The sequence below is a fragment of the Hyla sarda genome, unplaced genomic scaffold (genome assembly GCF_029499605.1).
Source record: "Hyla sarda isolate aHylSar1 unplaced genomic scaffold, aHylSar1.hap1 scaffold_1917, whole genome shotgun sequence".
In the NCBI taxonomy this organism is placed as follows: domain Eukaryota; kingdom Metazoa; phylum Chordata; class Amphibia; order Anura; family Hylidae; genus Hyla; species Hyla sarda.
The window spans coordinates 1-62,506 of record NW_026608571.1 but is presented as its reverse complement, the minus strand read 5'-3'; the positions used below and the strand labels follow the sequence as shown (position 1 = coordinate 62,506).

At 41.4% G+C, this 62,506-nt stretch overlaps 1 protein-coding gene across 1 annotated transcript; it reads right to left on the bottom strand.

Moving 5' to 3' along the window:
* Positions 1–38,799: 38,799 nt before the first annotated feature.
* On the bottom strand, positions 38,800–57,979 carry LOC130316180 (phospholemman-like; the record flags this gene model as incomplete). Its single annotated transcript, XM_056552781.1, is given in 5 exon segments — positions 38,800–39,083; positions 54,257–54,290; positions 54,475–54,524; positions 55,593–55,629; positions 57,905–57,979. Coding segments are annotated over 4 exon segments (185 nt in total), but the record flags the coding sequence as incomplete, so codon positions are not given.
* Positions 57,980–62,506: the final 4,527 nt, after the last annotated feature.

The following is a 62,506-nucleotide window of genomic DNA, read 5'->3' as shown; positions in this document are numbered from 1 at the left end:
CATAGAAATGGCGCACTGTATAGAGTATATAGGGCGTATATAAGGTGTAAACATAGAAATGGCGCCCTGTATAGAATATATAGGGTGTATATAAGGTGTATCCATAGAAATGGCGCACTGTATAGAGTATATAGGGTATATATAAGGTGTAAACATAGATATGGCGCACTCTATAGTGTATATAGGGTGTATCCACAGAAATGGCGCACTGTATAGGGTGTATATAAGGTGTATCCATAGAAATGGCGCACTTTATAGAGTATATAGGGTGTATATAAGGTGTATCCATAGAAATGGCGCACTGTATAGAGTATATAGGGTGTATATAAGGTGTATACATAGAGATGGCACACCCTGTATAGAGTATATAGGGTGTATATAAGGTGTGTCCATAGAAATGGCGCACTTAATAGAGTATATAGGGTGTATTCATAGAAATGGCGCACTGTATAGAGTATATAGGGTGTATATAAGGTGTATCCATAGAAATGCCGCACTGTATAGAGTATATAGGGTGTATACATAGAAATGGCGCACTGTATAGAGTATATAGGGTGTATATAAGGTGTATACATAGAAATGGCGCACTGTATAGAGTATATAGGGTGTATATAAGGTGTATCCATAGAAATGGCGCACTGTATAGAGTATATAGGGTGTATATAAGGTGTATCCATAGAAATGGCGCACTGTATAGAGTATATAGGGTGTATATAAGGTGTATCCATAGAAATGGCGCACTGTATAGAGTATATAGGGTATATATAAGGTGTAAACATAGAAATGGTGCACTGTATAGAGTATATAGGGTGTATCCATAGAAATGGCGCACTGTATAGGGTGTATATAAGGTGTATCCATAGAAATGGCGCACTTTATAGAGTATATAGGGTGTATATAAGGTGTATCCATAGAAATGGCGCACTGTATAGAGTATATAGGGTGTATATAAGGTGTATAAATAGAGATGGCACACCCTGTATAGAGTATATAGGGTGTATATAAGGTGTGTCCATAGAAATGGCGCACTTAATAGAGTATATAGGGTGTATTCATAGAAATGGCGCACTGTATAGAGTATATAGGGTGTATATAAGGTGTATCCATAGAAATGGCGCACTGTATAGAGTATATAGGGTGTATACATAGAAATGGCGCACTGTATAGAGTATATAGGGTGTATATAAGGTGTATACATAGAAATGGCGCACTGTATAGAGTATATAGGGTGTATATAAGGTGTATACATAGAAATGGTGCACTGTATAGAGTATATAGGGTGTATATAAGGTGTATCCATAGAAATGGCGCACTGTATAGAGTATATAGGGTGTATATAAGGTGTATCCATAGAGATGGCGCACTGTATAGAGTATATAGGGTGTATATAAGGTGTATCCATAGAAATGGCGCACTGTATAGAGCATATAGGGTGTATAAAAGCTGTATCCATAGAAATGGCGCACTGTATAGAGTATATAGGGTGTATATAAGGTGTATCCATAGAGATGGCGCACTGTATAGAGTATATAGGGTGTATATAAGGTGTATCCATAGAAATGGTGCACCCTGTATAGAGTATATAGGGTGTATATAAGGTGTATCCATAGAAATGGCGCACTGTATAGAGTATACAGGGTGTATATAAGGTGTATCCATAGAAATGGCGCACTGTATAGAGTATATAGGGTGTATATAAGGTGTATCCATAGAAATGGCGCACTGTATAGAGTATATAGGGTGTATATAAGGTGTATCCATAGAAATGGCGCACTGTATAGAGTATATAAGGTGTATATAAGGTGTATACATAGAAATGGCGCACTGTATAGAGTATATAGGGTGTATATAAGGTGTATACATAGAGATGGCGCACTGTATAGAGTATATAGGGTGTATAGAAGGTGTATCCATAGAAATGGCGCACTGTATAGAGTATATAAGGTGTATACATAGAAATGGCGCACTGTATAGAGTATATAGGGTGTATATAAGGTGTATACATAGAGATGGCGCACCCTGTATAGAGTATATAGGGTGTATATAAGGTGTATCCATAGAAATGGCGCACTTTATAGAGTATATAGCGTGTATATAAGGTATATCCATAGAAATAGCGCACTGTATAGAGTATATAGGGTGTATATAAGGTGTATCCATAGAAATGGTGCACTGTATGGAGTATATAGGGTGTATATAAGGTGTATCCATAGAAATGGTGCACTGTATAGAGTATATAGGGTGTATGTAAGGTGTATCCATAGAAATGGCGCACTGTATAGAGTATATAGGGTGTATTTAAGGTGTATACATAGAAATGGCGCACTGTATAGAGTATATAGGGTGTATATAAGGTGTATCCATATAAATGGCGCACTGTATAGAGTATATAGGGTGTATATAAGGTGTATCCATAGAAATGGCGCACTGTATAGAGTATATAGGGTGTATATAAGGTGTATCCATAGAAATGGCGCACTGTATAGAGTATATAGGGTGTATATAAGGTGTATACATAGAAATGGTGCACTGTATAGAGTATATAGGGTGTATATAAGGTGTATACATAGAAATGGCCCACCCTGTATAGAGTATATAGGGTGTATATAAAGGTGTATACATAGAGATGGCGCACTGTATAGAGTATATAGGGTGTATATAAGGTGTATCCATAGAAATGGCGCACCCTGTAGAGAGTATATAGGGTGTATATAAGGTGTATCCATAGAAATGGCGCACTGTATAGAGTATATAGGGTGTATATAAGGTGTATCCATAGAAGTGGCGCACTGTATAGAGTATATAGGGTGTATATAATGTGTATACATAGAGATGGCGCACTGTATAGAGTATATAGGGTGTATATAAGGTGTATCCATAGAAATGGCGCACTGTATAGAGTATATAGGGTGTATATAAGGTGTATACATAGAAATGGCGCACTGTATAGAGTATATAGGGTGTATATAAGGTGTATCCATAGAAATGGCGCACTGTATAGAGTATATAGGGTGTATATAAGGTGTATCCATAGAAATGGCGCACCCTGTATAGAGTATATAGGGTGTATATAAGGTGTATCCATAGAAATGGCACACTGTATAGAGTATATAGGGTGTATATAAGGTGTATCCATAGAAATAGCGCACTGTATAGAGTATATAGGGTGTATATAAGGTGTATCCATAGAAATGGTGCACTGTATGGAGTATATAGGGTGTATATAAGGTGTATCCATAGAAATGGCGCACTGTATAGAGTATATAGGGTGTATGTAAGGTGTATCCATAGAAATGGCGCACTGTATAGAGTATATAGGGTGTATTTAAGGTGTATACATAGAAATGGCGCACTGTATAGAGTATATAGGGTGTATATAAGGTGTATCCATAGAAATGGCGCACTGTATAGAGTATATAAGGTGTATATGAGGTGTATCCATAGAAATGGTGCACTGTATAGAGTATATAGGGTGTATATAAGGTGTATCCATATAAATGGCGCACTGTAAAGATTATATAGGGTGTATATAAGGTGTATCCATATAAATGGCGCACTGTATAGAGTATATAGGGTGTATACATAGAAATGGCGCACTGTATAGAGTATATAGGGTGTATATAAGGTATATCCATAGAAATGGCGCACTGTATAGAGTATATAAGGTGTATATGAGGTGTATCCATAGAAATGGCGCACTGTATAGAGTATATAGGGTGTATATAAGGTGTATCCATAGAAATGGCGCACTGTATAGAGTATATAGGGTGTATATAAGGTGTATCCATAGAAATGGTGCACTGTTTAGAGTATATAGGGTGTATATAAGGTGTGTCCATAGAAATGGCGCACTGTATAGAGTATATAGGGTGTATATAAGGTGTATCCAGAGAAATGGAGCACTGTATAGAGTATATAGGGTGTATATAAGGTGTATCCATAGAAATGGTGCACTGTTTAGAGTATATAGGGTGTATATAAGGTGTATCCATAGAAATGGCGCACTGTATATAGTATATAGGGTGTATATAAGGTGTATCCATAGAAGTAGCGCACTGTATAGAGTATATAGGGTGTATATAAGGTGTATCCATAGAAATGGTGCACTGTATAGAGTATATAGGGTGTATCCATAGAAATGGCGCACCCTGTATAGAGTATATAGGTTGTATATAAGGTGTATCCATAGAAATGGCGCACTGTATAGGGTGTATATAAGGTGTATCCATAGAAATGGTGCACTGTATAGAGTATATAAGGTGTATATAAGGTGTATCCATAGAAATGGCGCACTGTATAGAGTATATAGGGTGTATCCATAGAAATGGCGCACTGTATAGAGTATATAGGGTGTATCCATAGAAATGGCGCACTGTATAGAGTATATAGGGTATATATAAGGTGTAAACATAGAAATGGCGCCCTGTATAGAGTATATAGGGTGTATATAAGGTGTATCCATAGAAATGGCGCACTGTATAGAGTATATAGGGTGTATATATAAGGTGTAAACATAGAAATGGTGCACTGTATAGAGTATATAGGGTGTATCCATAGAAATGGCGCACTGTATAGGGTGTATATAAGGTGTATCCATAGAAATGGCGCACTTTATAGAGTATATAGGGTGTATATAAGGTGTATCCATAGAAATGGCGCACTGTATAGAGTATATAGGGTGTATATAAGGTGTATACATAGAGATGGCACACCCTGTATAGAGTATATAGGGTGTATATAAGGTGTGTCCATAGAAATGGCGCACTTAATAGAGTATATAGGGTGTATTCATAGAAATGGCGCACTGTATAGAGTATATAGGGTGTATATAAGGTGTATCCATAGAAATGGCGCACTGTATAGAGTATATAGGGTGTATACATAGAAATGGCGCACTGTATAGAGTATATAGGGTGTATATAAGGTGTATACATAGAAATGGCGCACTGTATAGAGTATATAGGGTGTATATAAGGTGTATACATAGAAATGGTGCACTGTATAGAGTATATAGGGTGTATATAAGGTGTATCCATAGAAATGGCGCACTGTATAGAGTATATAGGGTGTATATAAGGTGTATCCATAGAGATGGCGCACTGTATAGAGTATATAGGGTGTATATAAGGTGTATCCATAGAAATGGCGCACCCTGTATAGAGTATATAGGGTGTATATAAGGTGTATCCATAGAAATGGCGCACTGTATAGAGTATACAGGGTGTATATAAGGTGTATCCATAGAAATGGCGCACTGTATAGAGTATATAGGGTGTATATAAGGTGTATCCATAGAAATGGCGCACTGTATAGAGTATATAGGGTGTATATAAGGTGTATCCATAGAAATGGCGCACTGTATAGAGTATATAAGGTGTATATAAGGTGTATACATAGAAATGGCGCACTGTATAGAGTATATAGGGTGTATATAAGGTGTATACATAGAGATGGCGCACTGTATAGAGTATATAGGGTGTATAGAAGGTGTATCCATAGAAATGGCGCACTGTATAGAGTATATAAGGTGTATACATAGAAATGGCGCACTGTATAGAGTATATAGGGTGTATATAAGGTGTATACATAGAGATGGCGCACCCTGTATAGAGTATATAGGGTGTATATAAGGTGTATCCATAGAAATGGCGCACTTTATAGAGTATATAGCGTGTATATAAGGTATATCCATAGAAATAGCGCACTGTATAGAGTATATAGGGTGTATATAAGGTGTATCCATAGAAATGGTGCACTGTATGGAGTATATAGGGTGTATATAAGGTGTATCCATAGAAATGGTGCACTGTATAGAGTATATAGGGTGTATGTAAGGTGTATCCATAGAAATGGCGCACTGTATAGAGTATATAGGGTGTATTTAAGGTGTATACATAGAAATGGCGCACTGTATAGAGTATATAGGGTGTATATAAGGTGTATCCATATAAATGGCGCACTGTATAGAGTATATAGGGTGTATACATAGAAATGGCGCACTGTATAGAGTATATAGGGTGTATATAAGGTATATCCATAGAAATGGCGCACTGTATAGAGTATATAAGGTGTATATGAGGTGTATCCATAGAAATGGCGCACTGTATAGAGTATATAGGGTGTATATAAGGTGTATCCATAGACATGGCGCACTGTATAGAGTATATAGGGTGTATATAAGGTGTATCCATAGAAATGGCGCACTGTATAGAGTATATAGGGTGTATATAAGGTGTATCCATAGAAGTGGCGCACTGTATAGAGTATATAGGGTGTATATAAGGTGTATCCATAGAAATGGCGCACTGTATAGAGTATATAGGGTGTATCCATAGAAATGGCGCACCCTGCATAGAGTATATAGGGTGTATATAAGGTGTATCCATAGAAATGGTGCACTGTATAGAGTATATAGGGTGTATATAAGGTGTATCCATAGAAATGGCGCACTGTATAGAGTATATAGGGTGTATCCATAGAAATGGCGCACCCTGCATAGAGTATATAGGGTGTATATAAGTTGTATCCATAGAAATGGCGCACTGTATAGAGTATATAGGGTGTATATAAGGTGTATCTATAGAAATGGCGCACTGTATAGAGTATATAGGGTGTATATAAGGTGTATCCATAGAAATGGGGCACTGTATAGAGTATATAGGGTGTATATAAGGTGTATCCATAGAAATGGCGCACTGTATAGAGTATATAGGGTGTATATAAGGTGTATCCATAGAAGTGGCGCACTGTATAGAGTATATAGGGTGTATATGAGGTGTATCCATAGAAATGGCGCACTGTATAGAGTATATAGGGTGTATCCATAGAAATGGCGCACTGTAGAGAGTATATAGGGTGTATATAAGGTCTATCCATAGAAATGGCGCACTGTATAGAGTATATAGGGTGTATATAAGGTGTATCCATAGAAATGGCGCACTGTATAGAGTATATAGGGTGTATCCATAGAAATGGCGCACCCTGTATAGAGTATATAGGTTGTATATAAGGTGTATCCATAGAAATGGCGCACCCTGTATAGAGTATATAGGGTGTATATAAGGTGTATCCATAGAAATGGCACACTGTATAGAGTATATATGGTGTATATAAGGTGTATCCATAGAAATGGCGCACTGTATAGAGTATATAGGGTGTATATAAGGTGTATCCATAGAAATGGCGCACTGTATAGAGTATATAGGGTGTATATAAGTTGTATCCATAGAAATGGCGCACTATATAGAGTATATAAGGTGTATATAAGGTGTATCCATAGAAATGGCGCACTGTATAGAGTATATAGGGTGTATCCATAGAAATGGCGCACCCTGCATAGAGTATATAGGGTGTATATAAGTTGTATCCATAGAAATGGCGCACTGTATAGAGTATATAGGGTGTATATAAGGTGTATCTATAGAAATGGCGCACTGTATAGAGTATATAGGGTGTATATAAGGTGTATCCATAGAAATGGGGCACTGTATAGAGTATATAGGGTGTATATAAGGTGTATCCATAGAAATGGCGCACTGTATAGAGTATATAGGGTGTATATAAGGTGTATCCATAGAAGTGGCGCACTGTATAGAGTATATAGGGTGTATATGAGGTGTATCCATAGAAATGGCGCACTGTATAGAGTATATAGGGTGTATCCATAGAAATGGCGCACTGTAGAGAGTATATAGGGTGTATATAAGGTCTATCCATAGAAATGGCGCACTGTATAGAGTATATAGGGTGTATATAAGGTGTATCCATAGAAATGGCGCACTGTATAGAGTATATAGGGTGTATCCATAGAAATGGCGCACCCTGTATAGAGTATATAGGTTGTATATAAGGTGTATCCATAGAAATGGCGCACCCTGTATAGAGTATATAGGGTGTATATAAGGTGTATCCATAGAAATGGCACACTGTATAGAGTATATATGGTGTATATAAGGTGTATCCATAGAAATGGCGCACTGTATAGAGTATATAGGGTGTATATAAGGTGTATCCATAGAAATGGCGCACTGTATAGAGTATATAGGGTGTATATAAGTTGTATCCATAGAAATGGCGCACTATATAGAGTATATAGGTTGTATATAAGGTGTATCCATAGAAATGGCGCACCCTGTATAGAGTATATAGGGTGTATATAAGGTGTATCCATAGAAATGGCACACTGTATAGAGTATATATGGTGTATATAAGGTGTATACATAGAAATGGCGCACTGTATAGAGTATATAGGGTGTATATAAGGTGTATACATAGAAATGGTGCACTGTATAGAGTATATAGGGTGTATATAAGGTGTATCCATAGAAATGGCGCACTGTATAGAGTATATAGGGTGTATATAAGGTGTATCCATAGAGATGGCGCACTGTATAGAGTATATAGGGTGTATATAAGGTGTATCCATAGAAATGGCGCACTGTATAGAGCATATAGGGTGTATAAAAGCTGTATCCATAGAAATGGCGCACTGTATAGAGTATATAGGGTGTATATAAGGTGTATCCATAGAGATGGCGCACTGTATAGAGTATATAGGGTGTATATAAGGTGTATCCATAGAAATGGTGCACCCTGGGGGCGTGGCCTGAGGCGAATGGAGTGAGACGTGCTCTGCAGAGCTCCGTCACCTAACAACCCTATACAGCAGTTTAATGGCCTAAAACTTATAACAATTAATAATTACAAGCTCCCCTGTGTGACTACAAACTACCAGGGCACCTGTGTCTGCGATCGGGGACCTTTTGGAGGCATTCCTTCATCAAGACAGCGGCTTCCCTCAGGCGAGCGGGATCCCGGCGGCGGGCTACATCCCGCGCTTCTCGAGCTACACTTCGCGCCCCTTCTGAAGAAAGACAGGAGGTGAGAGGAAGTGGCGGATCGCACAAACAACCATACGAGAGGTGAGCCTGACCTTCCCGGCGAGTGGGTACAGTGGAGACACTCGTGGGCAACACTGACCCATATAGCAGAAACCCCCCCCTGGCTAAAACTACAAGACAGAGGCCTGAAGCTCCTTACCGGAATCTCCTAGCACGGAGTAACCTGCAGTCTCCCTCCTGATGATATAGAGGAAACACTGAAGACTGCGGCGGCCTGTAACAGGAGGTCGGAATCCAAGTGACCCGGGTGGGAGTGCTCTCTTGAGGCCCAGGTCGAGATCCCAGGGGACACGGAGCGTGGCAAACACTGCCTGGGGAAACATCTTAAGTGCCGCTGGGCTTTACTGCTGGAAGAGCGGCAGCAGCACAGTTAACCCACAGTCACTCCACCAGCTAACTGTGCTGGATCACACAGGGGTAGCAGCTACATATCTACATATACTGGATATACCTAAGATACCTAAAGACTCCTGAAACTGTCCTGAAACCTGATCTATAACTAATAGAACTCTGTGCTCCAGGTTATAATACCTATAATACTGTACTACTATTCCTCAGATCATCGCCATTATACTTTATCATAGTTAAAGTTTTACATTGCCTATATTCTAACTCCTGAGAAGATACAGTGGCTTCTGGCGACACCTTCTGGTGAAAATCAGTATTACAGTCCTGCTTTGCCCTTACTGTGACTCCTGTGTGAACACAGAAGACTCTGGCGACACCTTCTGGTGAAATTCAGTATTACAACAGTGCTGTGCCTTAATTTTAAGTCCTGTGAAATCATATTACTCTCCGGTGATAACTTGTAGTACAAATTAATACTACAGCTCAACTCTACCTTTATTGTAACTCCTGTGAAAATATGATGAACTCTGGCAAAACCCTCTAGTGAAATTCAGTATTACAGATGCGCTGTACCTTTCTTATAACTCCTGTGAAAATATATTGATATCAAGCAATATCTTTTGGTGTGACACAGTACCACAGCTATAGCTCCTGTAAAAATATAGGGGACTCCGGTGACACCCTCTGGTGAGATTCAATATTACAATCCTGCTTTACTTTTAGCTATAGCTCCACTGAAAGAACATTAGACTCAGAAGACGCCTTGTGGAGAAACTCTGTCCATATATTGGAAAATCCTATCAGTTTGAGCCTATGTACATGGGAAACCTGAGAAGATCACAAAGGAAATCTAGACTGTCATCTTCTTTCCGCACAAGCGAATTTACATACCAACACCATCGTATTGCGGAGAACAGGGCTGGTAACCGATCTCAATCCCTAACAAACGTAACACCTTCATCTTCTTCTGGAATAAAGAAAACAAAATCATCTGTTCAAACTAAGAAACAAACCTTTTTGACAACTGAACTACACGGCTTAAACATGTCACAAAAAGATAATACATCATATAAAGAAAGTAGAGATACAACTCTAACCAAAAAATCGCAAAACAAGGAAAAGGAATCAAACTGGACTCAACCTCCGCAAACTTCACAAAGTATGAGTTCACAGAAATCTAGCTTAGATCCTAAAGCTCAGAGAGGGTCAAAAGAAGATACTCTCCAAGCAAAAAGATCATTATCATCCTCAACCAACTGGGACTTGGATCCACCTGGTACGCCGTACTCTCCACAGCGTAAAAAACAAGACAAAACCTCGTGGTCTCCACGATCTACTCAGTCTGACATGGAAGAAGAACAGATAGAGGAAGATGATTGGAGGAGCATCCTGAAACACCTCCCCACAAAACACGACTTTCGTAGTTTTTTAACAGATGTTAAGGAAACACTTAAGACAGAAATTTCAGCCGTCAGACAAGACATCAAGGGAGTTGCTCAAAGAGTAGATAATCTTGAAGATGAACATGATAATACACGTACCTATATTGCATCTCTTCAGTCCACAGCAACAGCTCAACACCAGAGCCTCTGTGAATACCAACGTCACTTAGAAGACCTAGATAACAGGGGACGACGCCACAATATTAGAATAAGGGGATTGCCAGAAGCTACCCATGAAGAGGACCTCAGGGTCACCCTCGAAGCAATCTTTAATAGGATTCTACAAGCACCGAGTTCAAACAAAATACAATTGGACAGAGCTCATAGAGCGTTAAAACCCAAAGGTTCCACTACCACACCAAGAGATATAATTTGTTGCGTCACTGACTACAGTACAAAAGAGGAAATCATGCTTAAAGCACGCAACCTAAAATCAATAGACTTTGATGGTGCACAACTTCAGTTACTACCCGATCTTTCATGGGTGACTCTACAGAAAAGAAGGATGCTGAGACCACTACTCCAGATTCTAAGAGAAAGAGACATCAATTACCGATGGGGGTATCCTTTCAGCCTTACAGCGAGGAATAGAGGTAAAAGCTACACAATGAAATCTTCACAAGACATACACCCATTCTGCGAAGCTTTGGACATTCCAGTTCCAGATTTGCCTAATTGGGAGTTGCTTCCTCCTCCACCTTCACCTCCACCGGTATGGACGAAAGTGAGCCCCAGGAGAAGACGCACTACTGATGAGTCGTCCTCAACACGGCGTGGAAACTCAAGAAATGGATCTGCGACTTGAACTCTAAGAGGACATCCTATAGATTTATGAGTATTCTTCCAAGATTATCTGATTAGATAATATATGTTTGACATATAATGTGAGGTCCTCATAAACAATGTTGAACGTTCAGGTTTAGACTGTTAAAAACTTTTCTTTAGCTAAACAGGAGCTAGTATAATTATAAGTTTATAAGGCCAAATAGATTACTACAACTATTTTCTTAATATGTAACTGCATAATTTTGATACACCAATATTTGACTTAAATGTCGAGAATTTAGCTATATAAACATAGTACTTGTTTACGTAGTCAGATGTTGAGAACTATTAACATAAAGGGTTAAAGGGACGAGAGGAGAGGATAATACATAAGTAGTTTAACGTTTTGCTTTTGACAGCCCACCCACTGTTCCCCAAAGTTGAGGTGGCTATACGTTCCCTTGGGCTTTTCAAGCTAAAGGTGGTAATTTCATCTACCAACAACGTAGGATTAAGGGACTTTTTCCCCTAGATTTACAAGAATGTATCTCATGTCTGTCTTCTATTTGTTTACTGTTTATGATTTTTATTCTTTATTACTAATTTTTTCTCCTCTTTTACTAGTACAACATGCCCGTGCGACCCAACCTTCCCTATCAGGAAATCCAAGTGCTTCGACTGACGTTTCGTATTCACCCATAAAGATCCGTCACAGACTTTCATCCTTATCAACCATGATCATCAGTGGTAGGAAGCTGTACACTATCATATCTTACTCTAACCCAAATCCGTCATGGCGCGTTTTTTAACTCTTAATGTAAAGGGCCTAAATACAGATATCAAGAGACGTCTTCTCTTGAAAGATCTAAAATCTATGAAAATAGACATAGCCCTTATCCAGGAAACGCATCATGACGAATCTTGCTCCTTTAAATTTGCGTCTAGATATTATCCCACAGTATTCTCAGCCACACAGGATAAAAAAAGGGGAGGGGTAGCAGTATTGATATCTCGCACATGTCCTTTCCAGGTAACCAACACAATATTGGACCCTAATGGGAGATGGATTATAATTACCGGAACACTATCAGGTGTCCCTCTCACAATATGTAACACATATGCACCTAACTCATCCCAGATAGCCTTCCTGAACAATTTATTTTCCAAACTCACAACATTACTCCCGACAACTTTGGTAATTGGAGGGGACTTTAACATCCCGTTCTCAAGTACAATAGATAGACATTCAATACTGCATGATATGCCATCTCCAGCGGCTATAAGACTCTCCACTTCCTTCCGAAAATTAGTAAGAAAAAATCACCTTTTTGACCTTTGGAGGATAAGCAATCCCAGTAACAGAGAGTTTACATTTTTCTCACATCCTCATTCCACTCACTCTAGAATAGATACATTCTTTGGGAACCTCCCAGGACTTAGACTAATGGATAATGTAAAAATTCTTCCCATTACATGGTCAGACCATGCTCCGGTGATAATGGAAATAAAACATACTGCCACACCTAGAAAGGCCTGTCACTGGAGACTGAACGAAACGTTGATAAAGAAATTAGAATACAGAGATTCCATCATGGGATGTCTTCAAGACTATTTTGAGAGAAATGAGGGCAGTGTTACGACTAGTCATACCTTATGGGAGGCACATAAAGCAGTCATAAGGGGACACTGTATTTCACTGTCTTCTCAGCTGAAGAAAAATTCTACATCTCTTGCGAATGAGCTTAAAACTAAACTAAAAAAACTTGAGGACGGTTTGATTCATTGTCCCTCCTTGAGAAGACTAAAACAGATAGTGCTCATCCGCAACCAGTTGAAGGACATTGAAATTACTCATGTGGAGAAAATGTTAACTTTCACAAGGCATACATATTATAGTAAAGCAAATAAACCACACACCTTATTAGCCTCGCAGTTAAACTCACAAAAAGCGCAATCAAACCCATTTTCTATAAAAAATTCCCAGGGACAATTGCATTACGATCCAACACAAATTGCCACCATCTTTCAAGAATATTATTCCAATCTATATAACCTACCCTCCCAGCTACCCTCGGACCACCTGACTAGAGACTCCATATTAAATAAATACCTTGATTCATGTAACCTTCCTAAAATGACTCCATCTGATCTAGACACTTTAAATAAGGAATTCTCTCAAGAAGAAATATTAGACACCATTAAAGAACTGCCAAATGGCAAGTCCCCTGGCCCAGATGGCCTTCCGTATTCTTACTACAAAACCTTCTCCGAAATCTTAATTCCACATATGATACCTCTTTTTAATTCCTTTTTAGGTGAAACGTCTATCCCCTCAAGTATGTTAGAATCCTATATTACAGTTATTCCAAAACCCGGCAAAGACCCCTCAGAATGTGCGAGCTATAGACCAATTTCATTACTGAATTCAGACTTGAAATTATTCACAAAAATGCTAGCCAATAGACTCGGCCTAATTCTCCCGACTCTAATAGATAAGGACCAAGTGGGTTTTACCCTTCATAGACAGGCTGGGGACAACACGAGACGTACGGTCGATCTCATTGAGGTAATACACAGGTCTAAGTCCTCTGGACTAGTGTTAAGCCTAGATGCAGAAAAAGCGTTTGACCGCTTAAGTTGGCCTTATATGGAATCTACCCTTCAAGCTTTTGGTGTTTCCGGACCGTTTATGAAGGCAATTTCATATCTATACTCATCCCCAACTGCGCAAGTCAGGTTCCCTCACGCCACATCTCAAAAAATTGAAATTCACAATGGGACAAGACAGGGTTGCCCTTTGTCCCCATTGTTATTTGTGTTATGTATAGAACCACTAGCGGCCCTTGTCCGCGCAAATCCTGATGTTAAAGGGATAGTGGTTAAACAAAAGGAATACAAAATTGCGCTGTTTGCGGATGACGTACTTCTAACAATAGCTGATCCCCTGACCACACTGCCTTCTCTTCACTCCATCCTCCGTACATACAGTCGTATGTCAGGATATAAGATAAATGAAAGTAAAACAGAAGCTTTACCTATTAACCTACCTGAAACCCAACTTTCTCTCCTTAAATTAAATTATCCATACAGATGGCAGGAAAATTATATTACTTACCTGGGTGTACGTATCACCTCTAAATACTCTAATCTTTATAAGTGTAATTTTCCCCAATTTTTTAAAGATATCAAATCTCAAATGGAGAAATGGTCTAATCTTCCAATATCCCTTATTGGAAGGATATCGGCAATCAAAATGTCAGTCTTGCCTAGATTCCTTTATCTGTTGGAAACCCTACCGGTTTTAATACCTAAAGGAGCATTAAAATGTTTTCAGTCAGCCATCCTCAGGTTTGTTTGGAAGGGGGGCCGGCACAGATTAGCGGTGTCTGTCTTGACAGCTAAAAAGAACTATGGAGGACTTGCATTACCGGATGTTTATAACTATTATTATTCAGTCCACCTTAGAAATATTCCGTCATGGACGCAATTTTATGCATATAACAAATGGACGGACATTGAGAAGCTGTGGTCGGCCCCAGTTCATCTATGCGCCTTGATTTGGGACTCACATACGTATGTTAACCAAAAAAATTTACTTGGCCCAATGAGAACTACATTAAAGATATGGGAAATGATCACGTCTAAATTTCCACTAAAATCTCCCAACTCACTTCTAACACCCTTTATATTTAACCCCTCTATTCCTGATAGTGACAATATAGATGTAATATCTCCCTGGGTGAAGGCAAGGTTATTTCACTTTGCTGATATAGTAGACCCTATAAGAAGAACATTCCTTCCATTTCAATCTTTGAGAGACAAATGTAATTTACCTAGGGATACACAAAACTTCTTTCAAATGATTAAAACATCTGCGGGATTAGATAGGCCTGAAGACGCTTTTTCTAAACCAACACCTTTCGAAATAATATGTAAAGGTGAGATCACTACAAGGGGTTTGATATCTTCCATATACAATATATTACACTCTTTCACTTATCAAGATAATTGGAAACACCCCTACATGATAAAATGGGAGGAATATCTGGGTTATGAAATACCAAAAGCCATGTGGCAGACCATATGGGATCGAGCAGCGAAGTCTTCTTCATGTGTAATACACAAAGAAAATCAATACAAAATTATATTCCAGTGGTATCATACACCTGAGGTATTAAACAGACTTTATCCACAGACTCACTCTGGTTGCTGGAGATGTAGTGGGGAACTGGGTACACTACCACATATTTTTTGGGATTGTCCTTCTTTACGTCACTTCTGGTTAGAGGTGCAGTCCTTGGTAGGGAGGATATTGGGAATTAAGATTCATCTGAATCCAATAAACTTTCTACTAAATGTCCCCCCCCCTGGTATTAGGAAACATAAACTCAAATTATTTCACTCCATACTTACGGCTGCAAAATGTCTGATAGCCAAAGAATGGAAAAAGCCATCCCCTCCATCCATCCAGGCCCTGACCAATAGGATTCTGGAAGTTAGACGGATGGAATACCTAACAGCAATGACGGAAAATAGGCTTTCTCACTTTTTCAATATTTGGAAAGAATGGGATGAATACATGGAAAACGACAACCCTCATTAAAGTGAGGAATGCTGGAGGGTGTCGCACGGGCATGAAACTACTCTAATCTTCCACATTTTGATTAAACAGGTATTTATATAATTATTCCCTTTTATTCTTTAAATTTTTATTTATTTTTTTTTATTTTTTATTTTTTTTTTTTTCCTTTTTTCTCTCCCCTCTATCTTTTCCATCCCTTATTATTTCTTTTCTGAGAATCTAGCAGGAATTAAATATAAAGCTACATCTCTGCTGAAATGTTCACTTGATAACGTGAATAGTACGAGATTTTGTGCTCATATAGGGACATATCTGTTGAGCTAAACAGTAAAACTATGGATGTCATAATTCAGAAACATGGAAAGACTGTTTAAAGAAAATATTAATGAGCTACTATATACAAGATTTTAGATAGTCTTTATAATAGAGACACAAAAATCTATAGAGACCTAGACACAGTTTACAGCTTTGCAGATGTAAGATTCTTGGTATCCTATTACATGTCTTTACTGGAATTGTATTTTATATATTTTTTTTTGTATTCTTTTTTTTTCTCTTTTACCCTTGTTCCCATTGGGTATTTCCCCTTTTCTCCCTTTTTTTTACTGTATTAAAAATGTTCTTCTATTGATAAAACAATAAATAAACAGTTAAATAAAAAAAAGAAATGGTGCACCCTGTATAGAGTATATAGGGTGTATATAAGGTGTATCCATAGAAATGGCGCACTGTATAGAGTATATAGGGTGTATATAAGGTGTATCCATAGAAATGGCGCACTGTATAGAGTATACAGGGTGTATATAAGGTGTATCCATAGAAATGGCGCACTGTATAGAGTATATAGGGTGTATATAAGGTGTATCCATAGAAATGGCGCACTGTATAGAGTATATAGGGTGTATATAAGGTGTATCCATAGAAATGGCGCACTGTATAGAGTATATAAGGTGTATATAAGGTGTATACATAGAAATGGCGCACTGTATAGAGTATATAGGGTGTATATAAGGTGTATCCATAGAAATGGCGCACTGTATAGAGTATATAGGGTGTATATAAGGTGTATCCATAGAAATGGCGCACTGTATAGAGTATATAGGGTGTATATAAGGTGTATCCATAGAAATGGCGCACTGTATAGAGTATATAGGGTGTATCCATAGAAATGGCGCACTGTATAGAGTATATAGGGTGTATATAAGGTGTATCCATAGAAGTGGCGCACTGTATAGAGTATATAGGGCGTATATAATGTGTATACATAGAGATGGCGCACTGTATAGAGTATATAGGGTGTATAGAAGGTGTATCCATAGAAATGGCGCACTGTATAGAGTATATAAGGTGTATACATAGAAATGGCGCACTGTATAGAGTATATAGGGTGTATATAAGGTGTATACATAGAGATGGCGCACCCTGTATAGAGTATATAGGGTGTATATAAGGTGTATCCATAGAAATGGCGCACTTTATAGAGTATATAGGGTGTATATAAGGTGTATCCATAGAAATAGCGCACTGTATAGAGTATATAGGGTGTATATAAGGTGTATCCATAGAAATGGTGCACTGTATGGAGTATATAGGGTGTATATAAGGTGTATCCATAGAAATGGCGCACTGTATAGAGTATATAGGGTGTATGTAAGGTGTATCCATAGAAATGGCGCACTGTATAGAGTATATAGGGTGTATTTAAGGTGTATACATAGAAATGGCGCACTGTATAGAGTATATAGGGTGTATATAAGGTGTATCCATATAAATGGCGCACTGTATAGAGTATATAGGGTGTATACATAGAAATGGCGCACTGTATAGAGTATATAGGGTGTATATAAGGTATATCCATAGAAATGGCGCACTGTATAGAGTATATAAGGTGTATATGAGGTGTATCCATAGAAATGGCGCACTGTATAGAGTATATAGGGTGTATATAAGGTGTATCCATAGAAATGGCGCACTGTATAGAGTATATAGGGTGTATGTAAGGTGTATCCATAGAAATGGCGCACTGTATAGAGTATATAGGGTGTATATAAGGTGTATCCATAGAAGTGGCGCACTGTATAGAGTATATAGGGTGTATATAAGGTGTATCCATAGAAATGGCGCACTGTATAGAGTATATAGGGTGTATCCATAGAAATGGCGCACCCTGCATAGAGTATATAGGGTGTATATAAGGTGTATCCATAGAAATGGTGCACTGTATAGAGTATATAGGGTGTATATAAGGTGTATCCATAGAAATGGCGCACTGTATAGAGTATATAGGGTGTATCCATAGAAATGGCGCACCCTGCATAGAGTATATAGGGTGTATATAAGGTGTATCCATAGAAATGGCGCACTGTATAGAGTATATAGGGTGTATATAAGGTGTATCCATAGAAATGGGGCACTGTATAGAGTATATAGGGTGTATATAAGGTGTATCCATAGAAATGGGGCACTGTATAGAGTATATAGGGTGTATATAAGGTGTATCCATAGAAATGGCGCACTGTATAGAGTATGTAAGGTGTATCCATAGAAATGGCGCACTGTATAGAGTATATAGGGTGTATATAAGGTGTATCCATAGAAGTGGCGCACTGTATAGAGTATATAGGGTGTATATGAGGTGTATCCATAGAAATGGCGCACTGTATAGAGTATATAGGGTGTATCCATAGAAATGGCGCACTGTAGAGAGTATATAGGGTGTATATAAGGTCTATCCATAGAAATGGCGCACTGTATAGAGTATATAGGGTGTATATAAGGTGTATCCATAGAAATGGCGCACTGTATAGAGTATATAGGGTGTATCCATAGAAATGGCGCACCCTGTATAGAGTATATAGGTTGTATATAAGGTGTATCCATAGAAATGGCGCACCCTGTATAGAGTATATAGGGTGTATATAAGGTGTATCCATAGAAATGGCGCACTGTATAGAGTATATAGGGTGTATATAAGGTGTATCCATAGAAATGGCCCACCCTGTATAGAGTATATAGGGTGTATATAAGGTGTATCCATAGAAATGGCGCACTGTATAGAGTATATAGGGTGTATCCATAGAAATGGCGCACCCTGTATAGAGTATATAGGTTGTATATAAGGTGTATCCATAGAAATGGCGCACCCTGTATAGAGTATATATGGTGTATATAAGGTGTATCCATAGAAATGGCGCACTGTATAGAGTATATAGGGTGTATATAAGGTGTATCCATAGAAATGGCGCACTGTATAGAGTATATAGGGTGTATATAAGTTGTATCCATAGAAATGGCGCACTATATAGAGTATATAAGGTGTATATAAGGTGTATCCATAGAAATGGCGCACTGTATAGGGTGTATATAAGGTGTATCCATAGAAATGGCGCACTGTATAGAGTATATAGGGTGTATCCATAGAAATGGCGCACTGTATAGAGTATATAGGGCGTATATAAGGTGTAAACATAGAAATGGCGCCCTGTATAGAATATATAGGGTGTATATAAGGTGTATCCATAGAAATGGCGCACTGTATAGAGTATATAGGGTATATATAAGGTGTAAACATAGAAATGGCGCACTGTATAGTGTATATAGGGTGTATCCATAGAAATGGCGCACTGTATAGGGTGTATATAAGGTGTATCCATAGAAATGGCGCACTTTATAGAGTATATAGGGTGTATATAAGGTGTATCCATAGAAATGGCGCACTGTATAGAGTATATAAGGTGTATCCATAGAAATGGCGCACTGTATAGAGTATATAGGGTGTATATAAGGTGTATACATAGAGATGGCACACCCTGTATAGAGTATATAGGGTGTATATAAGGTGTGTCCATAGAAATGGCGCACTTAATAGAGTATATAGGGTGTATTCATAGAAATGGCGCACTGTATAGAGTATATAGGGTGTATATAAGGTGTATCCATAGAAATGCCGCACTGTATAGAGTATATAGGGTGTATACATAGAAATGGCGCACTGTATAGAGTATATAGGGTGTATATAAGGTGTATCCATAGAAATGCCGCACTGTATAGAGTATATAGGGTGTATCCATAGAAATGGCGCACTGTATAGAGTATATAGGGTGTATATAAGGTGTATACATAGAAATGGCGCACTGTATAGAGTATATAGGGTGTATATAAGGTGTATCCATAGAAATGGCGCACTGTATAGAGTATATAGGGTGTATATAAGGTGTATCCATAGAAATGGCGCACTGTATAGAGTATATAGGGTGCATATAAGGTGTATCCATAGAAATGGCGCACCCTGTATAGAGTATATAGGGTGTATATAAGGTGTATACATAGAAATGGCGCACTGAATAGAGTATATAGGGTGTATATAAGGTGTATCCATAGAAATGGCGCACTGTATAGAGTATATAGGGTGTATATAAGGTGTATCCATAGAGATGGCGCACTGTATAGAGTATATAGGGTTTATATAAGGTGTATCCATAGAAATGGCGCACTGTATAGAGTATATAGGGTGTATATAAGGTGTATCCATAGAAATGGCGCACTGTATAGAGTATATAGGGTGTATATAAGGTGTATCCATAGAAATGGCGCACTGTATAGAGTATATAGGGTGTATATAAGGTGTATCCATAGAAATGGCGCACTGTATGGAGTATATAGGGTGTATATAAGGTGTATCCATAGAAATGGCGCACTGTATAGAGTATATAGGGTGTATATAAGGTGTATCCATAGAAATGGCGCACTGTATAGAGCATATAGGGTGTATATAAGGTGTATCCATAGAAATGGCGCACTGTATAGAGTATATAGGGTGTATATAAGGTGTATCCATAGAGATGGCGCACTGTATAGAGTATATAGGGTGTATATAAGGTGTATCCATAGAAATGGCGCACCCTGTATAGAGTATATAGGGTGTATATAAGGTGTATCCATAGAAATGGCGCACTGTATAGAGTATACAGGGTGTATATAAGGTGTATCCATAAAAATAGCGCACTGTATAGAGTATATAGGGTGTATATAAGGTGTATCCATAGAAATGGTGCACTGTATAGAGTATGTAGGGTGTATATAAGGTGTATCCATAGAAATGGCGCACGGTATAGAGTATATAGGGTGTATATAAGGTGTATACATTGAAATGGCGCACTGTATTGAGTATATAGGGTGTATATAAGGTGTCTCCATAGAAATGGCGCACTGTATAGAGTATATATAGGGTGTATATAAGGTGTATCCATAGAAATGGTGCACTGTATAGAATATATAGGGTGTATATAAGGTGTATCCATAGAAATGGCGCACTGTATAGAGTATATAGGGTGTATATAAGGTGTATCCATAGAAATGACGCAACCTGTATAGAGTATATAGGGTGTATATAAGGTGTATCTTTAGAAATGGCGCACTGTAAAGATTATATAGGGTGTATATAAGGTGTATCCATAGAAATGGCGCACTGTATAGAGTATATAGGGTATATATAAGGTGTATCCATAGAAATGGTGCACTGTATAGAATATATAGGGTGTATATAAGGTGTATCCATAGAAATTGCGCGCTGTTTAGAGTATATAGGGTGTATATAAGGTGTATCCATAGAAATGGCGCAACCTGTATAGAGTATATAGGGTGTATATAAGGTGTATCCATAGAAATGGCGCACTGTAAAGATTATATAGGGTGTATATAAGGTGTATCCATAGAAATGGCGCACTGTATAGAGTATATAGGGTGTATATAAGGTGTATCCATAGAAATGGTGCACTGTATAGAGTATATAGGGTGTATATAAGGTGTATCCATAGAAATGGCGCACTGTATAGAGTATATAGGGTGTATATATAAGGTGTATACATAGAATTGGTGCACTGTATAGAGTATATAGGGTGTATATAGGGTGTATCCATAGAAATGGCACAGTATAGAGTATATAGGGTGTATATAAGGTGTATACATAGAAATGGCGCACTGTATAGAGTATATAGGGTGTATATAAGGTGTATCCATAGAAATGGCGCACCCTGTAGAGAGTATATAGGGTGTATATAAGGTGTATCCATAGAAATGGCGCACTGTATAGAGTATATAGGGTGTATACATAGAAATGGTGCACTGTATAGAATATATAGGGTGTATATAAGTTGTATCCATAGAAATGGCGCACTGCATAGAGTGTAAAGGGTGTATATAAGGTGTATCCATAGAAATGGCGCACTGAATAGAGTATATAGGGCGTATATAAGGTGTATACATAGAAATGGCGCACTGTATAGAGTATATAGGGTGTATACAAGGTGTATCCATAGTAATGGCGCACTGTATAGAGTATATAGGGTGTATATAAGGTGTATCCATAGAAATGGCGCACTGTATAGAGTATATAGGGTATATAAGGTGTATCCATAGAAATGGCGCACTGTATAGAGTATATAAGGTGTATCCATAGAAATGGCGCACTGTATAGAGTTTATAGGGTGTATATAAGGTGTATCCATAGAAATGGCGCACTGTATAGAGTATATACGGTGTATATAAGGTGTATCCATAGAAATGGCGCACTGTATAGAGTATATAGGGTGTATATAAGGTGTATCCATAGAAATGGCGCACTGTATAGAGTATATAGGGTGTATATAAGGTGTATCCATAGAAATGGCGCACTGTATAGAGTATATAGGATGTATATAAGGTGTATCCATAGAAATGGCACTGTATAGAGTATATAGGGTGTATATAAGGTGTATACATAGAAATGGCGCACTGTATAGAGTATATAGGGTGTATATAAGGTGTATACATAGAAATGGCGCACTGTATAGAGTGTAAAGGGTGTATTTAAGGTGTATCCATAGAAATGGTGCACCCCGTATAGAGTATATAGGGTGTATATAAGGTGTATCCATAGAAATGGCGCACACTGTATAGAGTATATAGGGTGTATTCATAGAAATGGAGCACTGTATAGAGTATATAGGGTGTATATAAGGTGTATCCATAGAAATGGCGCACTGCATAGAGTATATAGGGTGTATATAAGGTGTATCCATAGAAATGGCGCACGGTATAGAGTATATAGGGTGTATATAAGGAGTATCCATAGAAATGGCGCACCCTGTATAGAGTATATAGGGTGTATATAAGGTGTATCCATAGAAATGGCGCACTGTAGAGTATATAGGTGTATATAAGGTGTATCCATAGAAATGGCGCACTGTATAGAGTATATAGGGTGTATATAAGGTGTATCCAAAGAAATGGCGCACTGTAGAGTATATAGGTGTATATAAGGTGTATCCATAGAAATGGCGCACTGTATAGAGTATATAGGGTGTATAAGGTGTATCCATAGAAATGGCGCACTGTATAGAGTATATATGGTGTATATAAGGTGTATCTATAGAAATGGCGCACTGTATAGAGTATATAGGGTGTATATAAGGTGTATCCATAGAAATGGTGCACTGTATAGAGTATATAGGGTGTATATAAGGTGTATCCATAGAAATGGTGCACTGTATAGAGTATATAAGGTGTATCCATAGAAATGGCGCACTGTATAGAGTATATAGGGTGTATATAAGGTGTATCCATAGAAATGGCGCACTGTATAGAGTATATAGGGTTTATATAAGGTGTATCCATAGAAATGGCGCACTGTATAGAGTATATAGGGTGTATCCATAGAAATGGCGCACTGTATAGAGTATATAGGGTGTATATAAGGTGTATCCATAGAAATGGCACACTGTATAGAGTATATAGGGTGTATATGAGGTGTATCCATAGAAATGGCGCACTGTATAGAATATATAGGATGTATGAGGTGTATCCATAGAAATGGGGCACTGTATAGAGTATATAGGGTGTATATAAGGTGTATCCATAGAAATGGCGCACTGTGTAGAGTATATAGGGTGTATATAAGGTGTATTTATAGAAATGGCACCCTGTATAGAGTATATAGGGTGTATATAAGGTGTATCCATAGAAATGGCACACTGTATAGAGTATATAGGGTGTATATGAGGTGTATCCATAGAAATGGCGCACTGTATAGAATATATAGGGTGTATGAGGTGTATCCATAGAAATGGGGCACTGTATAGAGTATATAGGGTGTATATAAGGTGTATCCATAGAAATGGCGCACTGTATAGAGTATGTAAGGTGTATCCATAGAATTTGCGCACTGTATAGAGTATATAGGGTGTATATAAGGTGTATCCATAGAAATGGTGCACTGTATAGAGTATATAGGGTGTATATAAGGTGTATCCATAGAAATGGCTAACTGTATAGAGTATATAGGGTGTATATAAGGTGTATCCATAGAAATGGTGCACCCCGTATAGAGTATATAGGGTGTATATAAGGTGTATCCATAGAAATGGCGCACTGTATAGAGTATATAGGGTTTATATAAGGTGCATCCATAGAAATGGCGCACTGTATAGAGTATATAGGTGTATATAAGGTATCCATAAAAATGGCGCACTTTATAGAGTATATAGGGTGTATATAGGGTGTATCCATAGAAATGGCGCACTGTATAGAGTATATAGGGTGTATATAAGGTGTATCCATAGAAATGGCGCACTGAATAGAGTATATAGGGTGTATATAAGGTGTATCCATAGAAATGGCGCACTGTATAGAGTATATAGGGTGTATATAAGGTGTATCCATAGAAATGGCGCACCCTGTATAGAGTATATAGGGTGTATATAAGGTGTATACATAGAAATGGTGCACTGTATAGAGTATATAGGGTGTATATAAGGTGTATCCATAGAAATGGCGCACCCTGTATAGAGTATATAGGGTGTATATAAGGTGTATCCATAGAAATGGCGCACTGTATAGAGTATATAGGGTGTATATAAGGTGTATACATAGAAATGGTGCACTGTATAGAGTATATAAGGTGTATCCATAGAAATGGCGCACTTTATAGAGTATATAGGGTGTATATAAGGTGTATCCATAGAAATGGCGCACTGTATAGAGTATATAAAGTGTATATAAGGTGTATCCATAGAAATGGCACACTGTATTGAGTATATAGGGTGTATATAAGGTGTATCCATAGAAATGGCGCACTGTATAGAGTATATAGTGTGTATATAAGGTGTATCCATAGAAATGGCGCACTGTATAGAGTATATAGGGTGTATATAGGCTGTATATAAGGTGTATCCATAGAAATGGCGCACTGTATAAAGTATATAAGGTGTATATAAGGTGTATCCATGGAAATGGTGCACTGTATAGAGGATATAGGGTGTATATAAGGTGTATCCATAGAAATGGCGCACTGTATAGAGTATATAGGGTGTATATAGGGTGTATCCATAGAAATGGCGCACTGTATAGTGTATATATGGTGTATATAAGGTGTATCCATAGAAATGGTGCACTGTGTAGAGTATATAAGGTGTATCCATAGAAATGGCGCACTGTATAGAGTATATAGGGTGTATATAAGGTGTATCCATAGAAATGGCGCACTGTATAGAGTATATAGGGTGTATATAAAGTGTATCCATAGAAATGGCGCACTGTATGGAGTATATAGGGTGTATATAAGGTGTATCCATAGAAATGGCGCACTTTATAGAGTATATAGGGTGTATATAGGGTGTATCCATAGAAATGGCGCACTGTATAGAGTATATAGGGTGTATATAAGGTGTATCCATAGAAATGGCGCACTGAATAGAGTATATAGGGTGTATATAAGGTGTATCCATAGAAATGGCGCACTGTATAGAGTATATAGGGTGTATATAAGGTGTATACATAGAAATGGTGCACTGTATAGAGTATATAAGGTGTATCCATAGAAATGACGCACTTTATAGAGTATATAGGGTGTATATAGGGTGTATCCATAGAAATGGCGCACTGTATAGAGTATATAGGGTGTATATAAGGTGTATCCATAGAAATGGCGCACTCAATAGAGTATATAGGGTGTATATAAGGTGTATCCATAGAAATGGCGCACTGTATAGAGTATATAGGGTGTATATAAGGTGTATACATAGAAATGGTGCACTGTATAGAGTATATAAGGTGTATCCATAGAAATTGCGCACTTTATAGAGTATATAGGGTGTATATAAGGTGTATCCATAGAAATGGCGCACTGTATAGAGTATATAGGGTGTATATAAGGTGTATCCATAGAAATGGCACACTGTATTGAGTATATAGGGTGTATATAAGGTGTATCCATAGAAATGGCGCACTGTATAGAGTATATAGTGTGTATATAAGGTGTATCCATAGAAATGGCGCACTGTATAGAGTATATAGGGTGTATATAGGGTGTATATAAGGTGTATCCATAGAAATGGTGCACTGTATAGAGGATATAGGGTGTATATAAGGTGTATCCATAGAAATGGCGCACTGTATGGAGTATATAGGGTGTATATAAGGTGTACCATAGAAATGGCGCACTGGTATAGAGTATATAGGGTGTATATAGGGTGTATCCATAGAAATGGCGCACTGTATAGAGTATATAGGGGTGTATATAAGGTGTATCCATAGAAATGGTGCACTGTGTAGAGTATATAAGGGTGTATCCATAGAAATGGCGCACTGTATAGAGTATATAGGGGTGTATATAAGGTGTATCCATAGAAATGGCGCACTGTATAGAGTATATAGGGTGTATATAAAGGTGTATCCATAGAAATGGCGCACTGTATGGAGTATATAGGGTGTATATAAGGTGTATCCATAGAAATGGCGCACTGTATAGAGTATATAGGGTGTATATAAGGTGTATCCATAGAAATGGCGCACTGTATAGAGTATATAGAGTGTATATAAGGTGTATCCATATAAATGGCGCACCCTGTATAGAGTATATAGGGTGTATATAAAGGTGTATCCATAGAAATGGCGCACTGTATAGAGTATATAGGGTGTATATAAGGTGTATACATAGAAATGGCGCACTGTATAGAGTATATAGGGTGTATATAAGGTGTATCCATAGAAATGGCGCACTGTATAGAGTATATAGGGTGTATATAAGGTGTATCCATAGAAATGGCGCACTGTATAGAGTATATAGGGTATATATAAGGTGTATCCATAGAAATGGCGCACTGTATAGAGTATATAGGTTGTATCCATAGAAATGGCGCACTGTATAGAGTATATAGGTTGTATCCATAGAAATGGCGCACTGTATAGAGTATATAGGGTGTATATAAGGTGTATCCATAAAAATGGCGCACTGTATAGAGTATATAGGTTGTATCCATAGAAATGGCGCACTGTATAGAGTATATAGGGTGTATATAAAGGTGTATCCATAGAAATGGCGCACTGTATAGAGTATATAGGGTGTATATAAGGTGTATACATAGAAATGGTGCATTGTATAGAGTATATAGGATGTATATAAGGTGTATCCATAGAAATGGCGCACTGTATAGAGTATATAGGTTGTATCCATAGAAATGGCGCACTGTATAGAGTATATAGGGTGTATATAAGGTGTATCCATAGAAATGGTGCATTGTATAGAGTATATAGGATGTATATAAGGTGTATCCATAGAAATGGCGCACTGTATAGAGTATATAGGGTGTATATAAGGTGTAACCATAGAAATGGCGCACCCTGTATAGAGTATATAGGGTGTATACAAGGTGTATCCATAGAAATGGCGCACTGTATAGAGTATATAGGGTGTATATAAGGTGTATCCATAGAAATGGCACACTGTATAGAGTATATAGGGTGTATATAAGGTGTATCCATAGAAACGGCGCACTGTATAGAGTATATAGGGTGTATATAAGGTGTATCCTTAGAAATGGTGCACTGTATAGAGTATATAAGGTGTATCCCTAGAAATGGCGCACTGTATAGAGTATATAGGGTGTATCCATAGAAATGGCGCACTGTATAGAGTATATAGGGTGTATATAAGGTGTAACCATAGAAATGGCGCACTGTATAGAGTATATAGGGTGTATATAAGGTCTATCCATAGAAATGGTGCACTGTATAGAGTATATAGGGTGTATATAAGGTGTATATAAGGTGTATATAATGTGTTTCCATAGAAATGGCGCACTGTATAGAGTATATAGGGTGTATATAAGGTGCATACATAGAAATGGCGCACTGTATAGAGTATATAGGGTGTATATAAGGTGTATCCCTAGAAATGGCGCACTGTATAGAGTATATAGGTTGTATATAAGGTGTATCCATAGAAATGGCGCACTGTATAGAGTATATAAGGTGTATACATAGAAATGGCGCACTGTATAGAGTATATAGGGTGTATATAAGGTATATCCATAGAAATGGTGCACTGTACAGAGTATATAAGGTGTATATAAGGTCTATCCATAGAAATGGCGCACTGTATAGAGTATATAGGGTGTATATAAGGTCTATCCATAGAAATGGTGCACTGTATAGAGTATATAGGGTGTATATAAGGTGTATATAAGGTGTATATAATGTGTTTCCATAGAAATGGCGCACTGTATACAGTATATAGGGTGTATATAAGGTGTATCCATAGAAATGGCGCACTGTATAGAGTATATAGGGTGTATATAAGGTGTATCCCTAGAAATGGCGCACTGTATAGAGTATATAGGTTGTATATAAGGTGTATCCATAGAAATGGCGCACTGTATAGAGTATATAAGGTGTATACATAGAAATGGCGCACTGTATAGAGTATATAGGGTGTATATAAGGTATATCCATAGAAATGGTGCACTGTATAGAGTATATAAGGTGTATATAAGGTCTATCCATAGAAATGGCGCACTGTATAGAGTATATAGGGTGTATATAAGGTGTATATAATGTGTTTCCATAGAAATGGCGCACTGCATAGAGTATATAGGGTGTAGATAAGGTGCATACATAGAAATGGCGCACTGTATAGAGTATATAGGGTGTATATAGGGTGTATACATAGAAATGGCGCACTGTATAGAGTATATAGGGTGTATATAAGGTGTATCCATAGAAGTGGCGCACTGTATAGAGTATATTGGGTGTATAAAATGTGTATACATAGAAATGGCGCACTGTATAGAGTATATAGGGTGTATATAAGGTGTATCCATAGAAATGGCGCACTGTATAGAGTATATAGAGTGTATATAAGATGTATCCCTAGAAATGGCGCACTGTATAGAATATATAGGGTGTATCCATAGAAATGGTGCACTGTATAGAGTATATAGGGTGTATATAAGGTGTATCCATAGAAATGGCGCACTGTATTGAGTATATAGGGTGTATATAAGGTGTATCCATAGAAATGGCTCACTGTATAGAGTATATAGGGTGTATATAAGGTGTATATAAGGTGTATATAATGTGTTTCCATAGAAATGGCGCACTGTATAGAGTATATAGGGTGTATATAAGGTGTATACATAGAAATGGCGCACTGTATAGAGTATATAAGGTGTATATAATGTGTTTCCATAGAAATGGCGCACTGTATAGAGTATATAGGGTGTATATAAGGTGTATCCATAGAAATGGCGCACTGTATAGAGTATATAGGGTGTATATAAGGTGTATACATAGAAATGGCGCACTGTATAGAGTATATAGGGTGTATATAAGGTGTATACATAGAAATGGCGCACTGTAAAGAGTATATAGGGTGTATATAAGGTGTATCCATAGAAGTGACGCACTGTATAGAGTATATAGGGTGTATAAAATGTGTATCCATAGAAATGGCGCACTGTATAGAGTATATAGAGTGTATATAAGGTGTATCCCTAGAAATGGCGCACTGTATAGAGTATATAAGGTGAATCCATAGAAATGGCGCACTATATAGAGTATATAGGGTGTATATAAGGTGTATCCATAGAAATGGGGCACTGTATAGAGTATATAGGGTGTATATAAGGTGTATCCATAGAAATGGCGCACTGTATAGAGTATATAAGGTGTATACATAGAAATGGCGCACTGTATAGAGTATATAAGGTGTATATAAGGTGTATACATAGAAATGGCGCACTGTATAGAGTATATAAGGTGTATATAAGGTGTATCCATAGAAATGGCGCACTGTATAGAGTATATAGGGTGTATATAAGGTGTATCCATAGAAATGGCGCACTGTATAGAGTATATAGGTTGTATATAAGGTGTATCCATAGAAATGGCGCACTGTATAGAGTATATAAGGTGTATCCATAGAAATGGCGCACTGTATAGAGTATATAGGGTATATATAAGGTGTATCCATAGAAATGGTGCACTGTATAGAGTATATAGGGTGTATATAAGGTGTATCCATAGAAATGGCGCACTGTATAGAGTATATAGGGTGTATATAAGGTCTATCCATAGAAATGGCGCACACTGTATAGAGTATATAGGGTGTATATAAGGTGTATCCATAGAAATGGCGCACTGTATAGAATATATAAGGTGTATATAAGGTGTATCCATAGAAATGGCGCACTCTATAGAGTATATAAGGTGTATATAAGGTGTATCCATAGAAATGACGCACTGTATAGAGTATATAGGGTGTATATAAGGTAAATCCATAGAAATGGCGCACACTGTATAGAGTATATAGGGTGTATATGAGGTGTATCCATAGAAATGGCGCACTGTATAGAGTATATAGGGTGTATATGAGGTGTATCCATAGAAATGGCGCACTGTATAGAGTATATAAGGTGTATCCATAGAAATGGCGCACTGTATAGAGTATATAGGGTGTATATAAGGTGTATCCATAGAAATGGCGCACTGTATAGAGTATATAGGGTGTATATAAGGTGTATCCATAGAAATGGCGCACTGTATAGAGTATATAGGGTGTATATAAGGTTTATTTATAGAAATGGCGCACTGTATAGAGTATATAGGGTGTATATAAGGTGTATACATAGAAATGGCTCACTGTATAGAGTATATAGGGTGTATACATAGAAATGGCGCACTGTATAGAATATATAGGGTGTATATAAGGTGTATACATAGAAATGGCTCACTGTATAGAGTATATAGGGTGTATATAAGGTTTATTTATAGAAATGGCGCACTGTATAGAGTATATAGGGTGTATATAAGGTTTATTTATAGAAATGGCGCACTGTATAGAGTATATAGGGTGTATATAAGGTGTATACATAGAAATGGCTCACTGTATAGAGTATATAGGGTGTATACATAGAAATGGGGCACTGTATAGAATATATAGGGTGTATATAAGGTGTATACATAGAAATGGCTCACTGTATAGAGTATATAGGGTGTATACATAGAAATGGCTCACTGTATAGAGTTTATAGGGTGTATACATAGAAATTGCGCACTGTATAGAGTATATAGGATGTATATAAGGTGTATACATAGAAATGGCTCACTGTATAGAGTATATAGGGTGTATACATAGAAATGGCGCACTGTATAGAATATATAGGGTGTATATAAGGTGTATCCATAGAAATGGCGCACTGTATAGAGTATATAGGGTGTATGTAAGGTGTATCCATAGAAATGGCGCACTGTATAGAGTATATAGGGTGTATTTAAGGTGTATACATAGAAATGGCGCACTGTATAGAGTATATAGGGTGTATATAAGGTGTATCCATATAAATGGCGCACTGTATAGAGTATATAGGGTGTATACATAGAAATGGCGCACTGTATAGAGTATATAGGGTGTATATAAGGTATATCCATAGAAATGGCGCACTGTATAGAGTATATAAGGTGTATATGAGGTGTATCCATAGAAATGGCGCACTGTATAGAGTATATAGGGTGTATATAAGGTGTATCCATAGAAATGGTGCACTGTTTAGAGTATATAGGGTGTATATAAGGTGTGTCCATAGAAATGGCGCACTGTATAGAGTATATAGGGTGTATATAAGGTGTATCCAGAGAAATGGAGCACTGTATAGAGTATATAGGGTGTATATAAGGTGTATCCATAGAAATGGTGCACTGTTTAGAGTATATAGGGTGTATATAAGGTGTATCCATAGAAATGGCGCACTGTATAGAGTATATAGGGTGTATATAAGGTGTATCCATAGAAATGGTGCACTGTATAGAGTATATAGGGTGTATATAAGGTGTATCCATAGAAATGGCGCACTGTATAGAGTATATAGGGTGTATATAAGGTGTATCCATAGAAATGGCGCACTGTATAGAGTATATAGGGTGTATATAAGGTGTATCCATAGAAGTGGCGCACTGTATAGAGTATATAGGGTGTATATAAGGTGTATCCATAGAAATGGCGCACTGTATAGAGTATATAGGGTATATATAAGGTGTATCCATAGAAATGGCGCACTGTATAGAGTATATAGGTTGTATCCATAGAAATGGCGCACTGTATAGAGGTATATAGGGTGCATATAAGGTGTATCCATAAAAATGGCGCACTGTATAGAGTATATAGGTTGTATCCATAGAAATGGCACACTGTATAGAGTATATAGGGTGTATATAAGGTGTATCCATAGAAATGGTGCATTGTATAGAGTATATAGGATGTATATAAGGTGTATCCATAGAAATGGCGCACTGTATAGAGTATATAGGGTGTATATAAGGTGTAACCATAGAAATGGCGCACTGTATAGAGTATATAGGGTGTATATAAGGTGTATCCATAGAAATGGTGCACTGTATAGAGTATATAGGGTGCATATAAGGTGTATCCATAGAAATGGCGCACTGTTTAGAGCATATAGGGTGTATACATAGAAATGGCGCACTGTATAGAGTATATAGGGTGTATATAAGGTGTATCCATAGAAATTGCGCACTGTATAGAGTATATAGGGTGTATATAAGATATATCCATAGAAATGGCGCACTGTATAGAGTATATAGGGTGTATATAAGGTGTATCCATAGAAATGGCGCACTGTATAGAGTATATAGGGTGTATATAAGGTGTATCCATAGAAATGGCGCACTGTATAGAGTATATAGGGTGTATATAAGGTGTATCCATAGAAATGGCGCACTGTATAGAGTATATAGGGTGTATATAAGGTGTATTCATAGAAATGGCGCACTGTATAGAGTATATAGGGTGTATATAAGGTGTATCCATAGAAATGGTGCACTGTATAGAGTATATAGGGTGTGTATAAGGTGTATCCATAGAAATGGCGCACTGTATAGAGTATATAGGGTGTATATAAGGTGTATCCATAGAAATGGCGCACTGTATAGAGTATATAGGGTGTATGTAAGGTGTATCCATAGAAATGGCGCACTGTATAGAGTATATAGGGTGTATATAAAGTGTATCCATAGAAATGGCGCACTGTATGGAGTATATAGGGTGTATATAAGGTGTATCCATATAAATGGCGCACCCTGTATAGAGTATATAGGGTGTATATAAAGGTGTATCCATAGAAATGGCGCACTGTAGAGTATATAGGGTGTATATAAGGTGTATACATAGAAATGGCGCACTGCATAGAGTATATAGGGTGTATGTAAGGTGTATTCATAGAAATGGCGCACTGTATAGAGTATATAGGGTGTATATAAGGTGTATCCATAGAAATGGCACACTGTATAGAGTATATAGGGTGTATATAAGGTGTATCCATAGAAATGGCACACTGTATAGAGTATATAGGGTGTATATAAGGTGTATCCATAGAAATGTCGCACACTGTATAGAGTATATAGGGTGTATAAAAGGTGTATCCATAGAAATGGCGCACTGTATAGAGTATATAGGGTATATATAAGGTGTATCCATAGAAATGGCGCACTGTATAGAGGTATATAGGGTGCATATAAGGTGTATCCATAAAAATGGCGCACTGTATAGAGTATATAGGTTGTATCCATAGAAATGGCGCACTGTATAGAGTATATAGGGTGTATATAAGGTGTATCCATAGAAATGGTGCATTGTATAGAGTATATAGGATGTATATAAGGTGTATCCATAGAAATGGCGCACTGTATAGAGTATATAGGGTGTATATAAGGTGTAACCATAGAAATGGCGCACTGTATAGAGTATATAGGGTGTATATAAGGTGTATCCATAGAAATGGTGCACTGTATAGAGTATATAGGGTGCATATAAGGTGTATCCATAGAAATGGCGCACTGTTTAGAGCATATAGGGTGTATATAAGGTGTATACATAGAAATGGCGCACTGTATAGAGTATATAGGGTGTATATAAGGTGTATCCATAGAAATGGTGCACTGTATAGAGTATATAGGGTGTGTATAAGGTGTATCCATAGAAATGGCGCACTGTATAGAGTATATAGGGTGTATATAAGGTGTATCCATAGAAATGGCGCACTGTATAGAGTATATAGGGTGTATGTAAGGTGTATCCATAGAAATGGTGCACTGTATAGAGTATATAGGGTGTATATAAGGTGTATCCATAGAAATGGCGCACTGTATAGAGTATATAGGGTGTATATAAGGTGTATCCATAGAAATGGCGCACTGTATAGAGTATATATGGCGTATATAAGGTGTATCCATAGAAATGGGGCACTGTATAGAGTATATAGGGTGTATATAAGGTGTATCCATAGAAATGGCGCACAGTATAGAGTATATAGGTTGTATATAAGGTATCCATAGAAATGGCGCACTGTATATAGTATATAGGGTGTATATAAGGTGTATCCATAGAAATGGCGCACTGTATAGAGTATATAGGGTGTATATAAGGTGTATCCATAGAAATGGCACACTGTATAGAGTATATAGGGTGTATATAAGGTGTATCCATAGAAATGGCGCACTGTAGAGTATATAGGGTGTATGTAAGGTGTATTCATAGAAATGGCGCACTGTATAGAGCATATAGGGTGTATATAAGGTGTATCCATAGAAATGGTGCACTGTATAGAGTATATAGGGTGTATGTAAGGTGTATCCATAGAAATGGCGCACTGTATAGAGTATATAGGGTGTATACATAGAAATGGCGCACTGTATAGAGTATATAGGGTGTATATAAGGTGTATACATAGAAATGGCGCACTGTATAGAGTATATAGGGTGTATATAAGGTGTATCCATAGAAATGGCGCACTGTATAGAGTATATAAGGTGTATATAAGGTGTATCCATAGAAATGGCGCACTGTATAGAGTATATAAGGTGTATATAAGGTGTATCCATAGAAATGGCGCACTGTATAGAGTATATAAGGTGTATCCATAGAAATGGCGGTGTTACCCGCCCCCTGGCTGCGCTGACTCCACCTCCCCTGTTAGTATAAGAGGCGGCGCCTCATTGTGACCAAGTATTAGATTATGAATACTGGGGCGCTGCTTCTTTCCCAATGGGAACATGGCAGACATTCCTGTCACAGTATTATCACCCCCATCAGACTGTACAGGAGGAAAAATACAGTATGTGGGTGTCTATGAAGGGTGGGCACACAGGGGCCCCATTATATTGTACTGTATTGCCCAGGGGCCCCGTGAGGTGTCAGTCCAACCCTGAAAATTACCTGCATTATACTGCCATACACTGCTCACATAATACTGCCATACACTGCCCACATAATACTGCCATACACTGCTCACATAATGGTGCCATACACTGCCCACATAATACTGCCATACACTGCCCACATAATACTGCCATACACTGCCCACATAATACTGCCATACACTGCTCACATAATGGTGCCATACACTGCCCACATAATACTGCCATACACTGCTCACATAATACTGCCATACACTGCCCACATAATACTGCCATACACTGCTCACATAATGGTGCCATACACTGCCCACATAATGGTGCCATACACTGCCCACATAATACTGCCATACACTGCCCACATAATACTGCCATACACTGCTCACATAATGGTGCCATACACTGCCCACATAATACTGCCATACACTGCCCACATAATGCTGCCATACACTGCTCACATAATGCTGCCATACACTGCTCACATAATACTGCCATACACTGCCCACATAATGGTGCCATACACTGCCCACATAATACTGCCATACACTGCTCACATAATGGTGCCATACACTGCCCACATAATACTGCCATACACTGCCCACATAATGCTGCCATACACTGCTCACATAATGCTGCCATACACTGCTCACATAATACTGCCATACACTGCCCACATAATGGTGCCATACACTGCCCACATAATACTGCAATACACTGCCCACATAATACTGCCATACACTGCCCACATAATGGTGCCATACACTGCCCACATAATGGTGCCATACACTGCCCACATAATGGTGCCATACACTGCTCACATAATAGTGCCATACACTGCTCACATAATGCTGCCATACACTGCCCACATAATGGTGCCATACACTGCCCACATAATACTGCCATACACTGCCCACATAATACTGCCATACACTGCTCACATAATGGTGCCATACACTGCCCACATAATACTGCCATACACTGCCCACATAATGCTGCCATACACTGCTCACATAATGCTGCCATACACTGCTCACATAATACTGCCATACACTGCCCACATAATGGTGCCATACACTGCCCACATAATACTGCCATACACTGCTCACATAATGGTGCCATACACTGCCCACATAATACTGCCATACACTGCCCACATAATGCTGCCATACACTGCTCACATAATGCTGCCATACACTGCTCACATAATACTGCCATACACTGCCCACATAATGGTGCCATACACTGCCCACATAATACTGCAATACACTGCCCACATAATACTGCCATACACTGCCCACATAATGGTGCCATACACTGCCCACATAATGGTGCCATACACTGCCCACATAATGGTGCCATACACTGCTCACATAATAGTGCCATACACTGCCCACATTATGGTGTGTAAAGGGTTTCACTCTGGTATCGTCCTTTGCCGTAGCCAAAGGACACGTTTTTCCACAATAAACCGGCAAACAATGAGTCCTTTCTGCAATTCTGGCTCCTCGCCAGGTTTATTAACCGGGATGCAGGATAAACAAAACATAAAAATAACTCCTAGGCCGTCTAGCCACTCACTACACATGTAGCATGCCCTGACTAATAACTGATGGGCTTTTCCCTGCCAGTTTAAACACAATAAGTCCTGCAGCCTTATAAGACACAGTTCACATTTGAACATAAAGTCCCATTCGTACAGCCACCTTGCTATATGTTACAGGAGCCGCGTCTCTCACTCCGGGAGTCCACGCTTGTGTCCTCAGCAGCCCTTGCTGTGCCCACCTGGCACTGGACACTGTGTCTCCCCCCTCTAACAGCCACTTCTGTCTAGGGGAGAGTCCAGATTATTCTGTTTCTCTTCCTTTTAAGGACCCTTCCCCTTTCTGCTGCCTCATTGATTAGTCCACAGGTGGAGATTTCTGCAGGATCAGTGTGGGAAATGCACCCTTTCCTTGCCACATTGTCACAGGTGCCATACACTGCCCACATAATGGTGCCATACACTGCTCACATAATACTGCCATACACTGCCCACATAATGGTGCCATACACTGCTCACATAATGGTACCATACACTGCTCACATAATGGTGCCATACACTACCCACATAATGGTGCCATACACTACCCACATAATGGTGCCATACACTACCCACATAATGGTGCCATACACTACCCACATAATGGTGCCATACACTGCCCACATAATGGTGCCATACACTGCCCACATAATGGTGCCATACACTGCCCACATAATGGTGCCATACACTGCCCACATAATGGTGCCATACACTGCCCACATAATGGTGCCATACACTACCCACATAATGGTGCCATACACTGCCCACATAATGGTGCCATACACTGCTCACATAATGCTGCCATACACTGCCCACATAATGGTACCATACACTGCCCACATAATGCTGCCATACACTGCCCACATAATGCTGCCATACACTGCCCACATAATGGTGCCATACACTGCCCACATAATGGTGCCATACACTGCCCACATAATGGTGCCATACACTGCTCACATAATGCTGCCATACACTGCCCACATAATGGTACCATACACTGCCCACTTAATGGTGCCATACACTGCCCACATAATGGTGCCATACACTGCCCACATAATGGTGCCATACACTGCCCACATAATGGTGCCATACACTGCTCACATAATGGTGCCATACACTGCCCACATAATGGTGCCATACACTGCTCACATAATGCTGCCATACACTGCCCACATAATGGTGCCATACACTGCCCACATAATGGTGCCATACACTGCTCACATAATGGTGCCATACACTGCTCACATAATGGTGCCATACACTGCCCACATAATGCTGCCATACACTGCCCACATAATGGTGCCATACACTGCTCACATAATGGTGCCATACACTGCTCACATAATGGTGCCATACACTGCCCACATAATGGTGCCATACACTGCCCACATAATGGTGCCATACACTGCTCACATAATGGTGCCATACACTGCCCACATAATGGTGCTATACACTGCTCACATAATGGTGCCATACACTGCCCACATAATGGTGCTATACACTGCTCACATAATGGTGCCATACACTGCCCACATAATGCTGCCATACACTGCCCACATAATGCTGCCATACACTGCCCACATAATGCTGCCATACACTGCCCACATAATTTTTGCATTTGGGAAAAATAGAAATAAAATTACAAATTTATAGAATCTAAACGAGGGCTAAATGTTATTTAATATAAGGATATAATATTATAGGTATATATTAACCCCAATCTCATTATATACAATATATAACAATTATATAGGATTAGATGCTCGGGGGAGGAGCCTATTGTCCGCACACTGTACGGCGGTGATAATTGTGATGTCACATGATGGAGATGGCATCCTTGGTCTTCTCTGCAGCCCCGCCCCCCTGACCTATGTTTGTGTCACATGACATAGGCCTGGGGGGTCCGTCACACATTATATGGAGGGTGAAGCCGGATGTGGAGAAAACTGTAACAAAGACAAAAATGCCAAATGTTAGGAATATAACTCTACTAAAGAAGTCCCCACCCTGGAGGAGCCCTTCAGATTTGGGATAAGTAGGTAATAAGGTAGTGGGTGTGGCCACTTTCTCTGCTCCTTAACCCCTTAAGGACCAGGCCAATTTTCACTGTAGGACCAGAGCGTCTTTTGCACATCTGACCACTGTCACTGGCAGGTAACCTATCGACAGGTGCCTGCGCTCACATTAACCAGCACCTAATATTCCTGGTTATTAACCCATCCATCCCTGACAACAATATCTCTGCTTCTCAGTACATAGGAGATTGTGACGTTGTAGAGCGGCATCATAACTACTTTTCTATGATTTTATGTTGATAACGCTGCGTTCTGCGCCGGGCACAGCGATTTCTTACACTTGGCGATTTTACCGGCTACATCTCGTCATTCCTTACACCCATTTACTTGATTATTCGCCATCTGTACCTTGAGGTCTGAACTTTTTATTCATTCCTTTTTTTTTTTTTTTTAATCAACCGATGACAGAAAGTTACAGATTTGTAAAAGGGACAATTTGGGACCACAGTGCCGGACTCCATCTCCCTCTAATACTTTCCTCGTGCCGCCGGGGTAGAGAGGGATAGATAGGTAACCTCTCCAGCTATGTGCATGTGACTGACATTGCTAAATGCGGTAAGATGCACCGGACATTTCCCTCTTGTACACTGTCCCCGGGTCATCGGGGTCTGGGGGGCATTTACTGCGGAGAAATCCACAATTCAGCAGCCTTGCTAAAGCTGGGTGGGCTCACAATCGAGTCTCCAGCGCTACCAAAGGCCAAGATACCGTATATAAACCGAGACGCCGCATTCCGCTCACCAATCCCCCTTCTGTCCCATTCATCATACTAAGTGCACTGATACTTTTATTGTCAATTTTAATGTCTATTTTTATGCAAACTATAACTTTACTAGTGAGTAAAGTGACCCCCCCCGACATACCATATATATATATATATATACAGTGACCCCCCGACCTACGATGGCCCCGACATACCATATATATATACAGTGACCCCACGACCTACGATGGCCCCGACATACCATATATATACAGTGACCCCCCCGACCTACGATGGCCCCGACATACCATATATATATATATATACAGTGACCCCCCGACCTACGATGGCCCCGACATACCATATATATACAGTGACCCCCCCCCCGACCTACGATGGCCCCGACATACCATATATATACAGTGACCCCCCCGACCTTCGATGGCCCCGACATACCATATATATATATATATACAGTGACCCCCCGACCTACGATGGCCCCGACATACCATATATATACAGTGACCCCCCCCCGACCTACGATGGCCCCGACATACCATATATATACAGTGACCCCCCAACCTACGATGGCCCCGACATACTATATATATACAGTGACCCCCCGACCTACGATGGCCCGACATACCATATATATATACAGTGACCCCCCCGACCTACGATGGCCCCGACATACCATATATATACAGTGACCCCCCCCCCCGACCTACGATGGCCCCGACATACCATATATATGCAGTGACCGCCCCGACCTACGATGGCCCCCGACATACCATATATATACAGTGACCCCACGACCTACGATGGCCCCGACATACCATATATATATACAGTGACCCCCCCCGACCTACGATGGCCCCGACATACCATATATGTACAGTGACCCCCCAACCTACGATGGCCCCGACATACCATATATATACAGTGACCCCCCGACCTACGATGGCCCGACATACCATATATATATACAGTGACCCCCCGACCTACGATGGCCCCGACATACCATATATATACAGTGACCCCCCCACCTACGATGGCCCCGACATACCATATATATATACAGTGACCCCCCGACCTACGATGGCCCCGACATACCATATATATACAGTGACCCCCCCCCCCCCGACCTACGATGGCCCCGACATACCATATATATGCAGTGACCGCCCCGACCTACGATGGCCCCGACATACCATATATATGCAGTGACCCCCCCGACCTGCGATGGCCCCGACATACCATATATATACAGTGACCCCCCCGACCTGCGATGGCCCTGACATACCATATATATACAGTGACCCCCCCTACCTACGATGGCCCCAACATACCATATATATAGTGACCCCCCCGACCTACGATGGCCCCGACATACCATATATATAGTGACCCCCCGACCTACGATGGCCCCGACATACCATATATATATAGTGACCCTACGATGGCCCCGACATACCATATATATATACAGTGACCCCCGACCTACGATGGCCCCGACATACCATATACATACAGTGACCCCCCGACCTACGATGGCCCCGACATACCATATATATACAGTGACCCCCCCAACCTACGATGGCCCCGACATACCATATATATACAGTGACCCCCCCGACCTACGATGGCCCCGACATACCATATATATAGTGACCCCCCCCGACCTACGATGGCCCCGACATACCATATATATAGTGACCGCCCCGACCTACGATGGCCCTGACATACCATATATATATACACAGTGACCCCCCGACCTACGATGGCCCCAACATACCATATATATACAGTGACCCCCCAGACCTACGATGGCCCCGACATACCATATATATACAGTGACCCCCCAACCTACGATGGCCCCGACATACCATATATATACAGTGACCCCCCGACATACGATGGCCCCGAAATACCATATATATACAGTGACCCCCCGACCTACGATGGCCCGGACATACCATATATATACAGTGACCCCCCCGACCTACGATGGCCCCGACATACCATATATATACAGTGACCCCCCCCAACCTACGATGGCCCCGACATACCATATATATACAGTGACCCCCCGACCTACGATGGCCCGGACATACCATATATATATATATACAGTGACCCCCCCCCGACCTACGATGGCCCCGACATACCATATATATATACAGTGACCCCCCGACCTACGATGGCCCCGACATACCATATATATATATATATATATATATATATATACACAGTGACCCCCCGACCTACGATGGCCCGGACATACCATATATATACAGTGACCCCCCGACCTACGATGGCCCCGACATACCATATATATACAGTGACCCCCCGACCTACGATGGCCCCGACATACCATATATATACAGTGACCCCCCGACCTACGATGGCCCGGACATACCATATATATACAGTGACCCCCCCGACCTACGATGGCCCCAACATACCATATATATACAGTGACCCCCCGACCTACGATGGCCCCGACATACCATATATATACAGTGACCCCCCGACCTACGATGGCCCCGACATACCATATATATACAGTGACCCCCCGACCTACGATGGCCCGGACATACCATATATATACAGTGACCCCATACCATATATATACAGTGACCCCCCCGACCTACGATGGCCCCAACATACCATATATATACAGTGACCCCGCGACCTACGATGGCCCTGACATACCATATATATATATATATATATATATATACACTGACCAACCCCCGACCTACGATGGCCCCGACATAACATATATACAGTGACCCTCCCGACCTATGATGGCCCTGACATATCATATATATATACAGTGACCCCCGACCTACGATGGCCCCGACATACCACATATATATATACACAGTGACCCCCCCCGACCTACGATGGCCCCGACATACCATATATATACAGTGACCCCCCCGACCTACGATGGCCCCGACATACCATATATATACTGTGACCCCCCCCGACCTACAATGGCCCCGACATACCATATATATACAGTGACCCCCCCGACCTACAATGGCCCCGACATACCATATATATACAGTGACCCCCCCCCGACCTACCCCCAACATACCATATATATATATATACAGTGACCCCCCCGACCTACGATGGCCCCGACATACCATATATATACAGTGACCCCCGACCTACGATGGCCCCGACATACCATATATATACAGTGACCCCCCCGACCTACGATGGCCCCGACATACCATATATATACAGTGACCCCCCCCGACCTACGATGGCCCCGACATACTATATATATACAGTGACCCCCCCGACCTACGATGGCCCCAACATACCATATATCTTCAGTGACCCCCCCGACCTACGATGGCCTCGACATACCATATATATACAGTGACCCCCCCGACCTACGATGGCCCCGACATACCATATATATACAGTGACCCCCCCGACCTACGATGGCCCCGACATACCATATATATACAGTGACCCCCCGACCTACGATGGCCTCGACATACCATATATATATACACAGTGACCCCCCCGACCTACGATGGACCCGACATACCACATATATACAGTGACCCCCGACCTACGATGGCCCCGACATGCCATATATATATATACAGTGACCCCCCGACCTACGATGGCCCCGACATACCCCTATATATATAGTGACCCCCCCGACCTACGATGGCCCCGACATACCATATATATACAGTGACCCCCCCCACCTACGATGGCCCTTTCATACCATATATATATATATATATATATATATATATACAGTGACCCCCCCGACCTACGATGGCCCCGACATACCATATACATACAGTGACCCCCCCGACCTACGATGGCCCCCGACATACCATATACATACAGTGACCCCCCCGACCTACGATGGCCCGACATACCATATACATACAGTGACCCCCCGACCTGCGATGGCCCCGACATACCATATACATACAGTGACCCCCCAACCTACGATGGCGCCGACATACCATATATATATACACAGTGACCCCCCCGACCTACGATGGCCCCGACATACCATATACATACAGTGACCCCCCGACCTACGATGGCCCCGACATACCATATGTATACACCGTGACCCCCCGACCTACGATGGCCCCGACATACCATATATATATGGTGACCCCCCGACCTACGATGGCCCTGACATACCATATATATATATATATATATATATATACACACAGTGACCCCCCGACCTATGATGGCCCCGACATACCATATGTATACAGTGACCCCCCGACCTACGATGGCCCCGACATACCATATATATATAGTGACTCCCCGACCTACGATGGCCCCCACATACCATATATATATATAGTGACCCCCCGACCTACGATGGCCCCGACATACCATATATATATAGTGACCCCCCGACCTACGATGGCCCCCACATACCATATATATATATAGTGACCCCCCGACCTACGATGGCCCCGACATACCATATATACACAGTGACCCCCCGACCTACGATGGCCCCGACATACCATATATATACAGTGACCCCCCCGACCTACGATGGCCCCGACATACCATATATATATACAGTGACCCCCCGACCTACGATGGCCCCGACATACCATATACATACAGTGACCCCCCCGACCTACGATGGCCCTGGCATACCATATATATACACAGTGACCCCCCGACCTACGATGGCCCCGACATACCATATATATACAGTGACCCCCCCCGACCTACGATGGCCCCGACATACCATATATATATATATATATATATATATATATATATATATATATATACAACACAGTGACCCCCCGATCTACGATGGCCCCGACATACCATATATATACAGTGACCCCCCCGACCTACCATATGTATACAGTGACCCCCCGACCTACGATGGCCCCGACATACCATATGTATACAGTTACCCCCCCCCCGACCTACGATGGCTCCGACATACCATATATATACAGTGACCCCCCGACCTACGATGGCCCCGACATACCATATATATACAGTGACCCCCCCCGACCTACGATGGTCCCGACATACCATATATATACAGTGACCCCCCGACCTACGATGGCCCCGACATACCATATATATACAGTGACCCCCCGACCTACTATGGCCCCGACATACCATATTTATACAGTGACCCCCTGACCTACGATGGCCCCGACATACCATATATATACAGTGACCCCCCGACCTACGATGGCCCCGACATACCATATATATATATACAGTGACCCCCCGACCTACGATGGCCCCGACATACCATATATATACAGTGACCCCCCCGACCTACGATGGCCCCCGACATACCATATATATATATATAGTGACCCCCCCAACCTACGATGGCCCCGACATACCATATATATACAGTGACCCCCCGACCTACGATGGCCCCGACATACCATATGTATACAGTGACCCCCCGACCTACGATGGCCCCCGACATACCATATATATATATATAGTGACCCCCCCGACCTACGATGGCCCCGACATACCATATATATATATACACAGTGACCCCCCCGACCTACGATGGCCCCGACATACCATATATATACAGTGACCCCCCCGACCTACGATGGCCCCGACATACCATATATATATATAGTGACCCCCCCGACCTACGATGGCCCCGACATACCCACATATATATATATACAGTGACCCCCCGACCTACGATGGCCCCCGACATACGATCACTCTGAGGCAGCATCACCATACGATGCTTTTGTATGTCGGGGGCCATCGTATAAACGGTTATCCCTCAGCGCAGACTGCTTCAGCTTCCCCCGGATAGCCGTTTACGGTGCCCCATGTGGTCCGCTGACGATTACTTACCTGTCCTCGGGGCTCCGGCCCGTCCTCTTCGGGATCCCTGCATCGTCGGCGCTCTCCATCATAATCATCACGTCGTTGCGCACGCCGTCCCGTCATCCAATAGGAGCGGCGTGCGTAATGACGTGATGGCGGCGACAGAGAGCGCGGATCCCGGGGAAGCAGAGGCCTTACCGGAGCGTCGGGGACACCTCGGGGACACAGCAACAGTGATGGACGGCGACATCCAGGGCAGCGGTGACGGGTCCGGAGCGGCGGGGACCGGTGAGTACAACTGCCTCTAACAGTGGTCTTCAACCTGCGGACCTCCAGATGTTGCAAAACTACAACTCCCAGCATGCCCGGACAGCCAACGGCAACATCTGGAGGTCTGCAGGTTGTAGACCACTGTCCTATACTTTACATTACACGGATCCCTCAACATACGATGGTTTCAACATATGATGGTCCATTTGGAGCGGATTCCCATGGTATGTTGAGGGATCACTGTAGTCTGAAGCCAGGGCCCTAAGACCTCACACTGTATTATATCTTTATTACATGTGATTTTATCTTTTAGACACAACTCTCTATTTTTTCTTATTTTATCCTACGCCTATCAGGACTGCCTCATCATCTTTTTCCAGTTTAGTATCTATTTGGCACATGGGTAAGTGTAACGCAGGGTCCTCGGCTTAGGATTCCTCTGTTTTATGTAGAACTCCCACTTATTTTGTACAGATTTGTAAATGACTTCTATTTAAAAATCTTAATCCTTCCAGTACTTATTAGCAGCTGTATGCTACAGAGGAAGTTATTTTCTTTTTAAATTTCTTTCCAGTCTGACCACAGTGCTCTCTGCTGACACCTCTGTCCATATCAGGTACTGTCCAGAGCAGGAGAGGTTTTCTATGGGGATTTGCTTGTATTCTGGACAGTTCCTGACATGGACAGAGGTGTCAGCAGAGAGCACTGTGGTCAGACTGGAAAGAACTACAAAACTTCCCCTGGAGCATACAGCAGCTAAGTACTGGAAGGATTAAGATTTTTGTTTTTTTAAATAGAAGTAACTTACAAATCTAATACAAAGAAGAAGCGTGTGTATTAATGGTGGGTTAATGTACTTACAAATAGTGATATTCAAGAGGGTGAAATGATAGTGATAAGATGTTCAGCTGTAGTGGCACTCGAGGAGGTGTACTGATGCAATTGTTGTCTTCAAGGACAGTAGAGGTCTCCTTTAAGAAAGAAATAATAATAATAATAATGAAAAAGTGTTATTAAAATGGAGATCCGTTTGGGAGAATTCACTTCCAGGGATAAATGGGCTGGATTACTGAGGATAGTTATATAACTGTAGTCTGCTACCACCATTCATCTCTGACGAAGGTCGGCGTTCCGACAGAAACGCGTTAGATCACTATTTAGCCCCTGTGCCCTGCTGTAATCCGTCACGTCACGTAGCCGTCCACAGACTACAGTAAACTCTGAACTAATTGTCAGCGTGAGACGCTTCCGGCCGGAGCAGATCTCCTGGTGTTTGTACCCGCTGACCACCCGGATACCTACCACCATCTCCTGGAACCCTGTTATCCTACTCCCTAGGACCTCCACAGTGTGGGATCGCAGAATAGGAATGCCTACACATTAAGTGTTAAGATTCTATGTTAGCCGTAAATGGTCACCTGGGCGGTGTTACCATAGGATAAAATCATTAAGCGAGATCTAACAAAGTAACAACTGCTTGTATGTGTCACGATCACACCCTATCGGTCCAGCTAAGACGCTAGAGAGAGTGTGATGGTGCAAGGGTTAAAGCTGCCAGATCTCTGGGTATCCACTACTAGTCCCAGCAAGTCACCAAATTAACCCTTAGATAAACGTGTTTCCACCAGAGCCTCCTTCAGAAAGGTGAGCTCATATATTTAGAGATCAAAGACCAGAACTGATTAATTAAACATTTAATCTGATAAAAGGTATCACAGTGCTGACTATATAAAATACAGAAACAAATTACATACAGGTGTAACAATATATAAAAGGTATCACAGTGCTGACTATATAAAATACAGAAACAAATGACATACAGGTACAAAAATATATTAAAGAGTTTAGCAAGACAAGTTCAGAAAACAGAACAGATGAGGTTCTTACAGCATGATGATATAAGTCCATGAGTGTTCCAGCTGTTCTTAGGATGGTCTTGTCAGCTTATGGCACAGCATTGAACACCCCGAGTCTAGCATTTTAAGTCTTATCTCTGCTTTCTTTGGAGGGAAACTCCATTCCCCCCTCCCCTCTGATCCCACCTCTGACCCCTTTATCTGTTTGCTTATATGATGGGGCCAGAGTGCAAGGAGATATAAACAAACAGCCAGACCCCCAATAAAATGCAATACACAAAAAGGATACACCATCTGAATGACCCCTCACCCATGTCTTGGATAATACACAGATACAATTATAAAACACATGTATGATTCAATACTCAGGCCTTGGCCTGACACCTCCCCCTTAAGATGGAGACAGAGAGATCTTGCCTCTCCAGGCTGATAGATCGGTGTCCATTACTCCTCTATTTCTCTTCTTGACACCACAGGTCCTGCATTCCCAGGCAAAGATGGCACTGAAGGGGCCTAGTACTTGATTAAGCTGCCTCCTCCTGTGGATTGATCTCCACATCCTGAAGGGATCCCTGGCTCTTAGCTTCCTCCACTAGGTCCAGTAGGGGATCACTACCAGCCCTTCCTCTGGTGCACTACATACACTGAGTACCACCTCCTCAGGGTCATAGTATGCCATATTAATGTGGTACTGTCTCTGCCTCTGACCTTTCTTATCAAGGGCAACTACATATGTGGTGGGTTCTAGGCGCTGCAGAATGGGGAAGGGACCCTCCCTGGCCGCCTGCAACTTATTCTGCCTGATGGGGTTCAAAACCATTCCCTTCTGCCCCACTTCATAGACCCGGTCCCTTGCATTGTGATCATACCAGTACTTCTGCCTGGACTGTGCTGCTGTGAGGTTGTCCTGTACCAGCCCAGTCAGTGCCTGCATCCTGTCCCTGAATCTCAGAACATACTCCACCACAGAAGTCTCAGGGGCAGGTAGCCCCCCTTCCCATTCTTCCCTAACTAAATCTCGGGGTCCCCGCACTTTGTGACCGTACAATAATTCAAAGTGCGAGAAACCTGTAGGCTCTTGGGGTACCTCCCTGTAAGCAAATAACAGATGGGGTAAATACTTTCCCCAGTCTCTGCCCCAGGTTCTACAAATGTTTTTAGCATTTGTTTCAAGGTGCCATTGTTACCGGACACTCTGTCCAACCAATGTAGAGGGTTGTGATCAGTTATGACAGTAAAATCCCTGCCGTACAGGTATGGCTGTAATTTTTGCAAAGCCCAGACCACAGCTAGACATTCCTGCTCTATGACCGCATAGGCCACTCCCAAATGTCCTGCCAGGGGGGTCTCATGGGCCAACCTCAGCAGCTCTTTCCTGTACGGCCTAGGAACCACTAACTGCCTTTCTCTCTCCTGGGCCCCTAGCATGCCTTTGGAAAGGGACTCCCAGTACAAGATATCATTTTACCAATATACCTGATGCCCATCTGTGCCCACACCTGTATGCTCAGCACGTTGTCTCAGCCCTTCAAGGGAAGGGTCACTGTGCAGATCTTCCCGGAAATGCTCATCTCCCCCCCCCCCCCCCCCCATCTTGTGGTATCAGGGAGCACATTTCCCCCAGGTGAACTAGCATCCCCTCCTTCCTCTGCTGGGGCTTGTAAGTCACACAGCTTGCCCCTTGCATCACCGTCCTCCCTTCCTTTTAAAGCTGCAGCCCTGGGATGCTGCTGACGCGTTACCACTGCCACCATTGCTATGCCTCCCTTGGGTTTACCTTCCTCTCTCTGTTCCAGACATAACAATACAGGCATCATACACAGGGCTATCACTCCTTCCCTCCTCCTCCTTAGGCTCACAGGATTGGGACATATCACTCACTGCTGGTCCCTCATCCTTACATGTCACCAGGGGCACACCAACCCCTCCCCCTAGCCCATCTCCACTAGGTTTTGGCATTGGCAATGCATTGTCACCACATTTTACAATACGCCCCATTCCACTTTTGGAAAACATTACTGGTTCAGTCACAGGTAAACAATTATCAATCCCCTGCACCCCCTCCCAGTTTCCACATCTCGCAGTGTCTCGCACAGTACCTCAGAATGAACAGGGCTCTCTCCTAGCCCATCCGGTGTGCAGGTAGTGTCCTCTGAAGCATAATGACAGAGCATCCGACCCAAATCATTCCCCACCAGAACATTAATAGGGATCTCCTCAGAGACCCCCACCTCCCGCAAACCTTTGCCTGCACCCCAATCCAGGTACACACGGGCCATGGGCACAGCAGGCCACACACCTCCAATTCCTTTTAAAGCCATGGTTCTTCCAGGGATGATGTCCTCTGTATCACCACTTCAGGCCGCACCAGGGTAAAGGAGGCTTCAGAATCTCGCAAACTCACTGTCACCCACAGTTACACGCTGCAGGTTATCTGCTCTTTGTTCCACCGCTCCGGACACCAGAAGAACGACTGTGTGTCCTCCAGCTACTGGTGGAGAATTCTTTGTTGGGGCAAGTGACACTCAGGTGCCCAATATTGTTGCATCTGTAACATCGGCGGGTGTCCCCCTGACCCAATGTGGCTCCTGTTGCTTTTGGGAATGAGGGCAAGAATTTCCCGGCTGACCTGGTGGTGCTTTGGAGTTGTGTGGCTCCCCTCCAGGTACTTGCTCCGGCTTGTGCAGATCCACGCTTTGCTGTTGGTGCCCAATTATTGGCAAAGTCATCTCCAAGTTCTGCTGCTTTCGTTGCTGTCTTGGGCTTGCGGTCCAAAATCCACTCTCTGGCTTCAAAGCTCCGTGTTTGGAGAAACTGATCCAGGACCATCAAGTCCTCCAGGGCCTCATAGGTAGTGACTTATAGGCCCCCAGTCCATAGCCTGAATGCAGTCCTTAGCTGACCTGCATGCTGAGTGCAGCTTTCTGTGGCGCTTTGTTGCAAAGTCCTAAATCTTTTCCGATAAGCCTTTGGAGTCAGATTAAAACTTTTTAGCAGGGCAGATTTTATTGCCTCATAGTCCTGATCACTTTCAGAGGGAAGCGAAGCAGACACATCCAGAGCTTTCCCTCGCAACCGTGGGGTTAGATATCGTCCCCACTGTTCCTTAGGTAGATGGAACTGCCGGCAAACCTTTTCAAATCCCCTCAGGAACACATCCAGATCACCATCTTTCTCCAACATGGGGAAATGTTCCAAGCGAGGTTTGTGGTCTCCTTGATCCTGCACATCACTCCGTGCAGATGAATATCTCTCTTTCTCTTTCTCTCTTTCTCGTGCCTGGCCCTCTCTCTTTCTGCGGCTCGTGCCTGGGCCTCTCTCTTTCTGCGGCTCGTGCCTGGGCCTCTCTCTCTGCAGTTTGGTACTGGAGAAGCAGTTGGAGTTTCATATTGGCATCCACATTCCCAAGGTGTTGTAAGGCAGTCCGCATATAAGAGTCCAAGGCCTCATGTGGAGTACTGTCCTGATGGGGAGTAATGTTGTATTCCCCAGGAGATATCAGTCCTTGGATGACAGTCCCAGCTGTAGGACTTTGTCTCACGTCACTCAGCTCTCCTGCACGGACATCAAACTTCACAAGATCAGCAATAAGTTGTTCCTTGTTCTTTCCTGCAGTAGGGATGTCCTTTTCTTGGCACATTAGCTCCAGTGCAGGCTTGGACTGCTTGCGATATGTCTTCATATTTCCGAGATGAGAGAGGAGATAAAACAGGAGATGGGGAGGACAGAACTGTCTTGCACTCTTTTTTATGCCTTTTAAACCAGCACTGAGCTCTGTCTTTGGAATTTACACACAAGAAGATGTATGCAATTTCTTTTTAGTGCTAAGATTTCCCTACAGGTAAATTCCAGAAAACACTAAAAATCTCTAAATATATCCCGACGCTGCCACCAGTTGTCACGATCACACCCTATCGGTCTAGCCAAGACGCTAGAGAGAGTGTGATGGTGCAAGGGTTAAAGCCGCCAGACCTCTGGGTATCCACTACTAGTCCCAGCAAGTCACCAAATTAACCCTTAGATAAACGTGTTTCATCCGAGCTGCCTTCAGAAAGGTGAGCTCATATATTTAGAGATCAAAGACCAGAACTGATTAATTAAACATTTAATCTGATAAAAGGTATCACAGTGCTGACCATATAAAAATACAGGAACAAATGACATAGTTACAAAAATATATAAAAGAGTTTAGCAAGACAAGTTCAGAAAACAAAAATGAAGTTCTTACAGCATGATGATATCAGTCCATGAGAGTGAGTTCCAGCTGTTCTTAGGATGGTCTTGTCAGCTTGTGGCACAGCCTTGAACAACAGTTGAGTCCAGCATTTTAAGTCTTATCTGCTTCTTTGGAGGGAAACTCCATTTCCCCCCTCCCCTCTGATCCCACCAGGTGGGGCATCTCTCTCTTCTTGACCCCTTATCTGTTTGATTATATGATGAGACCAGGGTGCATGACTTCAAAGGAGATACAAACAGCCAGACCCCCCAATAAAATGCAATACACAAAAAACAAAGGATACACCGTCTGAATGACCTCTCACTCGTGTCTTAGTTTATACACAGATATAATTATAAAACACATGTATGATTCCATAATCAGGCCTTGGGCCTGACAGTATGTGAATCCTAGATACCGATGCACACAGCGAGGGCTGCCCTGAAGGATTTCCTATTCAGTATAATACATCAAGGAAATATCAGCATCGCTGAATTGTATCCAATCGAAGCCTCTGAAAGATTCAATACAACACTGATAAGGAATAAAGAATGTTACAATGTGAGCCCTACGTCCATGAATTATACTGACCTATAACTTAAATACCAGGACTGTAAAACCTCTTTACATTTTTCATTATTTCTTTCTTAAAGGAGAACTCTACCTTTACTGTCTTTGAACACAGCAATTGCATCTGTTACGCCTAGCGCTCCGGGTCCCCGCTCCTCTCCGGAGCTTACGGCGTCTCTCTCTCCGCAGCGCCCCGGTCGGTCCCACTGACCGGGAGCGCTGCACTGTCATGGCCGTCGGGGATGCGATTCGCACAGCGGGACGCGCCCGCTCGCGAATCGCATCCCAGGTCACTTACCCGTTCCCGTCCCCTGCTGTCATGTGCTGGCGCGCGCGGCTCCGCTCTCTAGGGCGCGCGCGCGCCAGCTCCCTGAGACTTAAAGGGCCAGTGCACCAATGATTGGTGCCTGGCCCAATTAGCTTAATTGGCTTCCACCTGCTCCCAGACTATATCTGATCTCTGCCCCTGCACTCCCCTGCCGGATCTTGTTGCCTTAGTGCCTAGTAAAAGCTTTACTGTGTTTGTCCATACTGTGTACTTGACCTCCTGCTATTACCTTATTGACTACGATCCTTGCTGCCTGCCCCGACCTTCTGCTACGTCCGACCTTGCTTCTGTCTACTCCCTTGTACCGCGCCTATCTTCAGCAGTCAGAGAGGTTGAGCCGTTGCTAGTGGATACGACCTGGTCACTACCGCCGCAGCAAGACCATCCCGCTTTGCGGCGGGCTCTGGTGAACACCAGTAGTGACTTAGAACCGGTCCACTAGCACGGTCCACGCCAATCCCTCTCTGGCACAGAGGATCCACCTCCTGCCAGCCGGCATCGTGACAGCATCAGTACACCTCCTCGAGTACCACTACAGCTGAACATCTTATCACTATCATTTCACCCTCTTGAATATCACTATTTGTAAGTACATTAACCCACCATTAATACACACGCTTCTTCTTTGTATTAGTCTTGTATATTTTTGGTGGAGACTAGCCAGGATCCACAGTTGTGTATCTAGGCAGCCACTAAAGGGAACCATTCCAGCGCTAGCATTATTCTATCTATCAACCAGTATATAACTTACAAATCTGTTTAACTTTATGGCACCTATTGATTTAAAAAACATTTTTTCCAGCGAAGTACCCCTTTAAGGGTGAATTAAAGGGTCACTCTAGGCTAAAATCAAGCTGTGTGATGGGGCGGAACCTTATGAGGGTGAGAGCCCATAGATGACAGAGGGTGGGGCCTGTATGAGCCTGAGGAGTGCTGAGGGGCGGAGTCTTTTGAGAAGTTTACTGAGGGGATGGAGTCTGTAGAAGGCTAAGTGGGTGGCGTCTGTAGGAGGTTGAGAGTTGAGCCTGTATCGGGATGTGGTCCCCTCAGGGGTAGAGTCTCACAAGAATTCTGGTTTGAATTATCTGAATCCCTCTATCATGCTCCGCCTCTCCTCTCCAGTTCTGCAGAGCGTTACCTAAAGAGGAGTGTAAGCAGCTCCTACCCCAGATGAGTATAGATGCCCCTGCCCCCTTAAAAGAACGGATGCTGGGACTTAATTATAGGGAAGCTACTGGTACCCACCTCGATGTGGACTATAATCTTCTGCTGGATAAACCTGAAAGAAAAATTAGTAAGAAATGGTCCAATTAGGAAAATAGGATGGGCAATGCCTATGAGACCCGCCCCCGAGGAACACAGAAACCCCTATTACAGGCAACATCTAAATAACTGAGCCACGTATCCACATGACAGCCCCCAGAGAATCATATACAGCAGTGTTATCATGTGGTCATACATACGCCTGATGGACGCTCGCAGGGACCCCTCCTCTTCTGTTGGTTCTCCCGTTCTGTGTGGAGAATAGAAGGTTTAATATATTATTTATTCATATGGGAAAGATATAATTGGCACAAAGATTGGGGCCATGCTGATGTACTTTAACATGTCCCAAAATGTTCCCTGTGGGATTCCCGAGACTCCTCCCACTCTACTGCTGTGCTGACCACGCCTACATGACAACCAAGCTGCACTGGCATGTGCCCCCTGGGAGGTGACCGACCACTGCAGTAGGCATCATAGGGGTAATGTAACTGGAACAAACGCTGGGCACTTGAATGCTATTGTTGTAACATTTGGAACAGCCACAACTGTTTATAGTGGGGGGGGGGGGGGGGGGGTGGGGGGTACTTTCAGTCCTAATTGAGGGACCGATGTATTATATGGTAATGGGCCCACAGGCCATAAAACAGATGACTAGTAGTACATAAGCCAGGAGAAGCGGCAGCCACATGTGGGGGCACATGATACATAGAGGGTCCTGATTGGCCGGTCTGGGGGCACATGATACATCTTCATAGAGGGTCCTGAGTGGCTGGTCTGGGGGCACATGATACATCTTCATAGAGGGTCCTGATTGGCCGGTCTGGGGGCACATGATACATCTTCATAGAGGGTCCTGATTGGCCGGTCTGGGGGCACATGATACATCTTCATAGAGGGTCCTGATTGGCCGGTCTGGGGGCACATGATACATCTTCATAGAGGGTCCTGATTGGCCGGTCTGGGGGCACATGATACATCTTCATAGAGGGTCCTGAGTGGCCGGTCTGGGGGCACATGATACATCTTCATAGAGGGTCCTGATTGGCCGGTCTGGGGGCACATGATACATCTTCATAGAGGGTCCTGATTGGCCGGTCTGGGGGCACATGATACATCTTCATAGAGGGTCCTGATTGGCCGGTCTGGGGGCACATGATACATCTTCATAGAGGGTCCTGATTGGCCGGTCTGGGACACCACTACCCACTTATACGGCAGACATTGTTGTGTGGACAGAAATAGTAAAAGAAACAACAAAAACATTTTAACATGTACATTCTATTGTAATCAAAATGGAGATTATTGGGGGCGTTACCTCTGATGCTGATTAAATTTACAGCGACATTTTCTGCCTAAAAGAAAAAAATAATGGGTTAAATCTGCTGACCTCGCCCTCTAATAATGAGATGACTGACCCCGCCCTCTAATAATGAGATGACTGACCCCGCCCTCTAATAATGAGATGACTGACCCTGCCCTCTAATAATGAGATGACTGACCCCGCCCTCTAATAATGAGATGACTGACCCCGCCCTCTAATAATGAGATGACTGACCCCGCCCTCTAATAATGAGATGACTGACCCCACCCTCTAATAATGAGATGACTGACCCCGCCCTCTAATAATGAGTTGACTGACCCCACCCTCTAATAATGAGATGACTGACCCTGCCCTCTAATAATGAGATGACTGACCCCGCCCTCTAATAATGAGATGACTGACCCCGCCCTCTAATAATGAGATGACTGACCCCGCCCTCTAATAATGAGATGACTGACCCCGCCCTCTAATAATGAGATGACTGACCCCACCCTCTAATGAGATGACTGACCCCGCCCTCTAATAATGAGATGACTGACCCCGCCCTCTAATAATGAGATGACTGACCCTGCCCTCTAATAATGAGATGACTGACCCTGCCCTCTAATAATGAGATGACTGACCCTGCCCTCTAATAATGAGATGACTGACCCCGCCCTCTAATAATGAGATGACTGACCCCGCCCTCTAATAATGAGATGACTGACCCCGCCCTCTAATAATGAGATGACTGACCCTGCCCTCTAATAATGAGATGACTGACCCTGCCCTCTAATAATGAGATGACTGACCCTGCCCTCTAATAATGAGATGACTGACCCCGCCCTCTAATAATGAGATGACTGACCCCGCCCTCTAACAATGAGATGACTGACCCTGCCCTCTAATAATGAGATGACTGACCCCGCCCTCTAATAATGAGATGACTGACCCCGCCCTCTAATAATGAGATGACTGACCCCGCCCTCTAATAATGAGATGACTGACCCCGCCCTCTAATAATGAGATGACTGACCCCGCCCTCTAATAATGAGATGACTGACCCCGCCCTCTAATAATGAGATGACTGACCCCGCCCTCTAATAATGAGATGACTGACCCTGCCCTCTAATAATGAGATGACTGACCCCGCCCTCTAATAATGAGATGACTGACCCCGCCCTCTAATAATGAGATGACTGACCCCGCCCTCTAATAATGAGATGACTGACCCCGCCCTCTAATAATGAGATGACTGACCCTGCCCTCTAATAATGAGATGACTGACCCCGCCCTCTAATAATGAGATGACTGACCCCGCCCTCTAATAATGAGTTGACTGACCCCACCCTCTAATAATGAGATGACTGACCCCGCCCTCTAATAATGAGATGACTGACCCCGCCCTCTAATAATGAGATGACTGACCCCGCCCTCTAATAATGAGATGACTGACCCCGCCCTCTAATAATGAGATGACTGACCCCGCCCTCTAATAATGAGATGACTGACCCCGCCCTCTAATAATGAGATGACTGACCCCGCCCTCTAATAATGAGATGACTGACCCCGCCCTCTAATAATGAGATGACTGACCCTGCCCTCTAATAATGAGATGACTGACTCTGCCCTCTAATAATGAGATGACTGACCCTGCCCTCTAACAATGAGATGACTGACCCTGCCCTCTAACAATGAGATGACTGACCCTGCCCTCTAATAATGAGATGACTGACCCTGCCCTCTAATAATGAGATGACTGACCCTGCCCTCTAATAATGAGATGACTGACCCCGCCCTCTAATAATGAGATGACTGACCCCGCCCTCTAATAATGAGTTGACTGACCCCGCCCTCTAATAATGAGATGACTGACCCTGCCCTCTAATAATGAGATGACTGACCCCGCCCTCTAATAATGAGATGACTGACCCCGCCCTCTAATAATGAGATGACTGACCCCGCCCTCTAATAATGAGATGACTGACCCCGCCCTCTAATAATGAGATGACTGACCCCGCCCTCTAATAATGAGATGACTGACCCCGCCCTCTAATAATGAGATGACTGACCCCGCCCTCTAATAATGAGATGACTGACCCCGCCCTCTAATAATGAGATGACTGACCCTGCCCTCTAATAATGAGATGACTGACCCCGCCCTCTAATAATGAGATGACTGACCCTGCCCTCTAATAATGAGATGACTGACCCTGCCCTCTAATAATGAGATGACTGACCCCGCCCTCTAATAATATGACTGACCCCACCCTCTAATAATGAGATGACTGACCCTGTCCTCTAATATTAAGTCAAAGATCACTCACTGAGGATGATGAGTATTCCCAGAATGAAGAGAACTCCGGCAAAAATGAGGCCTCCGATCCGCAGGGATTTATAATCTGCAGAGAATAGAGTTATACAAAGAGAGACATACCAACAGGGGGAGTATTATAGTAGTTATATTCTTGTATATAGGGGGCAGTATTATAGTAGTTATATTCTTGTATATAGGAGGCAGTATTATAGTAGTTATAGTCTTGTATATAGGAGCAGTATTATAGTAGTTATATTCCTGTATATAGGAGCAGTATTATAGTAGTTATATTCTTGTATATAGGAGACAGTATTATAGTAGTTATATTCTTGTATATAGGAGCAGTATTATAGTAGTTATATTCTTGTATATAGGGGCAGTATTATAGTAGTTATATTCTTGTATATAGGAGGCAGTATTATAGTAGATATATTCTTGTATAGAGGAGCAGTATTATAGTAGTTATATTCTTGTATATAGGAGCAGTATTATAGTAGTTATATTCTTGTATATAGGAGCAGTATTATAGTAGTTATATTCTTGTATATAGGAGGCAGTATTATAGTAGTTATATTCTTGTATATAGGAGCAGTATTATAGTAGTTATATTCTTGTATATAGGAGCAGTATTATAGTAGTTATATTCTTGTATATAGGAGCAGTATTATAGTAGTTATATTCTTGTATATAGGAGCAGTATTATAGTAGTTATATTCTTGTATATAGGAGGCAGTATTATAGTAGTTATATTCTTGTATATAGGAGACAGTATTATAGTAGTTATATTCTTGTATATAGGAGCAGTAGTATAGTAGTTATATTCTTGTATATAGGGGCAGTATTATAGTAGTTATATTCTTGTATATAGGAGCAGTATTATAGTAGTTATATTCTTGTATATAGGAGCAGTATTATAGTAGTTATATTCTTGTATATAGGGGCAGTATTATAGTAGTTATATTCTTGTATATAGGAGCAGTATTATAGTAGTTATATTCTTGTATATAGGGGCAGTATTATAGTAGTTATATTCTTGTATATAGGAGCAGTATTATAGTAGATATATTCTTGTATATAGGAGCAGTATTATAGTAGTTATATTCTTGTATATAGGAGGCAGTATTATAGTAGATATATTCTTGTATATAGGAGCAGTATTATAGTAGTTATATTCTTGTATATAGGAGACAGTATTATAGTAGTTATATTCTTGTATATAGGAGCAGTATTATAGTAGTTATATTCTTGTATATAGGAGCAGTATTATAGTAGTTATATTCTTGTATATAGGAGACAGTATTATAGTAGTTATATTCTTGTATATAGGAGACAGTATTAGAGTAGTTATATTCTTGTATATAGGAGACAGTATTATAGTAGTTATATTCTTGTATATAGGAGCAGTATTATAGTAGTTATATTCTTGTATATAGGAGCAGTATTATAGTAGTTATATTCTTGTATATAGGAGACAGTATTATAGTAGTTATATTCTTGTATATAGGAGACAGTATTAGAGTAGTTATATTCTTGTATATAGGAAGCAGTATTATAGTAGTTATATTCTTGTATATAGGAGACAGTATTATAGTAGTTATATTCTTGTATATAGGAAGCAGTATTATAGTAGTTATATTCTTGTATATAGGAGCAGTATTATAGTAGTTATATTCTTGTATATAGGAGCAGTATTATAGTAGTTATATTCTTGTATATAGGGGCAGTATTATAGTAGTTATATTCTTGTATATAGGAGACAGTATTATAGTAGTTATATTCTTGTATATAGGAGCAGTATTATAGTAGTTATATTCTTGTATATAGGAGCAGTATTATAGTAGTTATATTCTTGTATATAGGAGCAGTATTATAGTAGTTATATTCCTGTATATAGAAGCAGTATTATAGTAGTTATATTCTTGTATATAGGGGGCAGTATTATAGTAGTTATATTCTTGTATATAGGAGCAGTATTATAGTAGTTATATTCTTGTATATAGGAGCAGTATTATAGTAGTTATATTCTTGTATATAGGGGGCAGTATTATAGTAGTTATATTCCTGTATATAGGAGCAGTATTATAGTAGTTATATTCTTGTATATAGGGGGCAGTATTATAGAAGTTATATTCTTGTATATAGGGGGCAGTATTATAGTAGTTATATTCTTGTATATAGGAGCAGTATTATAGTAGTTATATTCCTGTATATAGGAGGCAGTATTATAGTAGTTATATTCTTGTATATAGGAGGCAGTATTATAGTAGTTATATTCTTGTATATAGGAGGTAGTATTATAGTAGTTATATTCTTGTATATAGGAGCAGTATTATAGTAGTTATATTCTTGTATATAGGAGCAGTATTATATTAGTTATATTCTTGTATATAGGAGCAGTATTATAGTAGTTATATTCTTGTATATAGGAGGCAGTATTATAGTGGTTATATTCTTGTATATAGGAGGCAGTATTATAGTAGTTATATTCTTGTATATAGGAGCAGTATTATAGTAGATATATTCTTGTATATAGGAGCAGTATTATAGTAGTTATATTCTTATATATAGGAGCAGTATTATAGTAGTTATATTCTTGTATATAGGAGGTAGTATTATAGTAGTTATATTCTTGTATATAGGAGCAGTATTATAGTAGTTATATTCCTGTATATAGGAGCAGTATTATAGTAGATATATTCTTGTATATATATGTATAGGGGGCAGTATTGTGTAGGGATGCAGTTGGTCGGTCAGCTTTGCAGGCTCTTTAGCTGGACCCTCAATATTACACTTGGCCCCATCATGTCCACAGAAAACCTCACAATACCTGACAGCAAGCAGAGATATTGACAAGTCAGAAATCGAGAATTAAAAAAAGTCAATAGTTCAAATGTGGGATAATTATTATAGTTCAGTGTGAGGACATTCTCTATATACTGTATACATGATGTGGGGGATCTTCTATGTACTGTATACATGGTGTGGGGGGATCCTCTATATACTGTATACATGATGTGGGGGGATCTTCTATATACTGTATACATGGTGTGGGGGGGATCCTCTATATACTGTATACATGGTGTGTGGGGGATCCTCTATATACTGTATACATGGTGTGGGGGGGATCCTCTATATACTGTATACATGGTGAGGGGGGATCCTCTATATACTGTATACATGGTGAGGGGGGGTCCTCTATATACTGTATACATGGTGAGGGGGGGATCCTCTATATACTGTATACATGGTGTGGGGGGGATCCTCTATATACTGTATACATGGTGTGGGGGGGATCCTCTATATACTGTATACATGGTGTGGGGGGGATCCTCTATATACTGTATACATGATGTGGGGGGATCTTCTATATACTGTATACATGGTGTGGGGGGGGATCCTCTGTATACTGTATACATGGTGTGGGGGGGGATCCTCTATATACTGTATACATGGTGTGGGGGGGATCCTCTATATACTGTATACATGGTGTGGGGGGATCCTCTATATACTGTATACATGGTGTGGGGGGATCCTCTATATACAGTATATATGGCATGGGGGGATCCTCTATATACTGTATATATGGCATGGGGGGATCCTCTATATACTGTATACATGGTGTGGGGGGGATCCTCTATATACTGTATACATGGCATGGGGGGATCCTCTATATACTGTATACATGGTGTGGGGGGGATCCTCTATATACTGTATACATGGTGTGGGGGGATCCTCTATATACTGTATACATGGTGTGGGGGGGATCCTCTATATACTGTATACATGGCATGGGGGGATCCTCTATATACTGTATACATGGGGTGGGGGGGATCCTCTATATACTGTATACATGGCATGGGGGGATCCTCTATATACTGTATACATGGTGTGGGGGGGATCCTCTATATACTGTATACATGGTGTGGGGGGGGATCCTCTATATACTGTATACATGGGGTGGGGGATCCTCTATATACTGTATACATGGTGGGAGGGATCCTCTGTATACATGGTGGGGGGATCCTCTATATACTGTATACATGGTGTGGGGGGGATCCTCTATATACTGTATACATGGGGGTGGGGGGATCCTCTATATACTGTATACATGGTGGGGGGATCCTCTGTATACATGGTGGGGGGATCCTCTGTAGACTGTATACATGGGGTGGGGGGATCCTCTATATACTGTATACATGGTGGGGGGGATCCTCTGTATACATGGTGGGGGAATCCTCTGTATACTGTATACATGGTGAAGGGGGATCCTCTGTATACTGTATACATGGTGAGGGGGGTCCTCTGTATACTGTATACATGGTGAGGGGGGGTCCTCTGTATACTGTATACATGGTGAGGGGGGTCCTCTGTATACATGGTGAGGGGATTCTCTATATACTGTATACATGGTGAGGGGGATCCTCTATATACTGTATACATGGTGAGGGGGATCCTCTGTATACTGTATACATGATGTGGGGGATTCTCTATATACTGTATACATGGTGTGGGGGGGGTCCTCTATATACTGTATACATGGTGAGGGGGGATCCTCTATATACTGTATACATGGTGTGGGGGATCCTCTTTATACTGTATATATGGTGTGGGG